This window comes from Zingiber officinale, chromosome 11B (genome assembly GCF_018446385.1).
Source record: "Zingiber officinale cultivar Zhangliang chromosome 11B, Zo_v1.1, whole genome shotgun sequence".
Taxonomy (NCBI): Eukaryota; Viridiplantae; Streptophyta; class Magnoliopsida; order Zingiberales; family Zingiberaceae; genus Zingiber; species Zingiber officinale.
In genome coordinates this window covers 62,343,891-62,415,979 of record NC_056007.1, presented here as the reverse complement: position 1 = coordinate 62,415,979, position 72,089 = coordinate 62,343,891, and the positions used below count along the sequence as shown (strand labels likewise).

At 38.7% G+C, this 72,089-nt stretch overlaps 4 protein-coding genes across 8 annotated transcripts; 1 reads left to right on the top strand and 3 right to left on the bottom strand.

Annotated features, from left to right (window-relative positions):
- Positions 1–18,625: 18,625 nt before the first annotated feature.
- Positions 18,626–24,893, bottom strand: LOC122034292 (lipase-like). Its single transcript, XM_042593479.1, has 11 exons — positions 24,732–24,893; positions 24,551–24,650; positions 24,250–24,329; positions 24,043–24,108; positions 23,876–23,923; positions 23,705–23,772; positions 22,435–22,507; positions 22,177–22,338; positions 19,930–20,124; positions 18,977–19,065; positions 18,626–18,886 (listed from the first exon to the last, which is right to left on the bottom strand). Exons 2-11 carry the CDS (start codon positions 24,615–24,617, stop codon positions 18,697–18,699), a joined length of 1,038 nt encoding a protein of 345 aa, XP_042449413.1. The 5' UTR covers positions 24,618–24,650; positions 24,732–24,893; the 3' UTR covers positions 18,626–18,696.
- A 5,340-nt stretch (positions 24,894–30,233) lies between these two features.
- Positions 30,234–32,970, bottom strand: LOC122035000 (fructose-1,6-bisphosphatase class 1-like). Of its 2 annotated transcripts, none has more exons than XM_042594362.1 (3): positions 32,438–32,970; positions 30,942–31,338; positions 30,234–30,792 (listed from the first exon to the last, which is right to left on the bottom strand). In XM_042594362.1, exons 1-3 carry the CDS (start codon positions 32,867–32,869, stop codon positions 30,392–30,394), a joined length of 1,230 nt encoding a protein of 409 aa, XP_042450296.1. In that variant the 5' UTR covers positions 32,870–32,970; the 3' UTR covers positions 30,234–30,391. The 2 variants fall into 2 exon arrangements, with proteins under 2 accessions (XP_042450296.1, XP_042450297.1); XM_042594363.1 differs by having other exon boundaries at positions 30,234–30,747.
- Positions 32,971–33,125: 155 nt separating this feature from the next.
- On the top strand, positions 33,126–39,039 carry LOC122034464. Of its 3 annotated transcripts, none has more exons than XM_042593728.1 (3): positions 33,126–33,348; positions 36,316–36,593; positions 38,712–39,039. In XM_042593728.1, the coding sequence occupies exons 2-3, from the start codon at positions 36,385–36,387 to the stop codon at positions 38,800–38,802; spliced, it is 300 nt and encodes a 99-aa protein (XP_042449662.1). In that variant the 5' UTR covers positions 33,126–33,348; positions 36,316–36,384; the 3' UTR covers positions 38,803–39,039. The 3 variants fall into 3 exon arrangements, with proteins under 3 accessions (XP_042449662.1, XP_042449660.1, XP_042449661.1); XM_042593726.1 differs by having other exon boundaries at positions 36,312–36,593; XM_042593727.1 differs by having other exon boundaries at positions 36,292–36,593.
- Positions 39,040–39,323: 284 nt separating this feature from the next.
- LOC122034288 (protein SUPPRESSOR OF FRI 4-like) lies at positions 39,324–46,104 on the bottom strand. Of its 2 annotated transcripts, none has more exons than XR_006126672.1 (7): positions 45,647–46,103; positions 45,176–45,273; positions 41,776–41,902; positions 41,241–41,656; positions 40,572–40,729; positions 39,764–40,454; positions 39,324–39,671 (listed from the first exon to the last, which is right to left on the bottom strand). XR_006126672.1 is itself a non-coding variant. In XM_042593470.1 (7 exons), the coding sequence occupies exons 1-7, from the start codon at positions 45,835–45,837 to the stop codon at positions 39,600–39,602; spliced, it is 1,116 nt and encodes a 371-aa protein (XP_042449404.1). In that variant the 5' UTR covers positions 45,838–46,104; the 3' UTR covers positions 39,324–39,599. The 2 variants fall into 2 exon arrangements, 1 of the variants encoding a protein (XP_042449404.1); XM_042593470.1 differs by having other exon boundaries at positions 40,401–40,454; positions 45,647–46,104.
- Between the last annotated feature and the right edge of the window lie 25,985 nt (positions 46,105–72,089).

The following is a 72,089-nucleotide window of genomic DNA, read 5'->3' as shown; positions in this document are numbered from 1 at the left end:
GACCCTTATAGATAAGTCCATCCATGTCAGTCTTTCTCTTAAAGACCCACTTGCACCCAATGGGTTTTACCCTTCGGTGGATCAACCAAAGTCCATACTTGGTTGGTGTACATGGATTCTATCTCGGATCTCATGGCTTCTAGCCATTTCTCGAATCTGGTCTCATCACAGCTTCTTGATAGGTGGTAGGCTCATCCTCTATGAGCACAATGTCATCATGGTCGACAAGAGAAATGAGTATCTCTCGGTGACGACGTACCCTATCAGTGCCAAGAGGTATGTCTACATGAACCGGTTGTTGTTCCTCAACTCCTTGTGGAACAACATCATCCACAACACTTTGTGGTTCGTTCAATTTCCATCGTGGCATGAGTGCTATTGTTCGCATCTTGAATTTCTTCAAGATCGAACGCTCCCACTAGTCTTTCTAGAAACAAAGTCCCTTTCTAGAAAGACCCCAGTGCTGACTGCGAATGTAGAAGTAATATCCCTTAGTTTCCTTGGGATATCCAATGAAAAAGCACTTGTCGGATTTGGGTCCTAATTTGTCTGAGACTTGACGTCATACGTAAGCCTCACAGCCCCAAATCCTCATGAAAGACACCTGGGCATCTCTCCCAGTCCATATCCTATATGGTGTCTTTATCACGGCCTTTGATGGAACTCGGTTGAGTATGAAAGTTGTCGTGTCTAGAGCATATCCCCATAGATATGTCGGAAGATCTGTGTGACTCATCATAGATCGTACCATATCTAATAAGGTACGATTCCTCCGTTCGGATACACCATTCCACTGTGGTGTTCCAGGAGGAGTGAGTTGGGATAGAATCCCACACTCGGCTAAGTAGTCACGAAACTCATGGCTTAAGTATTCACCACCTTGATCTGATCAAGTACCTTAATACTCTTGCCAAGTTGGTTACGTACTTCATTCTTGAATTCTTTGAACTTTTCAAAGGATTCAGACTTATGTGTCATCAAGTACACATAACCATATCTACTGAAGTCATCAGTAAATGTAATGAAGTATCTATAACCGCCTCTAGCAGCAACATTGAAAGGGCCACATACATCACTATGTATGAGTCCTAACAAAACAGTTGCTCTCTCGCTGTGCCCACTAAAGGGAGTCTTGGTCATCTTGCCTCGTAGGCATGACTCGCATATCTCATATGATTCAAAATCAAATGAGTCCAGCAAACCATCCTTATGGAGCTGGGATAAGCGCTTGTCATTTATATGACCTAAGCGAAAGTGCCAGAGGTAGGTTTGGTTCATGTCATTTGACTTGAACCTCTTGGTACTAATGTTATAGATGGGGCTCTCAAGGTCTAGAATATAGAGTCCGTTTATTAGAGGTGCACTACAATAGAACATATCTTTTAAATATAACATTTGTCTTTTATTATAAAAGTATCCTTTCTTGTCTAAACAAGAAACTGAAACTATGTTCTTAGTAAGGCGGGCACATAACAACAATCATCTAAATCTAGTACAAGCCCGGAGGGCAGATAGTGATAAGTTCCTACAGCAATGACAACCCGTGCTCCATTGCCTACTCGTAGGTCCACTCTCCCTTTGCCAATGCTCTGCTATTTCTCGGCGCACATCAGTACAAATGTGAGAAGCACATCCGATCTAATACCCATGATGTAGAAATAGATAGATTGACTTCTATAACATATATACCTCAAGTGGAAGTCTCACTTCGCTTCTTCTTCAGATCCTCCAAGTATACCTTGCGGTTCCTCTTCCAGTGACCGCAATGGAAGCGGTAGCATCCTTGGCGACCCCTCCTTTAGGCTTCGAGCCTTGCCTTTGCCCTTGGTTTGGGACTTTCCCTTACCTTTGGGCTTGCCCTTGCCCTTGTGCTCGGACCATCGAATGGGCTTAACCTTCTTAAGGTTAATCTGAGCATTCGTAACATACTAAGTAGCTCGGGCAGTGGCTTGTCAATCTCGTTCATGTTATAGTTGAGAACGAATTGACTATAGCTATCTGGCAAGGACTGCAAGATCAAGTGGCCAGCTCTTGGCCAAGTGGGAACCCAGTCTTTGTAGGTTCTCTATGTACCCAATCATCTTGAGTACATAAGGACCTACAGAAGACCCGTCGACATCTTGCACTGAAACAGTGCCTTCGAGATCTCAAATCTCTCATGCCTCGCTTGTCCACGATATAGTTGGCGAAGATGCTCAACCATATCAAAAGCGCCCATCAACTCATGTTGCTTCAAGCTCGAGTTCATGGTCGCGAGCATTAGATAGGACACATCTAATGCGTCGTCTTGATGCTTCTTGTAAGCATCTTTGTCCGACTCATGGGGCATTGGCGGAGGAGCATCCGGAATGGGGCTCGAGCGTCTGACTCGCTCTGGGTGAGAACTATTCTCAAGTTCTTGCATCACAGGAAATTCGCTCCGTTGAGCTTGTCCTTCTCAAGGGCGGATTGGAGAGAAGGAATTCGTGTTCGATGTCATGGTTATCTACAAAAAAAAATCAGAAATAAATATCATATTCTTTAAAATCATTTAATTAGGCCTTTTAATTAAATGATGCTTCTGAATTCTATAATTCTTGTGGGACAAGATCCACATCATACTAACCCTTGAGTTAGCTTTGGCTAATCGCCCAAGGCTTAGTATGATCGGTGAGGTAACGATTACCAATTACATCTCCATGCAACTCTTGTTTATAGAATCAATATCCGCATTTATATTAAAACTCGAGTTAGCTTTGGCTAATACGCCCGAGAGTTAATATGTGATATTGATCTATCTTTCCAACTATTGGAAGAATGCCTATAGTTGACTCGATCCAACCGAGTAACTATGAATACTCAATCTAATTGAGTTTGTATTCACCCATGCGTTGATAGACGGGACCAAGATTGTCCCTCCGTATCCTACCAAGATAATATGTATTGCTTTGGCAGATTCAACAATACATATGATCGAGGTAGTGATAGGTATCACGGCACGGTTAGGCATTAGAGTTAAGTCGATTGAGATCTAATCTAATCGAGAAGGGATGCATCTTGTGCACGACTGAGATCTAATCTAATCGCAAGGGTGCATCATGTGCACGACTTAGATCTAATCTAATCATAAGGCACTAATTAATTAACTACTTATTAAATATGCATCACATACACAAGCAATTAATTAATCTATTTGTGATTTAGTCATGACCCTACTACGATCTTCTCAAGCCAATGAGAAGATCAATTGGTCAACCTAGGGTCAACAGCTTCTTCAAGCTACTCCCTTTGACCACCTTGTGTTGCTCGTGCCCGCCTCGGAACTCCGTCTCGTGTTGACCCTCCACCGCTCCAATTTGTACATTACAATTTGAAACTCGAGTTACATTCGATTCTAGATCTAATTTACAACAAGAAAATAAGATAAGGCACGACGCGCAGGTCGCGAATATAATACAACACTCGCAAACACACAACGGCACGCAGGCCGTATTATGAATTACAACACAACCAATCATATTGGGCTTTGGGCCATGACTATCACAAATTAATATATAATTCAAAATTATATATTTTTCATAATTTTCTATAATTTTAAAATTAATTTTTATAATTTTTACGAATAAAATTTCCCGGTCCGTTTAGCGGTTTCGCAATCGTGAAGCGGATCCCTTCCCAGGGGCATCGCCCCACACCATGATCTAACCATCGCAAGGGTTCCTTTGCGATCCAACAGCTCCTAAACCCGCTGTCCCAAAACGATTTGGGTCGAGACATTGCCGTTTCGGAAAAATCTTCTCGGCGGGTTCGTTTTTAGCGATTTCGGGTGCGATCGCGGAGCAAATCCCCTTGCGGGGTTAGGGGGAGTATCCCTACCCACGATCTAACCATCGTGAGTTGCTCCTTTGCGATCTAATGGCACCCAAGCCCGCTGTCCCAAATGGATTTGGGGCAAAACGAAGCCGGTTTTGAAAGATCTTTCTGGTAGCCGAAGCCTACAAGTGCCGAGACACTTGTGCTTCGCTTCTATGGAAAAATTACCCATAAAATCATAAAAAAACTAATTTTTACAGAAAATCACAGAAGGTTTTATTTTTCATAAAAATAAAAACAAACTCGTACAAGCCTTGCACGTGGCTCTGATACCACTGTTTGGTTTTTCGGGCCGCGAAAACCGCTTTTCGCGTCGCGGAAACCCCGAATCGCCCAAGCCACGGATCTCGTGCAAGGTAAAACCGAACGAAAGTACGAGTACAAGTTTGAAAACTTTAATCTACAGTAGATCTACATAAGGATAAACCATTTATACCTTTGTAGCAAAGCCCTTCGCAATCCCGCTTGTCCTTGGTTCGCCGGATCTCAAAAGTGTCAAAGTAGACACTTCTCTATTTGTATCCACACAAGCAAGAGATGGAGAAGAAACCTTAGAGTGTGCTAGCACTCAAGCAAGGTCTCGGCAAGAAGGAGAAGAGGGAGAGAAGAATTGTGAGCAAGAGGAAGAAGATGAAAATCAATTAGCCTTGAATGAAAAATAAAACATTCATTTTACTCTCAAAGTGGCCGGCCACATTAAACCTTGTAACCCCCATGGAATATCAAGAGTCACAACTCTTGGTAACTCCCATGAGGTGGCATTTGGTCAAGTCAAACTTGACCAAATGAAGAGGCCTTGATGATGTGGCATTGGTCAAGTCAAAGTCAAGTCAAAAACATGACTCTTCATCTTCCTACTTAAGTCAAGTCAAACTTGACCACTTCTATCCCTTGGTTGATCTAATCTAACCATTGGTTCAAGCCAATTTTAATTTAATGAATCTCTATTCATTGAATTAAATTAATTAAATGAGTCTAAGTCCAAATTAGACTCACTTAACACATGAACCAACTTGAGTCCAACTCAATTATCCTACTTTGGATTACTCTTAATCCAATTTGGTTCTGTTGGAACCCCAAGGTTGTTTTGGTGTGATCAACAAGTTAAGTTAGGTCCTGTGTATTTAACCTTGTGTCTAAGTGTGCAGGAGTTTAGGAACACAGGTACTCGAGTGGAAGACGCTGCTAGCGAGAAGGACGGCACGCTGTGCGTCCGAGGGACGAGGCGCTGCGGAAGAGTACACCGGCGACGCGGTGGTTCCGAGGGACGAAAGCCGAGCGGAAGATTGCTCGGGAGCAAGAGACGCAGCTAGGGAGCCAAGGGACGAAGGCTGCGGATGAGTATGTTGGCGGACGAGAAGGAAACACGCGGCAATACGAGAAGCCGGGAGGAAGCACGCTCGAGAAGACCGGAAGTTGGGTTGGGTGAGCCCTTTTCCGGAGATCACCCAAACGAGCCGATCCGGAGCGGAAGAACCGGACCAAGACTGAACCGAGAAGTCCGGATGATGTGTTGATTTCGGTCAGGGGAACCCTTCAAGCGCCTGAGCAGTGTTGACCGGATCGAGAATTATCTCGATCTGAACGTTGGGGATAAAATTATCCCCCGGGGCGCCTTTCAGGCGCCCGACCAAGGCTATAAATATAGCCTTGGTCCGGAAGCTTTTTTCATAAATTGTAAACAACACTTGTGTGCTTCCTTTATTAGCTCTGTTTACTTTGGAGAGCTTCTCCTGAAGGAGCTCTTAGTGCGATCTTCATCCTTGGATTAACAACCTCCCGGTTGTAACCAAGTCAAATTCGGTGCCTCGTTTTATGCTTTATTTTCTGTTTAATCTATTTTTATGTGTTTGTTTAATCGTTCGAGAAAGGGTTGTGTTTGATTTTTCAGGCTATTCAACCCCCTTCTAGCCGCATCGGTCTTACAAGTGGTATCAGAGAGGGAGGACTAACCGCCGAACGAAGCAACAAGATGGCGGATCCAACATCCACGCACCAAAATTCAAGGGGGACTTCGCTAGCTGGAAAAAGCGAATGGAGGTATTTCTTGAAACAGATTATGGTTTATTACTAACAATGGAATTTGGCTATGAAGCACCGAAGGCAAAGCAAGAAATCAATGGTCAAAGAAGGAGCAGGCTGACCACGTGGCAAACAAGAAAGCAGAATTTCATCTGCTAAGTGTACTTCCAACACAAGAAGTCAATCGAGTCGGTACCTACAACTCGGCAAAGGAGCTTTGGGATAAATTCCTTGAGTTACACGAAGGAACATCCGAAGCCAAACTTGCAAGACAGGATTTACTTCGTAACCAACTTACAAACCTCCGATTTGAAGAAGGTGAAACAATTGCACATCTACACTCGAGGATTCAGGAACTCATCACCAGACTTACGAATCTCGGAGAAGAGGTAAGTAACCGAGATTCGCTAAGGTATGCCCTAAATTCCTTTCCTAGAAACTCAAAATGGGCATCACTAGTAGATGCCTTTTACATTTCAAAAGATCTAGAAAAAATTTCATTAGACGAATTCTTTTCAACTTTTGAAGTGCATGAGTCAAGATGTGCAGGTCCGAAGGAGCCCAAGTATAATGTCGCCCTTAAAGCTTCGAGAGACGAACCTGAGTCAGAATCTTCTCTCGACGATGAGGAAATGGTAATGATGGTAAGACGATTTAAAAATATTTGTAAATCTAGGAAATCTAACCATCCGCAGGGGAGAAAGAAAAGAACCATCCGCTGCTACCATTGCGATGAAGAAGGGCACGTCAAGGACAATTGCCCTAAACTGAAGAACAACGGGAAGGATAAGGGTAAGAAGCCTATCCAAAATCGCAAGGCCCTAAAAGCGACGTGGGACGATACGTCGTCGGAATCAGAAGTCAAGGAGTTCTCCGGGCTCGCGTTAATGGCGAGTCATCAAGACGACGACTGCGAATCAAGCTCTTCCGAAATGAGCATCGAAAGCATCAATGAAGGGGGAGCCACGTCCGAAGAGAGCAGCAGTTCAGGGGGAGAAACCGACAACGAGATCGACAAGGTAAGTGAGGTACGATCTCTTCCTCCTAATAAAATGTTTAAATTCATTAAAATTTTAACAAAAGATTGCTGCAAATTAGAAAATGAAAATAAAGATTTAAAAGCAATATTAGCTACATCTTGTCCGTTAGAAATGCTAGATAAATCAAATTTAGAAAATGAAAAATTAAAATTAGAAATTCAAAATTTAAAAATCCAAGTAGAAAACTTGAAAAACTCTGCTTGCTCATCTAATTTTAGAAGATTCAATAATTTGAATTGGTATTATAGATATCACAAGGGACAAATCAAAAATATCTCTAGAAAATATGTCCCTAAAAACTTTTTAGTTAATCCAGTAGGTTGGAACCTATATTGGGTTCCTAAATCATGCTTAAATTAATTTTAAAAGTAAAATTAGCGCTTTAAGTGAGAAAATTAAATAAAGAATTTCTTTATGAGGCTTTGTCTAAGGAAGTGGTTGTTGCTCCAATAACCAAGAAGGCCTAGTGCCTCGCCACGACCTGGAAGCCAAAATATTGAAATAAATGTTTAATTAACTTACTAATGAAGCATTAATACAAGAATTAATTAGTGCTTGAAAAAGGTTATTCAAAATATTTTATTTCAATTTACCTACTTAGAATTTTTTTTGGATTTTATTTATATACTTAGAAATATTCTCAAAAATTATTTTTTCCTAAGTTAAGAACTTTTTTCTTGAAACTAGAAATCTCAGCTTTAATTACTTAGAAAATTTTTCTAAATTTCTTAAAAACTTAGATTTTTTTAGAAATACTTTTCTAAGTCTTTAACCCTTAGATTATTTTTCTTGGAACCCCATTTTTTTGTGATCAAAGGGGGAGAAGGGAAAGTATAAGTCTAGGGGGAGGTAGATAGATTTAATTTTTTTTCTATCTTTTGCACTTAATTGTAATTTAAGTTAATTTTATTTTATGTCTATTTTAACCCTAACTTAACTTGGGTTGATCACACCAAAAAGGGGGAGATTGTTGGAACCCCAAGGTTATTTTGGTGTGATCAACAAGTTAGGTCTTGTATGTTTCTAACCTGGTGTCTAAGTGTGCAGGAGCTTAGGAGCACAGGTAGTCGAGTGGAAGATGCAACTAAGGAGAAGGACGGTACATGGTGCGTCTGAGGGACGAGGCGCTGCGGAAGAGTATACCGGTGGGCGAGAAGGAAGCGTGCGGTGGTTCCGAGGGACGAAAGCCAGAGTGGAAGACTGCTCGAGGAGCAAAAGACGCAGTTAGCGAGAAGGATGACACGCGGTGCGTCCGAGGGATGAAGACTGCAGATGAGTACGCCGGCGGACGAGAAGGAAACACGTGGCGATTCCGAGGGACTAGAAGCCGGAGCGAAGCCCGCTCGAGAACCGAGAAGCGGTCCGATGAAAAAGTCAAGCGTGTTGACTTTCCGGAGCGCATGGTCACACGGAACCTTCAACCAATGGTGAAGGATAGACAAGTCTCTCGACAAGCGTTGCGGGGCATCGGTGCAGCGCAACACGTCTACTTCGAGAAGTTGCGCCTTGGTCCAGAAGCTCTTCATCAGTTCAGAAATTGTAAACAACACTTGTGTGCTTCCACTGTTTAGATTAGCTTCTGTTTTTCTGTGCTTACACTGCTGTAAACGAGGCTTCTCCGCCTGAAGGAGCTCTTAGTGCGATCTTCATCCTTGGATTAACAACCTTCCCGGTTGTAACCAAGTCAAATTCGGTGCCTCGTTTTTATGCTTTATTTTCTGTTTAATCTATTTTTTATGTGTTAGTTTAATCGTACGAGAAAGGGTTGTGTTTGATTTTTCAGGGCTATTCAACCCCCCCTTCTAGCCGTCCGCATCGGTCTTACAGGTTCATCATATGAACCTAATCATTTAGGTTCATCAAATGAACCTAGTCTCCATCTATTTGCCCTTAGTGTGTGACCCTATAGGTTCTTGTAACGTTGGCAATGCCCCTAAACCCATTTAGGAGCATAAGTAATGAGCGGTATCTAGCAACACATCATTACTACCCAAGTTACAAGAATGTCGAGATCCGACATCACCTTGTGACTATTAATTGTGACTCCTCACAACATGTGACATTGTCCTTCTATCCTAGACATCTAGACTGATCAATATGAGGCATAGACCGTGTCATCCTCTAATCAATCTAAATCTTGAACTCCAAGTAGACTCACTCGATCAAATGAGCTCAACATCTAATGTTGACTCATTTGGGCATGGCCATGCACTTAGTGGTCTCACTCTATCAAGAATAGCGATGTCGCTCCCGTCATATGGGAGGGATAGATCCCATCTACATCACTCACATCCCTCTGCATAATTCATTATATACCCAGTAATCGCCTTTATAGTCCACCCTGTTACGGGTGACGTTTGACGAAATCAAAGTACATAACTCCTTATGTAGGGATCCATGGTGACTTCAGGTCAAAGGACTAATAGTCATACTAATAGCCACATGAGAAAGTATATGACACTCATATAACGATCCATGATACTTTCTCATGGCGGGTCATTCAGTATACATTCTCTAATGCATACCCATGTGTCAGCTTGATATCTCTATATCCATGACTTGTGAGATCAAGTCATCGAGCTGACCTACATGCTAGTCTTATTGTATTAACATTGTCCCTGAATGTTAATACTCGACTAGGAATGATTTAGAGTAGTGTTTCCTATATCATCTCACTATCGATTCAACTAATCGATTGATATAGGTATGAACCTTCTACTTAAGGACGCTATTATACTTAGTCTATTTGGCACTAATACAAATAAGTATAATAACCAAACAAATGCCTTTTATTAATATACAAGAATATGATACAATGAGTCCATACAATCATCAAATGATTGGCTCTAGGGCTCTAACTAACAAATTAGTCCCTAAAAAAGGTTACGAAACTGGGTGGTAGTTCATTCGGATGGTTGAAAGCCGAGGGTAGGCCAATTTGGTAATCAAAAAGAATTTCAAAAACATCTCTCAAACTCTCAGCATCACCTCCGTCAAACCTGTACTCAAGGGATGTGTACCAGAGGCCAGGGATAGAAGCATGAGGATGTGAGGAGCTTGCCATCGAAACAAAATATCAATGGGAAACAATGAAGAAATGCGACTGGGAAAGGGGACACTAAGAGCAACGAACAACTTTGATTGAAGGAGGACGATGGCTTACTAGAAAGATTGCAGAGATCGCTGGAGGAAGATCGTGAAGAGGCAAAGCATGGTGATGCTGCGATGCTCACTAACGAAGACGAGGACGATAAGTGGGGAAATAAGAGAAGCACGCGAGTTTATAAACCTCGCGGCTGATCGACCTCAACCATTCGATTCAACAGTACGAAAACCTAGAAGTAGATCCAGTTGTTCATTTCGAAATGGCATACGTCTCGGGACCGATGGATATTCGCCTGTCACATCAGGCATGCGACGACAGTAGTAGACACGTGTCATTCAATCATTAGGAGCATTTAATGCGCTTAATTACAAAGGTATGGTCGCGTGCTCGGTCATAATTATCAAGGATTTGCACGAGCTTCGAGAAATATAGGTGATGTCTACGACAACCAAGACCGCTCAAAGAAGCGCGTTTGGAGAATTCTCCAAGTGTCATTGCTCATTGCCCCGCTCGGCATATAGACCCTTCGATCGTCCATTGGCCATGGTCAGATAGAGACCGAGCGACATTGGTTGATGCGCTGATCGAAAATTAGGGACCGAACATTCCGATCAAAAGTAACAAATCGCCAAGAACCAGCTGTCCAGTCAGTTGGACCTGTAGCCTCCTTCGACTATACTTGGAGGGAGGCTTGTGATGCGGTGATAAGGAAGAGCCTACCTATCACGGGTCAATTGACATGGTGTCGGTCAAAGTCAAGATGGTCAACGCCGATCTTACAGTTATCTCGGTCAGCAAAGGAGTAGCTGAGCGGACAGTCAATGTCGGACTTACAATTATCCCGGTCAACAAAGGAGTGGTCAAGCAGACATCACTTGACTGATCGGGGCATCATGGGTCGGTCGCAGGGAAACGAGCCGCTCGGACCGCCCGTCCGGCGCAAGGAATGACACTACATAGGAGGAGACAAGAAAGCAAAAGAGAACACGTCGTCTCTCATTAAATATGAGGAAGTCAAGACAAAGAAGAACACTACATTTATCATCAATGCACGAAAGTTAAGACAAATAAACTTTCCTCTAGCAATTAATATCATTAAATAAGGGTAGATGAACGATCACAGAAAAAAGTATAAAAGAGTACGCCAGATATGAGGATGGCAAGATTTTCTATTTTCTGGATTACTCATTTTCTTCCTGATTTTAATTTGAGCATTGGAGTACTAACGCCAGAGACTTCTTTCCTAATTTTGATTTGATTTTGCAGAATCAAGATCTTCATCTAGTCAACAATCACCCCATGTCCAACTTTCTAATTTCCTTCATTCGGATAGGATAATTCGGATATGCCCAGAATATGATGAAAACAAAACAAAACAAAACAAACATTTATTTTCGGTCAATAATTAACTGAAAGATATATTCATGAAAATTTGAATTAGTGTCGAATATCACCTAGATGATGATAGATCAAATATATTGACAAGACGATTAAGTAAATTCCACATAGATCCCAGATCAGATATTAGGCGCCGTAACAAATTAAAAAAAAAACAATATACATGAGTTTTGATTGCATGTTAAATTCCACAATTTGGATTGAATATGACTAGCTACAAAATAAAAATTAAATCTGGCTAGACAAGCAAGAAAATATATAATCTCGTCAAAATAGACAGTTAAATCTACGTCCAAGAAAAAACTTGTAGTTTCATGCAAGTATTAAAATCAGAGGTTGTTAAACAAATGTTGCATGTGCTGTTTCAAAGCACATAATGATTTGGACATCAAAATATACACGATGTTTTATTCGTTGATATGTTAGGAAAATGGTTTGGATTCGTAACAAACAATCTGGATGATGATATTTGGGTGTTGATTATTTCCAATTTTAACTCGTCCTAGTATATCTTAATTGAAAAATAATATGTACAGGAAATTTAAAGAATCTTAAGTAAATGCTACATATAAACTAATGGGATCTATATAAAAAGTGGGAAAGAAAAACAACATATATTTAAAATATATGTTGTTTTTCTTTCCCACTGTATTATCTCTTATATTCGGATATTCCCTGTATATTCAATATTTTCATAAAATAAAAATGCGATATCTGTTGTTTTTTTTCCAATTGGCCAGTGCACTCAATGGACCAAAACCCTATCAATTTTATATTTTTTATTAATGTCACCGCTGTTCTGCTTCTGGCGCTATGTAGAACCTCAGAAACATTCAAGTTTAAGAACACTTGTATAATTATTGGGGCTAACTAATTAATATACCGCTACAAATATTATACCACCGATAATTTCCAAACTAATTAATTAAATTAATCATGATCTTCTTACGTTTATCTACTAATTAGGGATGGTGCGAGACATTTTAAACAATAAACAAAAAATAATATCATTTGATATCTACTTTAAGTCGAGCCAGGATACAAATATCCTCCAAATAGCTCCCTAGGCTAAAGACTCTATATTTTTATTTAGCAATCAAAATTAATACTATCAATAAGTAAAATATACATCATTTCAACTGGTCCATCTGAGCTACAGGCCGGAGAAACTTACACCCGGCTCCGCCATTGCTTTAAGTTAAATAAACTTAATTGTGATATGCTAATCTCCTCCACCTTATTGGCTATGTTAAGTTGACAAACTCGGTCAACTATGTAAGCATGAAAATGGCCAAGAACAGACTTATTATTATTATTATTATTATTATTATTAAACAAGTTTTTAAGACAGTTCAAGTTTTAGCTAGATGCTATGGTTGTATTAATTCGTTGAAAGGGGACCTAAGTCTCAGAGTAGGTATTCCAAAATATAGTTGAGATCTACACCTAAAAATGCGTTGGTCGTTGGAATTAAATTATTTTCAAAGATCTTATACAACGAATAACTAACGAATTTATTTTTACTGTTACTGATACGGTTAGTAATGGAGGGCCCAAAGAGGAAGAGATTAGAGGAGTCAAAAGTCAGGTGACGGTCAAAAGTCAAGAGAAGGTGGCAGTCAATAATCATGGCGACTTGGCGGTCGGAGAATCAGGTGGGGGGGGCAGTCAGAGTTCAGCATGGGGGGTAGTCAAGGGTCAGACAGACTTGTTGATCGTGAGAAAAGATGTAGAAGAATGGGGTCGGCAGAGCCAGGAGGAAGTAAATCGGGATCGGCAGAGCCAGGAGGAAGTAAATCGGGATCGGCAGAGCCAGGAGGAAGTAAATCGGGGTCGGCAGAGCCAGGAGGAAGTAAATCGGGGTCGGCAGAGCCAGGAGGAAGCAAATCGAGATCGGCAGAGCCAGGAGGAAGTAAATCGGGGTCGGCAGAGCCAGGAGGAAGCAAATCGAGATCGGCAGGGCCAGGAGGAAGCAAATGGGGATCGGCAGAGCCAGGAGGAAGCAAATGGGAATCGGCAGAGCCAGGAGGAAGCAAAATGGGGATCGGCAGAGCCAGGAGGAAGCAAATGGGGATCGGCAGAGCCAGGAGGAAGCAAATTGGGATCGGCAGAGCCAGGAGGAAGCAAAATGGGGATCGGCAGAGCCAGGAGGAAGCAAATCAGGGTCAGCAGAGTCAGCTCGATCTACAGGTTTACGGTGGAGGATCAGGAAATACAAAGCGCAGAGGCAGGTCACAATGGATCGGAGAAGCTAAGTAGTGCGGGTGCGGAGAATTGCAGCGGTCCTGCGAGAATAATCATTACATTTCAATAGTGCAAGCGAAGGCGGAGATTCCTGAAACGAAAAGATGCCCTCACAACCAGTAACAGCCTGCCAGCTGTCTCTCGCTACAAAACAAAACCTATGCGCAAAGGCGGAGGTCCCTAAACAGAAAGATGCTTCCACGACAAATGGCGATACGACAAGTGCCCGGGACTAGACGACAAAGCCCAGCGTCTAACGTTTTCTGACAGGATGGCAGGTTCTACGAGGGACAAGGCATAAAAGGGGAAGAGATCCCTCGTACGCAGGTACGCGCACACACCCCCTCGTCACTTTCTTCCACAACTGTTTTTTCTTCTTCTTCTCTCTCTGCTTTTTTCTGGGGAAAAAGGACCTGACTTGAGCGTCGGAGGGCCTGATCCGGGGACTTTTTCCCTGGGTTTCGGTCTCTAACGGGAAGGGGGAGATCGTCTGAGTGTGCGCAGGGTCCTGCAGCAGCGTCAGCCACCCGTGGGAGCCGAATCACCTGCGACTTCCCGTCAACAATCGGGACACCTCGACCAGCCTCCGTCCGACTCAGCCTCCGGACGGGATCAAATTTGGCGCCGTCTGTGGGAAGAAGAAGGATGTTCGTCTGTCGAAGGAAGGCGAAACTCATACGCCGGGCCTACCCCCAGGTTGGATTGCAGTGCGGACAGGTCATGGTGGTCTAAATCAGAAATGTAATGCGAATACCAGAGGGGGTCCTTACCATCCATGGCTGTGAGGAGCAAGAAGGCAGAGAGGATGAAGACAAGAAGGGTCACAGGTCAGGCGTAAGCAGGAAGACGAGGAGCTGCACTGCTGGAAACGGCCACGAACGAAGGGAGGAGAAAGATGGCGAAGCGTCAGGGTAAGGAAGGTGGACCGCCTTTAGGGTTTATAAAGCCCATTCATTTTTAGGAAACATCGAGAGTTGAGCCGCATATCTTTTTGGGGCAATGTGCCTCAACGCCGTCGGATGGGAAATAAGCGCCGAAGGGTGCAAAAGGGTTCAGATGTTGACGTCAAGGGGCGTGCGCAGTAAAGGCGCCAGACAGGTGTCATCACAAGAAGGAACGCATTAAAGGTCGACAAGGCAAGGTAATCATGAAGAGGCGTGGCCTCAAAGAAAGAAGCGTTCTTCGTGAAAGGCTCGAGGCTAGGCGGGAAGTTTCATGAAGTTGCAGAAGTCAAGCAATTTAAAAGGGCCGTGGGTAAGACGGGACAGCGGAAGCGATTGCCAGGCCAGAAAAGTAGCAAGCAGGTCTGCGGGGATATTCATCGACCAAGCAAGTAGCTCCGCATAAGTAGCCCTGATCCAAGCAGCTGACCAGGCGCGTCGCGAGAATTGCAAGATCATCATAAGATGCAAGGGCGTTGTGGCCCAAGAGTGGAGTAAGGTTTTTACGCTCCCTCTTCCATTCTTAATTCTATACTGTGCGTAATGCAATTGCAGGAAGAAAACGCGACACCAATGGGGACGCCCAAAGCTAGCAATAGCGACAAGATTAACTAAAGCAATGAGGTCGGCGTAGGCGGCACTGATGGAGGCAAAGAAGAGTGACTCATCTAGGCCTTTGCCGTTTGGGGGTTATTACTGGTCTCGGACCAGCGCCATCGCCACCGGTCTCGGACCGGAGTATCATTACTGGTCTCGGACCAGCGCCATCGCCACCGGTCTCGGACCAGAGTATCCAGACTCTCGCCTCAGTGCGAGTTATAAGTGAGCTCTGCTCTCACGCCCAACGACCTTTTAGGTCGGCTCCCATGCGAGAATTATAAGTGAGTCTCACGCTCACGCTCACGCCCAACGACCTTTTAGGTCGGTAGTCCCAGACTCTCGCCTCAGTGCGAGTTATAAGTGAGCTCTGCTCTCACGCCCAACGACCTTTCAGGTCGGCTCCCATGCGAGAAACAAAAGTGAGCTCTGTCCTCACGCCCAACGACCTTTTCAGGTCGGCCCCATGCGGGGATCAGAAAGCAACTCCTCTGCGAAAATCATAAGCGAGCTCGGTGCCTATGCCTAACTACCTTTTTGAGAGATGTGCCTCACCTTGAGCAGGGCGTTTTCCATAATCAGGTCAGCTACATCTGACTTTACTTTGCGCGAATTTCAAATATGCAGCAAATACGCAGGGCAAATGATGCGGAACGTCATCTACCCTACTCCTAGGGAGTCAGCATTAACTACGACATCAGGTTTCGCGCGTTCATTACAGTTTTAAGTCTTAAGCACTATGTCGGTTTTATTATCCAAAATTCATACATAAAAAGGAAGCATGAAGCAATTTTTGACTCTTACATACGGACCAGTTCCTAAAAAATACTTGCTAGATGAAAATTGAACAAGAAAGACCATGCCGAAAGGAGACAGATGTACAAATGTCGCAGCACAGTCCAACAAAAAGGTGATATAGCCAAGGCCACAAGCAGGAACGCCGTATGACAAAGGAGCCACTGAGACAATTATTCCCCAGGCCAGCTTTGACTCGTGGAAGGAATTGGCCCTGGGGAACGAGCACTCCCGCGTGAAGACCTGTCGGGAGAGTCAGGGGCGTTCACAGCTTGAGCCAGCTCCGCGCGTAAAGAGCTGATGACCGCTTGCTGCTGAGTGATGGTGCGTTGCTTGTCCTCGAGGCCCGCACGGAGGAGGGAGAGCTCCTTTTCATGCTCTTGACGCAACTGTTCCTGGAGGCCAAGTTGACGCTGCAGGCTAGCCTGGCACTGCTCCTTCCTCGTCTTCTCCACATCCACGCAGTACTTTGCAAGGCGATACTGGTCTTCCGTGGAACGCAGAGCAGCTACCTGGCGATCTCGATCCTGAGACACGCGATTTAGCTCGCGCTCTCTCGAGACAAGTAGCGTGGTGAGTTCGTTTACCAGCGTTTGGGAGGGTGGTTGGTCAACTTCCTGAGAAGAGGGAGGAGAATGCATTGTGTGGGGAAGCGGTTGGCGGAACGCAGGCAAGACAGCGTAAAAAAGAAGGGATAACATGGAGAAGCAACCTTAAGGCTCCTTATAAAGAGGAGTAGCAGCTAAGTCAAAGCAACTGCGGGGGCGCGGTGCCCCAAGCGGCTGGCGACACAATAAATGAGGCACGGTGCCCCAAGCGACACGACACAAAAGTCGACGCCTCAGGCAGGGCGCGCAGAGATATGCTGAGGTCATAGAGATACGCTGAGGTAAATAACCAGAGATACGCTGAGATCATAGGGATATGCCGAGGTCACAGAAATGTGCGGAGGTCTAGTCAGTCAGACTGTCGTCCTCCTTCGACTAGACTTGAGGGGGAGGCTTGTGATACGGTTAGTAATGGAGGGGCCCAAAGAGGAAGGGATTAGAGGAGTCAAAAGCCAGGTGGCGGTCAAAAGTCAAGAGGAGGTGGCAGTCAATAATCATGGCGACTTGGCGGTCGGAGAATCAGGTGGGGGGGCAGTCAGAGTTCAGCATGGGGGGTAGTCAAGGGTCAGACAGACTTGTTGATCGTGAGAAAAGATGTAGGAGAATGGGGTCGGCAGAGCCAGGAGGAAGTAAATCGGGATCGGCAGAGCCAGGAGGAAGTAAATCGGGATCGGCAGAGCCAGGAGGAAGTAAATCGGGGTCGGCAGAGCCAGGAGGAAGCAAATGGGGATCGGCAGAGCCAGGAGGAAGCAAATGGGAATCGGCAGAGCCAGGAGGAAGCAAAATGGGGATCGACAGAGCCAGGAGGAAGCAAATGGGGATCGGCAGAGCCAGGAGGAAGCAAATTGGGATCGGCAGAGCCAGGAGGAAGCAAATTGGGGATCGGCAGAGCCAGGAGGAAGCAAATCGGGGTCAGCCGAGCTAAGCAGAGTCAGCTCGATCTACAGGTTTACGGTGGAGGGCCAGGAAATACAAAGCGCAGAGGCAGGTCACAATGGATCGGAGAAGCTGGGTAGTGCGGGTGCGGAGAATTGCAGCGGTCCTGCGAGAATAATCATTACATTTCAATAGTGCAAGCGAAGGCGGAGGTTCCTGAAACAAAAAGATGCCCTCACAACCAGTAACAGCCTGCCAGCTGTCTCTCGCTACAAAACAAAACCTATGCGCAAAGGCGGAGGCCCCTAAACAGAAAGATGCTTCCACGACAAATGGCGATACGACAAGTGTCCGGGACTAGACGACAAAGTCCAGCGTCTAACGTTTTCTGACAGGATGGCAGGTTTTACGAGGGACAAGGCATAAAAGGGGAAGAGATCCCTCGTACGCAGGTACGCGCACACACCCCCTCGTCACTTTCTTCCACAACTGTTTTTTCTTCTTCTTCTCTCTCTGCTTTTTTCTGGGGAAAAAGGACCTAACTTGAGCGTCGGAGGGCCTGATCCGGGGACTTTTTCCCTGGGTTTCGGTCTCTAACGGGAAGGGGGGAGATCGTCTGAGTGTGCGCAGGGTCCTGCAGCAGCATCAGCCACCCGTGGGAGCCGAATCACCTGCGACTTCCCGTCAACAATCGGGACACCTCGACCAGCCTCCGTCCGACTCAGCCTCCGGACAGGATCAGTTACCAATGATACACGGTTATAATTAATATTTTGAACAAATGATTATTCTTATATTTAGTTACAGAATAAACCTTAAATTCCTTCTTATTAAAATCATTATTCCCTCGATCCTTTTCAGCTATTTCACATATTAAATTATTATTTCATAAACTGAGAAATCCGTATTCATATTATATCCTATGTCATTTCATTCTCGAGAATGATTATTTCATTCTATGTTAATTCAACTCTTTGAACCAGAACACAGAATTATTAACGACTGAAAATATATTCAATAACGAGACCAATTTAAATAGTCCAGCCATATTTCGCTCAACTTATATACACGTATACATTTTTCAAATTTTATGAAATAAGGCAAAAGAATAGAAAACGGAAAAAAGAAAAAGAAAAACACACCATATAATATAAATAGCCCTTAACTTGGGCATTATAATCATGCAGGAGATTTGATGCCATCTACGCTTTCAGTGTTTACAGGTAAATTTGTTTTGACAAACTGAGAGTAGGATCCCTTGATAACCTAATGTTGCCATTGTAATCAACATTGTATTGTACTTCTGCTCGAGTTCCCATTACTATTCTGCAAGAGCCCCAAGAATCAGCTTTTAAAGCAATTCCATAGTAGTTGAGGTGGTCTGCTATGCTGTTTCCGGACACAGATCTGATGGTTATGGAGAAATTATAAGCACTTCGGCCACCACCACTGATAATCTAAACTATTATAAAAAAAAAAAAATTAATTCATGCATACCTGCTGCAATAAGGGTCTTCTCCAGAGTCGTCGCACAGTTTTTCAATTGTGTGAGTGGTGCCTTCTATTTCAGTATCTTGGAGCCAAACCTGATATTAACTTGCATGTATATCATAATAATAATATAACGAAAAGAATATTAAACTAAGAAATGGTTGCACCAAGGCTATAGTTTACCAGCATGTTCCAGGGGGAATAACATGTAACAGATCTAAATTAGAATTCTTCAGATGTGAATGCTTGACTTAACATTGTTCATACTTCAACATTCATACCTAAGTTTAGGCAAACAAACCTTTTCTATAAAAGAGAACTTCAGGAAAACACTAACCAAATCCAGGAATCATATCTCAATTATGATCAAGGAATCATGTGAAAGAAACTGAATGTTATTCAACATCAATTAGTTAGTCTGCACAGACAGGTTCATTGATATCTTATTAATTTATTTTGTCCCACACAATGATATTTTTCATCTGTGATAAATAGCAGCAAACTGGAATGTACTCAAAACTTATAATTTATAGAATAGAGAAGGTTGCCTATTATGGTAGCAAAAAGGTGGAATCCGCCACCCCAGCGGCCCCACACGGTCAGCCCCATGACCATCTGTGAGGAGGTAAATCGGGAAGTTGTAGTTGGCCAGTGCAGAGGAGGGCTTTTTTTTCCTCGACTTTGTCGAGATTCGAACCCTTGCCCTATGGTAGCAACTCTGCTCCGCACTAGCCAACTCAACCATGCCCCGGGGGCTGCCTATTAGTATCTAGAGCTGGATATGTAATTAATTGAATTTGAGTAGTTGTTGACTGCAATGTATTTATGTAAATCTAAAAGGCTGAGAGGTGGTGGATGTTGGACAATTTACAATTAATATTTGTATTTCATGCAGGTAGAGGTGTAATGCTAAGCTTACCTACCATTAGTCCAAAAGATACTTTGGGGGAGGGAATTACCTCTCTAGGGAAGTGATGGTATGTTCTCCTTTCAAAATAAGAATAATATGGCGGTAAGTGTGGCACAATATCATTTGCATGAGTCACACGAACAGTATGTGGCACGCGTTTGCCGAAATAACGGACAAAAGCAGCATTGCCTATGCGAGGCTGTCCAAACGTCGTAAGTTGAATGTCTGTCATTCCATGATTAACCTGCAAAGCAAATGCAAGATGAAACTAGTATAAACTCCTTATAATTAGTGAGAACACAGTAGTTGTATTAAACCTATCTTAGAAACAATCTACATTATGTAGAGAGAGCAGATCTTTGATAGCTGGAACAATGCTTAGATTAAAACATTATTTTTCTAAGAAAACAATCTCACATATAAGGTAGGCAACAGCATGGAATTTCTGGCGATTATCAATCAGTATGACCATTTTTTCCCCTTTGAGATTAAGGACGAATAACTTAGTCATCATGAAAATCAAAACAAAACAAGTAAATGAATGCTATGTCACCATCAAGGTGATAATTTAAATGCATGGAAAGCATAGGTTTCCCTTGCCTGAATGATGCTTGTCCTGAAGTGGCTAGTGCAGGAGTGTTCCAGAAATAGGAATTTGTGGTTAGCCCCAAGATTTAAAGTATTGTTCCGCACTAAGATTTTGGTCTACAGTTAAAATGGTAGGGATTTTGTGCTGTGGTGCAAACACTCAACAAACTTTAGCACGCTAGTAAGCATGCTGTGATACTAGAATGAGCTTCAACTCTATAAGTTTCTTTCATTTAACTTGTTTACCTCCAAATGCAAATTTATAGTAATCAAAAAGTCATTAGAATTAAAATTTTAAACCAATAAGTTAAATATAACAAGCATCTTAACTAAAGATAAATATTCCAATAAAGATAACTTTGCAGGTCAAATTTTGTAGCATTTAATAAGATCAACCCTATAATTTCTAATATATAGATTAAATAAAGCTCCTAGAATATCTAGTATTAGGAGTAGGTATATCGGCTCTTCTCCTCCCTGTGATTGACAAACACAATCTAAAGATGATTCTATCTCAGTCGGTTCTAGATGGTAAAGACTAACAAATGTGCTATCATAGTCATACCACTAAAATTGTGTTAGCACAAGCAACATACTGAGATTTACTCACGCTTGCACAATGCTAGTATTGCTTAATGACAAGATATATTGCATTATGGTCATGCAGACAAATACTAATCTACACTTGAAATCATGGTTAGCCCTAATTAACTTCTTGGTAACCCAAAGGCTAGCTAAGACAATAAAGGCCAGGGAAGGATGAAAACTAGAGAGAAGGAAGATGCAAAGATATGAGTAAAGATCTTATTGATCAACCCATAAACTTTCTACCTTTGAATTCCACTTCCTGAACTACATGAGCATCTTAAGAGAAGTGTGAAGCATCAAACATGTAGAAGCCATACACCACTATCATCGGCTTGATATATTGGCATCTTGATTTATAATGTTACTATCTCAAATATCTATCTGATACCATAATTTTAATAAGAACCTCTAATGGAGAAAAGAGAAAGCCTGGTAAAAGTAGTCAGTTTTTCATGGAGAAGAAAATTGATAAAGAAAATGTCTGTACGTTTTTCATTTCTTTTTTATCTTTACCCTATGTTAGCATTCTTTCTTTATTTACCATTTTCAATTTTTATCATTTTATTCTATTAAATACTGTAATTGGTATGAACAATCTATATGTAAGTTACAATGCAATGACAATATTTAATACTTACAAATTAATGTAAGGAAAGTACATCTCAATTATACATTTGCTATATCTTTTTCTTTTTTGTAGAATAAACAAATCGTGATACTAATCTCATGTTGTACCTAAGCTCCTAAAAGCATGACAGTTGGAGCTTGTGTGTAAACATGTCCAAGCATGTAGATGTACAAGTGTACAACCAAAACGTACATGGATCCTTCTTCCTGTAATACATGCATGTATGTGCAAGCTGAAAAGTTCCCAACATGCAGGGTTTTCCATATCTAAAATATAAACACAGTTAGCTATATGCACAACATTATCCACCAAGGTTCAAGTGTCGAGTGATAGGACAAAAGCAAGAATTGCATTTTGATAGACTAATAAATTTAATCAGTGAAGCAACCAATTTGTATGAGGCCAAACCAATTTCACAATGATAGAAGATATAAAAATGCAAAAATTTTAACATATAAAATGAATGAAACCAAGAAGGTTGATGCTAATTACAGCTAGATCCAGTGCACAAAAGGAAGCCAGAGCTCCTCCCATTGAATGACCTGTAACAAATATACTGATATTTCCATAAATATCAATAGCTCTTTGAATGGCATTTAAAATCCCTTGGCGTAATGTAGTGTTGTGGTAAGCAGAGTAGAATCCATGGTGCACCTATAAATATAACATAAATAATAAGGCATGTCTCGTAGCAAAACTTTACCATTACATATACTAATAATTGTCAGAAAAGAAATATTAATTCAAGACCATTGCATCAGGCATTCCAGGGTATTTAAGATCTAGCTGCTTCCAGAACAAATCTTCAATCCAATTTCGTAGGCTGTCAAAGCAAGCAATAAGCAAAGTAATCACTAGGCAGATGAGTTGGTAAACAGATACACATGTCTCAGAAAATTATTAAAATTTTATTTCCTACATTCATTACAAGAAAGTTCAAATACTGCAGTATAAGATCAGTTTAAGCTGTTGACTGTAGCTAGTGATAAAGTCCATAAGCTTGAAAGTACTACTTAACTGACCTTCATGTGCAGGAAGAACAAAATCAACAGGTTAGATCAAAAGATATGCAAGTGAAAATTCTTGAGATCATTGACTGTGGGTTCTAAAAAATAAATAATCGCTCATTGAGAACATTGTTGTGAAAGTGATAAGTTGAATATGCAGATGTTGACTGAGCAGCCCATAAGGTGGATAAGAACCATTGCAAAATCATTAAAATTTGATTCAAATTTGGAATGCCACCTTCAAAAACCAAGTTGGAATCCAAAATAGGCCATGTCAATATATTAGCCAAAAGATTTTAAAGGTTTCTTATAGTTCTAACATTGTAGCTGATGAAGTATAGTTAATAAGGGATATACAATAAAAAAGTATCGATCAGTTGCAATATATAGATCAAGCAATCTTAGATGAACTTTAGTCAATATCAAATTATATTTTCACAATAAAGCATGGGTTTGTGCTTACTAGATGTGTAAGAAAAGCTTCCTACTTCACGTTCCAACAATGCCAAAACAAGCACAGAGAAGCAAATGTGGGAGGTATATAGAAACCACTAAGTTGTAACTACAGTTAGCAATTGTAAGTCTGTAAGTCGAACTATTTGTTGTACTACATGTCTACATCTCAACAAAAGATGGCCATACGAACTTATCAGGAATTTAAGAATTAGGGCAGTGTTGATGCAATAATAAGCTATTCATAAAGATTTCTGTGTGTGAATGTGGATGGAAGAAGCAAGGGTACTTGGTTGAAGGATCTTGATCAATGGCCTTGTGACTTTGTCTCCACAATGTGTTAAATTGGCATCAAAGATTACCAAAAAAGTTGCAACACTTATTAGCTTAGATACATCCACAAAGAACAGCTCCTAAACTAGATTACTAAATCAAAGACAACTAATATCAGAAATGCCCTTAAGCCATAGATATGCCAGTTCCATGTCCAGATATTTCTATCCTGATATTTGCAATGATAATTGTCACACAGAGAAAGGATGCTCTTTTTTCCAAGACACCTGTGTTCTTGTGTGCCTCTGAATGCAATAACAATGGAATTCAGATCAGGATCAACTCCGACAAATGCCTGCACAAATGCTCAAAACAGTGAGAAATAGTGTTGTTTTTTGGTCTGAAAAACAATGTTGTCTAAATGTACTAAACCAGAATAAAATGACAATAAGTTGCACCTGTAAGCAGTTCTGGATATCAACAATAAGCTCTATCACCTCAAATTCCTGATTGGATATTGCCACAGCAAAAAGTTAGTGATGCATTAACTAAGAGAGATGTATACCTTACTATCTTAATTTTGCACAACCATGCACATCTGAATCTCTAAGTACTCAGCGAATACCTTTGTAAAATCATCACACCTTGAGCAAGTCCATGTAAAAAGTTCCGTCAAATCTGTAATGTAGGCCTACGGCATGCATTAAGAACAGAGTCCAAGTAATACATAAGGACGAACGGATTAATATGAGAAGATTGTCACTAGAAAGAAAGAAAACATAAAAGATTATATTCCAGGAGAGCAATTAAGAAATTATCAATCGTTACTCACAGCTGAAGCATATTCAACAATTATCTTCGTGAGGGTATGATTGTAGACAGGCAGTTCGTCCTCATAATTGATCTTGATCTCTGTAAGAAAAAAACAGGTTCAGGAACTCGGAAAACGTAGATGAAAACACCAAATTCCAATGAACTGGCAAAGGAAAATAAATTCGACAAAAACCAATTAACCATGGCAACGACAAAAACAGACTAGATCAATTGTACCACAAAAATAAAGCGAAAACCTTTCAGCCTCGAAGAAATACGACAACCGAGAACGAGAATGATTACCCAACAAGAGCGATTACCTCTTCCTACGGAAACGACGAACAAGCTGACAATAACCAGGGCCGCGAACCGTAGCCATCGGCCCATAGCCCTCTAAGAAGGCAACGAAAACCTAAAATCCTGCAAGAGTCGTGAAGATAAGACTCCAAATAGATAAAGGGGCATGAGAACAGGAGTGGAGAGAGGGGAAAAATCACATACGAATTGAAGCTTGAAGATGATTTCCTTACGACGGGAATTAACGATCTCTCGAGGAAGAAGAACGGATTTGGCAAGCTCGTTGAACGACGAAGGAAGGAAGCAATTTGTTGCATTCGAAGCCTAGCCGATAAATACGAGGATCCTCTGGTCCACTAGTTTGGACTAGGTGGTCTGTAATATAATTATAGTCGGATCCTATTCAATTGTAATTGTAATTATAATTTTTTTCTAAACTCATCTTCCTTTTAGGTTATATTTGGGGTCTAGATAGACGGTCAAGACCGTCTGAAGACCTCCGACGATAGACAGGTGACTAGGTTACCAGATGTTAAGCGGGGTCTGAACGAGGATGGCCTTTAGCGTTAGCTGTCCATCCGACTCAAAATATAATCTGAGTAGGGAATTGAATTTACAAAAAGATCACAACTAAATAAGATTAAAATGTGATCATGATCCGATTATAATTATATTATAGATCATCTTCTTTCTTTTGATTTACAAAGTGGACTAAAAAAATCTGATCTCATTGAATACTAACTAGGAGAGATTCCATATCAATTTTTTTTTTATACAATCATTAAAACTTAAATTATCTTAAAATTTCTATTCTCTATATTTGTTTCCTTACATTTTTTAATTATTTTTTCTTTGATATGTAATATACTTTTTATTATCCAATATTACCTTAATGTATTCTTTTTTATTTGTTTTCTTTCAAATTAAATAATATTAATAATATTTTAATATTTAGATAATGAGTTTTATTTACTAAATTTTAAAAACACTATTTATAACATTTAAATTTAGAAACTAGATAGAGAGTAGTAAATTTTGTATTTTAGTAAATTATAGATCCTCTTAATTTAAATATTTAAAACAGTCATGATTTATGATTTAGATTTGTTCATTACGATTATTATAAAATATTTTGGGCATTTTGGAAAGAGACTTTATTTACTTTATTTATGAGGTTTTATTTTTATTTTTATTTATGATGATAGGATATCTAGATTATCATTAAGATAAATATTAAATTTCTAAGTTGATTGTGGGCTTTCTGATTTGAAAAACTTTCCTATAAACTATAACAGCCAAATATAATATTATTAACCATATCAAATAAGGATATTTTAAAAAGTAACATTAGATTCATTAATAATAAACAAAAATAATAACATTCTATTTTGTTAGCATGACGCTCTGGACATTATATTTAAATATAATATTGTTAACCATATCAAATAACGATATTTTTAAAAATAACATTAGATTCATTAATAATAAATAAAAATAGACATCTTGTTCAAGATTCTAATAACATATTTTTTAATTTTTTTTTTAGCATGACGCTCTAATAGATATTATATTTTATCATGGGGATTATAATCTCATGTTAGAATATTCAAGTTATCATCTAAATATCTTCAATTTGATTTTTAGTTATAGTATATTTATAGAAATTTTTCTTCTAAATGAGGATCGTAACAAAATGATACTAGGCTTATGAACTGTCTGCTGTGTGCACTTCCCGATTTACCATGGGGGGTGATGAAAAATTTTCATGAGACTGAGTCGGTCACTCCAAGGGATAATTAATGAGGCTAACTAAGTTTATCATATAATAATATTCGATTTTGGTCCCCGGGGCAATGGTACCGTGGTAAGACATCTAGGTTGTTACTCAAGCACCCGCAGTTTGATCCTTAGCTATGGCGTATTTACAGAAATTTTCCCTTCAAATGGAGCGTGCAACCAAAGGATATTGGGCTTCTGAGATAATCATCGTACGCGCTTCCCGATTTACCCTGGTGGCCAGTAGGAAATTTCCGTGGGGCTAGGGTGATCACCCAAGCGATAGTCAATGAGGCTAACTGGGTTTATCATTTTTTTTAATAGCATTCTATTTTGCCCCAGGGCTATGGTGCAATGATAAAATATTCAGGTTATCACCCCAGATACCCATGATTTGATCCCTAGCTATTATGAATTTGTAAGAATTTTTCCTCTAAATGTGACGCGCAGTCAAAGGATGCTGAGTTTCTTGGGCGCTTGTCGTGAGCGCCTCTAATGAAAGGATGCTGGGGTTCTTGGCCGTCTGCCACGAGCGCTTCTCGATTTACTCCTGATACTCGGTGAAAAAATTTCGTGGGGTCGGGCCAATCACCCTAGAGGTAGTCAATGATGCTAACTTGATTTATCATTTTTTTTAATAACAATCTATTTGTCCTCCAAATGAAACTTGCAACTAAGAGATATTGGGCTTCTGGGTCGTTCGCCATAAGTGCTTCCTGATTTAATCTGATTGTCGATGGAAAACTTCCATAGGGTCGGACCGATCATCTCACGCTCGACATTACGTAGTCTGGTTAATCATATTTTAATAACATTCTATTTGGGAGGAGGTGAGAGAAGCGGAGGAAAGAAGAAGTTTTACCCTTGCATGCTCATGAATCAACACAAATTTTTACACCTCGATTTGGGATATAGGGAAGGGGAAGGAGAACTCAAAAGTATTTTGTTACAATTTTATCTCTATTTTAAAATATTAATTCTCAAATTAACTTATGTGTTTAGGTATCTAGTCTTTGGGTCGTCGCTCCTCACTTAGAGCACGTCATATCGTCCAACATCCAACCGCTCGCACTTCATGATGTCGACATCGGCCCTTACTGCGTTTCTCTCCATATTAATTCCCAAATTAACTTATATGTGTAGATACCTCGTTTTGCTCTGTCACTCCTCACGCAAAAGCGCATCATTATCGTCTAGTATTCAATTGCTCGTACTCCATGACATTGGCATTGACCCTCGTCCTGTATCACTCTGAAGACAAAACTCTAAAGGTACGTTTGGTTCAAGTTATCATGTATAACCTTGGTTATGCGATTACCAGGTAATCATATAACCAAGGTTATGGGAAATAAAACATAACCAAATGTTGTTTGGTTCAACCTAGGTAATGCAACAAAAACTTGTTTGTTTGAAGGTTTTAATGAATACCCTAGTTTAATATTTTACCGTATTACCTTAAGTTACAAAACCAACTATACATAATAATAATAATATTATTATTATTATTATTATTTTTAATTTTTTTAATGTTTTTTTAATTTTCTTTTTCCTGTATTTTTTTTTTTAAACTTTTTTATGTGTTTTTTATTTTTTAATGTTTGTATATTTTTTTTATATTATTTATATTTATATTTTTTATTTTTCACATTTTTTAATTTTAATTTTTATTTATTTATTTTATTTTTAATTTTTTTTAAAACAAATTAAATTTTTTTTTAAAATTTTTATTTTTAAAATTTATATATATATTTTTTTATATTTTTTATTTTTTTAAATTATTTATTTAAAAAAAAATTTAATTTTTAAAATTTTTAAAACATTTTTTTATTTTTTTTTACATTTTTTAATATTTTTTTTTTACATTTTTTCTCTTTTTTTTCATGTTTTTTCTTATCGGAGGGTATTTTTGGTAAAAAAATTCGTTAACCCCGGAATCAAGAAAAACCTTAGGGTGCGTTTGGTTTGGAAATTTTTTTCATTTTCTATTTCTGTTTTTATATTTTCTATTGTAGTTTTTAGAAAACAGAAAACGCGTTTGGTATGTTGGACTGTATTTCTATTTTATAGAAAAGAAAATTAGAAAATGCGTTTGGTATGATAAACTGTATTTATTTTATAGAAAAGAAAATTGAAAAATGCGTTTGGTAAGTTAATATGAAAATGATAATCAAATTTAATTTTATTTAGAAAAAAAACAAAGATGGTAGTTAAATTAATGTAGTTTTGCTTCAACACTAAATGGAACTCAGCATGAGATATCCAAATTTGTTGCAACCGAAAAGGCATCGGCTTTATTGATTGTATCAGAAGTGCTATGCTGCGGACAAAGCTGTGCGGACCGCTGCAGACTTGCCTTCCTGATCGGTCACCAGTCCGATTAGGGAACCTCCTGATCGGTCTGTAGACCGATCAGAAAATGATCGGTTCCCTGATCGGTCTACAGACCGATCAGGAGGTTCCTTGATCGGTTCAGAGACCGATCAGGAGGTTCCCTGATCGGACTGGTGACCGATCAGGAAGGCAAGTCCGCAGCGGTTCTGTTGATTGTATATCTCTAAATGAGACAAGCAGGGAGTGTGATCAAACATCGTCATGCTTAGGTGATGAATATTGGTGGATGACAACAGCGCTACCAATTCAAAATCACTTGGAAAAACATAACGCTACACAATCTGATGTTCCTGACCAAACTTTCTACTTCCAGTGAACTATTCTTATCTAAAAATGTTTTTGAACAAAACTACAGATTCTCCTTGACGTATGGCGATGATTTAAACAAAGTCACAAATGGAACTAACATCAGGAAAACATACGGCTCAACCAAAATTTCCAACTGAATTCGATCACTAAAAATAACAAAAACTCATACACGGCTAAAATAAGTCATAACAAAACGCGACTCATGCTCATGCTACTTGGAAGCGCGGCACAGGGAGAGGAGCGACGGAAGCAGCGGTTTAGGGCACGGGAGAAGACGCACGGGAGTCGAGAGTTCGGGAGAGGAGGAAAAAAAAAGGTTAAGGAAAATGAAAAAAAATTGACACAGTGTGGGCCGCGTTTTTCACTTTTTCGGCCGCGTTTTCGCATTTGCATCATTTTTTTCCAGCCGTGTTTTTGGGTTTTCAGTTTTTTCTGAAAACGACTTTTAGCCGTTTTCTAGTTTTCTAGAAAATGGGAACTCATTTTCTGGAAAACAGAAGTAAAAATGATCAATCAAACATGTTTTTCATTTTTACAGAAAATGAAAATAGAAAATGATGAAACCAAACGCGGCCTAAATTTTCTAAGATTTTCCGATTCTGGACTGCATGACCCTTTTGCTGACGTGTCGGGCATCGAACATTACTCAGGAATCATCGAATACCTTAACCAAACAAGGTTTTTGTTGATAATCTTGGATGGATAACCAAGGTTATCAAGAATAACCCCGAACCAAACGCACCTTAAGAGGATAGAGATTATCCTATTTTTTTTTTTCACATATTGACTTATTTTAAAAAGTGAAGATATTTTTATAATTTTTTTATATATATATCATTTTCCTCTCCCTCCCAAACAAAGGGGAAAGGGACACTTTTTTTTTTTTAATTTTTGTCCCATTATATAATATAATTAATGGTAATAAATGCTTCAATATAAGTACGTAATTATATTTGATAACAAATTTAATAAGATAATTTCACATACTATAACTATAATTTAAATAATCTTAAATGTTAGTATAATTGCTTGCGAAAAAAAAAAAAAAAAAAAAAAAGTATAACGCTCCCTGATTATAATGTTAGCTTTCATTACCATGGTAAAATGGGGAGGACCAAACCTCGAGTCTATCCTTTATACCAAGACTCTCTCCCTTCCTTCCTTCATGGCACAGCTATCCATCAAAGTAAACATAGCCTGATAAAATAAATCTGTATGATGCAGTTAATATGTTAAAATAAAAGAAGAAACATGAATCCACAGCAATCAAATAATACAAAAAGTATGTATTTGCATGTTGCAAGGCCACCATGTACACAATATAGATAAGCTGTGACCAGTGGCCAGTGGGATTATACAATGTTATATAACTATAAAAGTTTCCCATGTCAAACATCGTATCCAGGGTTAATCTTCTGTTGGATACTGTCGTAGCTTTCTAATTCATTCATATCGTCGATGCTCCCCAAAAACAGTGGCAATCTTTGATGTAGTTCTACCGGCTGAAATGACAGAATCCTTGTTTTCCCATCCGAACCTCTTCCACCAGCATGCTCGATGAGGAAGCTAAGAGGGTTCGCTTCATAAACAAGTCGAAGATGATCCCTTGGGTTCATGACCACACCTCCGTAAACAAGAGTGCGATGAAAGTCAGCGACCAGCGAGCAGATATATCGAGCTGAGTACTTCTTAGGGAACTGCCCCTTGCCTTGTCTGACAGTGTCGATGTATTGCCTTAGTCCATCTGGCCAGTCGAAGTACCTCGCATCATTCACAGAGTATATCTGTCCTGACATTAACAAAACAAAAAAGAAAAAAAAAAAAGAAAGAAAGTTGGACAGATGTAGAAGAGTTGAACCAAATCCTAATCACAGTTCTTTTGACTCTTGATCCCAAGAACGCCTATGGATAAATGTTTTCCATTAAAGACTATCTTACCTCTAGGAGGAACTTGAATTGATGGATGTGTGAGAACAAACTCTCCAGTTGAATGATCCAAAGTGAAAGCATGGGTCCCTGAACCGACACTTATGCAAAGGATGGTGGCGGATGAGTATAAAACATAACCAGCAGCTACAAGTCGGTTTCCACTTTGGAGAGAATTGAGTTGTGCCTTCTCCTCCACTGGAAGATGGTCCAACTCGGCGAGTCTATTGTATATTCCAAATATGGTACCAGTTGGTATAGAGGCATCAATATTTCTAGAACCATCTAAAGGATCGACGACAACGACAAATGGGCCATGATCACTAATCCAAACTGGAATATCATCTTCTTCTGATGCCATAACTGCAACTTTTCCAGAATTTCTGAGTGAGGCCAATATCATGTCATTCTGCAGGCGAATAAATAACTAAATTGCTTGACCTTTTCTCATACTGGGAAAAATGGATAACAGATATGAACTATAAAACTCACTCAAAATTAGTGGAGTGAAGCACATAGATAAGAAAGAACCTAAAGAATGCCTCAAACACTCACTCGAATAAATGTCAACTAATACTTCAAGAATTAAGAAATAAAGTAAATGATACACCATTGAATTTTATAATTTCTGTTCTTGTTCTTGTTCTGAATCAGGTCAAATGCTACCATGTATGCTTGAATAGACAGACTGGCTATCTGAAAACAAAGTAACAGTTAAGAATTTGACAAGAATTTTTAATGGCACATTTGCTGACAGTTGCTGATACCGATTTCTCATTGCTGGCTTAAGGTTTACTATAATTCCTATCAACAAAAGTGCTCAATTTCAATTGAATGACATTCATGTGAGTCCATCCAACCATGCTCATGAAATCATAGGTTTACTGATTCCATCCTTTAACCACTACTTTCCAGAAATCTACTTAGTTGCTTCACAGCATTCACCATCAATAACTGCCATCAACCACTAGAAAGCACATTTATGGTCGCTACTTAACATTAATTTGAAGAATTATCTTCTTAATTTTTTAATTATTTTTTTCTCATATTTATCAACAAAAGTCCCTTATGATTGGATCTCTTTGAGTGGTTTTTTTAAACGAACTTGCAAACTCTCAATGGTCATCAATAGGAAGTGCTAGTTTTGTGCCATGCGAATCAGGTATTACAAAAGATCTGACATACATAGAGCTTAATGGCACTGTGATTTCTCTTTCACCGACCCCAAATAGTTTTTATTGTTGTTTCTGTTATAGATGCGGATACCATACTGCAAAAGAAAACCGTGTGAACCCTTACATGCAACACATCGACTTCAGTATTTGCAAATCCTAAGTTTTCATCATAACGTGCCACACCAACTATTCCAGAAATAGCAGATTCATACTGACAAACATGCAAGCAGCACCAAGAGAATTGTCAATTGCATCGAATTAGCAGTCCAAGAAAGCTATTGGAACAGAATCGCGAAGATCAACAAATAACATGGATGTAGGGACGGATATTACCGAAATGATATCAAGTGGCTTCGGCTTGTCCCTTCCGGAAGACGACAAGGACCCAATACCCTCGCCACCGCCGCTATCTTCCGGTATTCGGCCATCATCAGCATTGAAGGGCGACGCAACCAAGGCGGCGATCCTCTTGCAAGCGTACTGGAGGTGAGTCAACAGGACTGCAAGGTCATCCCCGACGTCGGCGCCTCCCTTTGCGACATACTCCAACAGGGTCAGGTGACGCTCGCTAACTGGGGACGGAGAGGTCTTGGGCACGACCCTCGGAGAGAGTAGCTGTGTCCTCCTCATGGCGCAACCGTTGGAGATGGATAGGCCGTGGCAGAGGCTCCGAATGGCCGGAGAAGTGAGAGGAGGAACGAGAGAAAGCGAAGAGGGGTTTAGGTGACCCGGTGGAGGGTAGAGGAGGAAGGCGGACGATGCCATGGATTAGGGAGAAAACTGAAGTGCCGAAGCAGCCGAGGTTGCCGTGGTGCGATGAGGCCGTGAATGTGGATGTGTTGGCATGACTTGGTCGAGCGAACGCACGTAGCATTCTCCGCGGGACTTTATTGACCGTCGATATTTGGGCCGGCCCGAGGAATCTCAGTGTCCAGATCGGCTGGATCGATGGGTATAGTATAGCGTACAGTAGAGACAGGGATGGGTTATAAATTTTAAAACTTGTTAGATTTGCAATTAAAAGGGCCATGCTTCTCTTCCTGATTGGATAGATTTGTTAAAAGGGCCATGCTTCCCCCCGACACTTGTCTAGCCCTAGTCGTCGCCCGATAGTGATCGAAGCAGCGGAGAGTGTTGGGCCCCATCTCGGCAGCAGCCGCCACCGCTCGCCGTTGCTGCTGGAATCGCCGTCATCGCGCCGCCAACGATCCACAGCAGCAAGAACAATTAGACCTTCTATTTAGGTGGTGTTTTCTTACTTGATCTCTTTTGATTACCTTCTTCGTGAATGATTAAACACACTCTTTAAAAGAAAATAATTTGGATCCTTTTTTCTTGATTCCCTTGCTGGTTTGGAACACAACTAGCAGCCGGGAATTCTTTAGCTCTTCCCGAGTGCTATTTTCTTTTATATTATATGATATAAATCAAGCAGCGTTGGGAATGATGTTGATTTATTTGGATTTTAACAGAAGGGAAACAGAGTTCTTTTATTCTTGTTTTTAGATTAAAATGTTATTTTATATGCTATACAGTTATAAGTCAGCCAATTGCTTTATTATAATAAGTAAATAATAACTTCATTATGTCGGGTAATAATAAAAATAATAATAATAATAATAATAAATTGCATGCTTCTATATATCTTTTCTCCGTGTTCTAAAAAGCGTCATTAAGCGCCGCTTAAGCACGAAGCGAGGAAGAAAAGCTTCGCTTTAGGTGAAAGCGGGGAAAAAAGCGGTCAAAGTATGTTTGACCAAATTAAGCATGATTAAGCGCGCTTAATAGCGCTTAAGCGCGATTTTTTATTTATAATTTTAATTGATTTGTAAATTTTTAAAGAACATAAGGAAAAAAATTTAGAGAAAACGAAGAGACACAACGTCTCTCAACTCTTGAGAGAAAAGCCATAATCTACCATAAACCCCCTATCTGCCTGCTATCGAGAAAACCTAGAAAAAGTGATCGGAAAGTATTACAACTTGTTACCGACTTCAAATTTTGCAAACAAATTGGCGGTGGGGCGGCGACGACGGCGACGGCGACAGGGGCGACGGTTTCTGTCCGATTAGGACAATTTTTTGCAAGATTGATGAACAAGAAGAAGGGCAAGGATAAATTAGAGACTTTACTTGCACGTGATGGTAGCAAGGCACAATCTTGGATAGTTGAGGGTTGTGATGATGAAGTTGAGGTGGAGATTGACACTTTACAGTCAACAAGAGACATTAATGCTAATATTATAGGGGAGCCCGATGAAAACGAGTTTGTATCGGATAATACGGAAGATGAGGAGATCGAATTAGAATCAGACAAGGAATTAGATAATTTCTAGTTTTTTATGTTCTTTTATTGTGAAAACTGAAAACTAATGGATATTATAAACTTTGTGACTTTTGTCTTTCTAAACATGTGAGAAATTTATGCATGAACCTTAAATTTATCATGTTTAAGTATTATTTGATCTATTTATTTGTTTAAAATAATTAAATTTTATTTAAAAATAAAAAACGCTTTTTTACGCTTAAAATTGTCCTAAGCTCGCTTAAGCTTATAAAGCTTGAAGCTTGGACTCGGCGCTTCGTCGCGCTTCGCGCTTTTTAAAACATTGTCTTTACTTGCTTGATCTTGTTATTTATATTTGCTTCGCTATTCTTTCAAAATTTATTAATGAAACTTACAAAGATAACTTGAAATAAAGAGTGGACCAACATTATTAAATAATTTTGTCAATATAGTTACTATAATTGAAAAATATGAGAGAGCTTTGTCTCTGTCCTTGCATGACTACTCATAGTTTAGAGCTTCGACTCTGCCCTCTAAATGAGTTGTGTGATTATTTGTAGTTTAAATCTTTGGCTCCACCCTCTAAAAGAGCTGTGCAACTTATAATTTAGAGCTTCTGCCTTTATGAGTTGCGTAATTATTTACAATCTAGAGCTTGAGCTTTGCTCTCTAGTAGTTGCGTGATTATTTATAATCTTGAACTTCGCTCAGTGCTGGTAAGAAGTATGCAACTTCTCAAGTAAATTAATAAAGAAACGAGTATAACCTTTGTTTTGTAGAACTTCAATTCTAAAGAGATGAATTATTTATGATAGATGAATTATTAAAGTAACTCTTTACAAATATAGAGCATTTGTTCCACGTTTTAAATGTGACTTTTGAGTCTTTTTGTGCGTTCATGACTTCGGCCAAATTGAGATGATTTTCCTCACGGGGTGGATTGTGAGTCATTCACCTTATTTTTATCACGAGATGGATTGCGGACTGTTGATTCTATTTTTCATTTGAGACTTTTGTAGCAAAAGGTGATTACGCTCACCCTAGGTGCTCTTCACAACCTATCCCTACGTTATGTGAAAGGAGGTAAATCACGAGATTATCTTATAGCCGACTGCCAAGTTGACTAGGAGTGGGAGGGGTTTTTTCCCCCGAAGGCATGCACTCACCAGGAATTGATCCCTTGTCCTATTGTAGCAAGTTTATCACCCTCTAACCAACTGGGCATCCCGTGGCGACTTATGTTAGACACTTGGGTAGATTGCAGGTTGTTCACCCTATATTGTACGTATATGTGTATACACATGATGTAGTTCGTATTTGGTGGATTCCAGGTCGTTCACCCCATGTATATACAGTACATCTCTTTCGGGTGGATTGCTGGTCGTTCACTCTATTTATGTATGTATAGGTGCATACATACGATGTCGTTTAATCTCATATGGATTGTGTGTATTTACTCTCATATACAATGCATCCTTATTGGGTGGGTTGCTGGTCACTCATCCTTATATTTATATTTTTACATGATGTGTTTGTATTAGGTGAATTGCAAATTGTTCACCTTTACTTTTACGACAGATCCTTGATGTGTGTATTACATGTCGTTCACCCATTTAATAAAATTATATTGAGTTGTCGAATAATGTAAGACTATGGTAATATTGGAAAATGAGAAATTAAGGAGGACGGATGAAAATTAATTAAGAAGAGAATAAAAGACAAATGATATGGAAATATAAAATTGCAAATTATGCTGTTACTCTCTTTGATTGTATTTTCATGCATATCTCTCTTATCTCCACTTTGCACCGTGTGCTCACTCTTAGTGGAATTAGTTCAGAGGTGTGCATGTATCCAGTTCAGTTAGTTTTTGTCTATATTTTGCTCTGACATTGTTATAGTTCATGTGCGGGGAGCGAAGCTAGCATTGCGGCAAGCCTAGTTCGTACTGGCAATTGAGAACTGAGATCAAGAGGTGGTTTTGCTGCGGGAGTATGAGCTTAAAGGGCATGCTGATGGCGGCGGCGCTGCAGGGGGTGACGGAGGCACGGGCGAGGATCTTCGGCCATGTCCTGAACCCATTAGGGAAGCGGTCGCCCCACAAGATCCTCCGCAAAAAGCTCATCGGAGAAAAAATTGCATCGTGGTACCCCGATGACATCAAGAACGAAGACCCCTCAGTTCTTGCCCGTGAGGAGAAAGAGTACGTACCATCTTGTTTATCTCCTTTTCAATTTGCACTCTCATACCTGCTGTCTGAATGCATATTCGAGAAAATGCCTGCTTCTCTTCTCTGAATTTTTACTTGTGTGCCAGAAAATATCTTCAGGATTATGTGGATGGTTAATAGAAGTGTTTTAGTGCTCATATTGCAGTAACATGTCAGGAATTGCTTTCTCTACTGAAACTGTTTTATTTTGAGTCTCGTGGTGATATTTACTTTCTCGTTCTCTCGTGTGTGTAGATCTTGTTAACCTAGAGAAACCAATTAAAATTGGTAGAACTCTATACATAGTTTTTTAAAAAAAACACTGATATGAAACTGACATGATTATTACGAATTGACACATACTAGAAATTGAATCATATAATTAGTTTATGAACTGATTTTGATAAAGCTTAACCAAATTTTTATATGCAAACTTGTTTTTTTGGTTAAATTTTAGCTAACTCACCTTTTCAAATCATCTAATTTTGATGCAAATGACTACATGGTGATGACTTGCTAAGATAAAGTACCATGCGTAAAGAACTTGGCATGAGCTGAAAGTTACCTGTTCTGCTCGTATTCTTTCATTTTTCTGTTATTTGAATATCTAAGGATTGTTATCCAAGGAGATTCTTAATTTACTAGTTCCGAATATTCTGCAGTCTGCAATTGATCCTCCCCTAACCCATGACAGTTTATGTTGTCTCTTTGTTGGATTTTTGCAGCTGACCTACTCATCCACTTCACCTAGGAAACAATCGACTATCCTAGCATGCAAAATAGACATCATTTAAACTCTCCAATTATTCTCATCTCTCAACTGAATCCTACACCAATAGTTTATAATCAAATATTTAGTGGTAGCATAGCACTTCCAAACTTTTCCTTTTTAGCGCAAATATTATTAACTGTACATTTTTGCAGCTGCCAACATAAGTATCAATTTCCGTGGCAACAAGGTTTAGGTGTTAGTGGTCCAAGTCTACACTTACCAATTTGTTGTTTGGTTGTTTTTTTCGCTCAATAACCTTTATCACAGATACCTGTAAGTCCCTAAAATGGTGGAGGTATAAATGATAAACTTAGGATGAACCAATTTTAGACTTGATGATTTGACCTAGATTTTACCTTGCGATTTGTAATTTTTTTTACTAAACTACTGTGATATTGGATCCTTTAGTAAATTCATCTACAAGCAAGGTAAACTTTGTAGCTGCGCCAAGTGAGGCATTTGTCAAATTTGTTTACACTTTATCTTTGAAACAAGTGCAACTTTATCATTTGTGTCTCCATTTCTTTTCCTCTGTTTTTTCTGTACCTTTTTTGCTACATGGTTGATTTGATCCATATTCAACAGTTCATTAGCATTTTGGGGATTAATGTGGTTATCCATAGACAAAAAAAGACATGTATGAGATTTGAAATGCCTCTAGCTAGAAACAACTATTTTGATTAGAAAGAAGAGTACATATGTTTCCTGAAGTTAGCTCAAAAAGGTTTCAATTTCCTGATCGTGGAAAATTTCTCCTGGAAGAAGCCTCTGCGAATGAAGTTCTTGATAATTTCCCTTTTATAAGCCTACTTGCATTAGATATAGTTTCAAGAAAACTAACCATGTCCAATGAAACAAGAAATTCCAACTGACTGATATTTACTCAGATTTGCTATTGACCTCATTGGTTTGCTAATAAATTTTTTTTGGGAGTTGTGTCATTTATGTATAGATGTTTTCAACTAAGACCATATGCTATCTTCAGGGTTAACCTTAACCAGTTCATACAATTTTTTGTCGTTTTTTTTGTAACTTAATCGAGTCTATTCTTTATAGCTTGATTGAGCAACTTTCTCTCCCGTATCTTCATGTGGTTGTTCAAAGCCATTACTAGCTTAACCTTAACCAGTTCATACAATTTTTTGTCGTTTTTTTTGTAACTTAATCGAGTCTATTCTTTATAGCTTGATTGAGCAAGTTTCTCTCCCGTATCTTCATGTGGTTGTTCAAAGCCATTACTAGCTTAGAATGTGGGGTAAACGGTCTACATTTTTATAAATATTTCAATTGTTATGTCTCTAGTTTCATTGCCACTCTTTACCATCTCTTTCCTGCATCAGACGATTGGCTAAGTTGGAGATGTTGAAGCGGCGAGGCAAGGGTCCTCCACCGAAGGGTCAAGGAAAACGTGCTACCAAGCGCAAGAAATAAGTGATCTTTCCATGAAGTTTGTCATCCTTACAGTTCGCTGATTCCAATTGAGTAGTACTGGATGTGCTTGGTTCACATTAGGAGCTAGATTATTGTTCACTTTGACTTAGGCATGCTTTATTCATCTACCTCTGCTGTGAAACTTGAAACTCAGTTGTTGGTGATGGATCATTTCCCCCAATTACAGTGTAATTCATTTTGTTCACTTGCATAGATTTTATGGTGCATTTCTCTGAATCCATAATAGTTGTTTGTTGTGGTCCAATCCACGTTTACAAAAAGCATCCTAGAGAATCTCTCTTCCCCGATATTTATTTTTCCCTCTCTTCTCTCTTCATTGCATCTTACGGCTTATCTCCACTCCTGTGGAGAGTCTTCATTCGTTTCCTCTTGCCAATGTATATATATAGTTGTATCAGACAGCCCAAGTCACAGATACACTTACCAGAATCCAATTCGGACTATCAAACCCGTACTTAGCATCAAATTCAGCATCACCGTCAAGTGATTACACAGACCCAACACCAACTCGAAACAATGATATTAATTTGACAAGCAGCTGATAATGTTAACTAAGAGCTATCAAGTAACTTTGAGAACAGCCTCTTGTTAAAGTTGAACAACAAACTTAATAAATTCTGCATCATGTCTAAAGGCACAATCAACCAACCTCCACATATGTTACAATGCTAATATGCCGGTCTAATACAAAAGGAGCAGACCTTGGTGCTTCATTGTTCGAGTTGTTCAGAGGACAAATAGCAACTGGGTCAAAACCTCAACCGATGTAATGGGGTTTAGAATGTCATGCGGCTGGCGAGCTGACTTTCAGATATCCTTCTGTCTATGGCTGCATCAATGGAGTTCATCTGAGTGTAACATGAAACAAACAAAAGATAAATTAGAGTGGGAGTGAAGTAGCAAAAAGAGTATTGTTATTCTTTAAGTTGAATAATCTAACTGATCTGAGGTAGTGAACTTGCATCTGAATGAAAGCTGACCTGTACCATTCTGGTCGCCAATGTGATCAAAAACAGATAACAAGAAATGCTACAAATTGAGAAAATCCTGCTGGCATATATTCTTGATTTGCTCAACTTAAGTCCCCCACTCATTAAGCAAGAGGGATAATAAATAAAACCAAAAAACTAGATCAGAACACGGTACATACACATTTTCGGATAGGCCTGGTGCTAGGTAGGCAACCCTCGCTCATTTGCAGCAAAAGCTTGTCAGTTTTATAAAACTTACTAAAAGTAGAAATTATGTAAAAGCCAATTGAAAAAACTTTTAAAACACCAGGAGAACTAGAATGTCGAGGATTGGAAAATAGAAGAATATCATTCTTAGTAATCAAGTTCACTTGAAACTAAAGCTTCATAGAAAACTCACAAGGGCGATAAATTCCTCCTAAAAATTTACAAATTTTTCATAAAAGCATTCTTACTGCATATTAAAGTAGAAGTGGAATTAAGATGGGATGAGTATATTGAGATATAGGGCAATTAACTTTAATGATTATTTTTTCTGGTTTAGTTTCCTACCTTCTGGATCTGCACATCCGTCAAAATGAAAAACAGGAGGCAATAAAAACTTACCTGGCTAGTTTCATCATGCACCTGATACTTTGTCAGAGACATTCTTCTCTCATCCTGCACAATAGTCCAACATTAAGAAACCATATATAAAACAAGAATAAGGTTATGCATTAAGTAGCAAGTTAAGAAAAAAAAAAGTTCAACCAATAAACTATTGCTTCAGAAACTTGCCATTGACATTGCCTCATCATCCCAAACCAAGTAGACCTCATTTGCGGTGGCATGGGAGGCAGGGGGCTTGTTGGATATCACAGGTGGAGGTCCAATTGAAGGGTTCTCAGTGTTTGGACCGGAAGCATACATATGGGAGTTTGCATACAAGTTACCATCTGAAGAGGAAAAAAAAGTAATACATTAACTCACTCAACTGGACATTTTTGGTTGATATATTTTGTAAAGAAACTTGGAACATAAGGTTCATTTACATTGAGCTAAGCTTTCCAGGAGAATAAGTTGCAAAGTGAAACATTTTTCCCTTTTATAATTTTGTAATCAATTAGAGAGTTTCATAAACAACATCTAACTTAGATGGCTTTCCAGCATATTTAAACTTTACCGTGACCATGTACATGATAAATAGCCTTCAAGATTTGGTAGACTTCATATCTGATTTTGGCTTTCTTTGGAAAAGGTAGATGGCTAATGAAAGAACATAAAAGATGGCACCTTTTTTATTTAAAAAAAAAAATGCCAAGAAGGAATACCCCTTTGAAGATTTAGAAAAAAAAGGAGGCACCCTGATGGTCTACCCAAATAATTTTAATCATCATAAGATAGAAATAATTATAATCACACTGAGATTTCAATGTACATAGATGTAGAAACTTGAAGATATTGCACCTGGATCATTTGGTGTAACGTAACCACCTCCTGTAGAAGTATTTGATGTTGAATTTGCATCAACGGCACCACTTAACATTGTTAGAGAGCTTGAAGAAATTATTGTTGTCGATGTTGCTAAAAATGGGGAACTCTGAGAAGGAACGCCAGCTGGATTATTAATCGGAAACAGAGGTTGAGACACCATCGCAGGTATAGATGTGGGTAGGCCAGGGGGACCAGCTTGTAATGGTGACTCGATTAGAGGAGCAGAAGTGGAGATCAAAGGAGTCGTAGGATTTGGAATAGGAAATAAGGGTTGCTGTGGAACTACAACAGCTGGAGTAACTGGAACAGACACTTGAGGAAACCAAGGTTGTGGTTGGACATCTAGAATAGGCCAAGTTGGACGTGGTAGACGAAAAGCAGGATTGTATCTGGTAAGAAATGCATCATGTAAGAGCATGAACTATGAGAGCTAACATAAGGCACAAAAACTAGAAGTTTCAAAACAATACATTTCCAAATAATTAAATGAAGTAAACATAAACATTACATTGGACGAACTGCACCATATGCAGGTGGGGGAGGAAATCTAATGCCCAATGAACCAGGAACTATTCCACCAACAAACCCACTTGATGGAACTTCCACTTTGGCCGTTTTTGCTGCTGCCTCTTCATCTGCACCAACATTTTAAAAGTAAAATAATGATTTCATGACCATTAAACATGCACACAAAAATGGAAATAAATAACATGAATTTTTTGACTAGAATAAACCCAAAATATTCAAGTTAAACAATACCACATTGTCAAATTGTCATTTTACTTTATATCAGCACATCTCTTAATACTACCCTCAAGCTGGAAAATAGATCATAGAAATTATATATTTCCAACTTGTTACTTGAACAACCAAAATGGAGACTTAGATGTGACCTTAATGAAATAAAATTTTAACACTTGTTACTGTGATTAATGGAGCACGCAACCAGTGATTCCTTTACCTTTAGATCAGTGCATGGATTAGAGAGAGAATTAAAGAGAAAATTGATGAAATGAAACTAAGATAAGAAATATGGAACAGATCTCCTGTATAAGCTTCTCTATGAAGCAATGCATATACTTATAGTCGCATGTAAGAGACTTAAAGGAAAGCACTCAGAGATGTTAAAGGAATAATAGATAACACAACTTAGTTCGCAAACTAAGAACAAAACATTGTATATTCAAATCTTCCTCGAAAATGAATAGAACAACATGACCCTTTGCTAATGAAAGCTAAACTGAAAACATGAAATTTTCTTTATTCAGATTTTCACTGACTCATAGGAGATGTGTTTTCACATGCAAACAAAACAAAGCAATATATATATAATATGGAGGAAAGAGAATGAAAATAATGTATATTGGGAGCAACTTAAGGGTCACTCTAATACCCTGTTAAGCTTGGGAAAGAGAATATTCTAAATATGTTCTAAAGGATTATGTATATGTATACAAAGGACTCATGATCAAAGCCTTATCATAAAAATACCTTAGTGAAACTAACCCTATTAACCTTATACTCAACACACTCAAAAGTTAAACCTAACTTATTATTAAAATAAGCAACCATGTTCTGGCCCAAGTCAATCAAGTTGCAAATTTCCATAATTTTTTCTTGGGTGAACTGAGTATTGGATAATTTTCCCACTTTTTTGGTAAATGATTTTATGATATTTTGTCTTTATACACAATCTTTGTTATTTTAGATTATATTACATTAAAATTGGGCAGAATTGGATTTCTCAAACTTTTTACATTTTAAAAAAATTTACTAATGATATCTATTGCAATTTGTAATTGATTTTTTTATTTAATTAGATAGGGTGGAACATTTCAGTCCCATGGCAAGCAAAGTACAAGTTTAAACAGTGAGCACATAGACAGTCCGAAGTAGGAACTTGAGACAAGTCAAAAATCCATCCATCCACATTTAATTATAGGGCACAAATGCTTCTTACTTTGAGCAGTTTTTTTATTTGTGTAGTTCAGACCTCAAATAAATAAGTTCAGAGCTTCAATCCTAATATTGACCTATAATCAGTTAAAGAGATTAGAAAAAAGAAAAAACACCAGACAAACAACTTTTGATCTACTCTTCTGTTCAGGTTCAACAGAATAAACAATCTACAAAATGGTATACCAGTTAAAGGATCTCCAAGGATGAGGATATACGGTATCAATGTAAATCTTAAGCAATACTATCCTCAAAAATTAGCAAAAAGAAAACTAGTTTTCCATAGAATTCATGCAAGTGGAATAGAGAAATGAAGATAAACTAGAAGTTAACAAAATTTCAACCATTAAACTAAAATACTGATTGCACAGGATTCTTTGTTAGAATCCTGATAAATAAACTCCCCATTTGATAAAGAAACTACAGTTAACAGCATCAAGTTAACCATATTTTCTGAAATGGTTCTGTCAACTAACAAATCTGAACTCCTACAATTTGGATAACATCTGTGCAGTGATGAAATCTTAAAGAAACAAGTTCAGGATGCAATAATGCAAGCAAATGAGTACATTTTTTCTTGGAGCAAAATGCAGTGCAAGGACAGTTTTGCCACATGGCTATATTATTTTGTTGCTTTAGAGGACAGTCTGGGCAGTTGAGAGGGTGTAACATGGCCCTTGGCCAATATGTTGGGTTAGGGATGAAGGAAAGATGAAAACAAAGAGGATGATCTCTTTAGGTTGAAAACAAAAAAGTAAAGGGACATGCAGAAAGAGGAATGTAGAGGAGAGGAAAATCTAGCAAGATGAAGGACAAGAAGATGAGGAAAGAAGGGTCAAAGACACTGATCTGTGAGCGGACTGACATGAGTGAGACAGAGGATTAGGGTAAGTGTGGAGAAATCAGTAAGGAATCTAAGTTCAGTCACTAAACAGAGAAATTGATTATACATGGTTCTTTGATGCTGCAGAAAGGAAACACTCATCCAATAAAGAACATACACTAAGCCACATAAATTGTGAAAATGTTCCTAGGCATTGTTTACTTTTGCTTATTGTAACAGAGTTAGAATATATGCCACAATTGTAGCAATATAGTGGAAGTCATGCTATTAGTGGGGTTTTTGTAAAGAAAAGCCACTATATCTATTTCATCTATAGAACATTTCTAGGCGGAATCCTCTGGTCCCGTCTGCCTTGGTCCACCCCTGGACCAGGGGCAGTGATTGGAGGGATTCAATGGTCCCCATCTATTTAGCAGGTGGGGACCATTAAATCCCACCATTCAGTGCAATGGACCAGGGCCTAGTCTGCTAAAAGAGGACGATAGGATCCCTGCTCGAACATTTCATCATAAACTCATTGCCAAACATAAGAAATGCATCAACAATAGTAATTCAAATCCTTTAGATAATAATCAAAAAAAGAAAATTATCAAACCGTAGGACAGGTTTTGAAAATTTAGCACCACAGTAAATAGAGAAAGTAACAGATTAAAGAATGCCAGCATAAAGAAACACTTTGCTGACTTATTGCTAGAATGATCAAATTTTCCAACATATAGCAAATTGCAAAATTGAAGATAAGCCGCCTAAATGGCCAAATGCTTAGACTCAAAGATGCATATGCCATCCATACATAGCCATTGTTGCAAATTTCTGTGTGTGTCTAAAGAAGATACAGAAATACATGTCAAGCAAATGAAGAATGAATACACTAAATATACCATTAACTGATAACTATAAATAGAGTCCAAGAATATTAATGACAAGATATATCAATTATGCATTAAAATCCTCAAAATGAAGAAATGCAAATAAACTTAAAGTAGAAATTGAACACACGCACACACAAAAGTAAAAGTAACATACCAAAGATACAAACAAGTGTATATCTTCATATGTGGATAATTTAATAGATGGTCATGAAAGGAAGACCAACATAGAATTTTACCTTCTCCATAATGAGCTGCTAAGATGTCATGAGGAATTCCTTGCATGCCATAAATCTCAATTTCTGTTGAATCTCTTTCAGGTTTAGCATTAGGGACCCTAGATGAAAGGAAAAATGATATTCATAGAATCAAACAAGATACAACATAGATCATAATTTTACTGACCAGTGAAAACGACAATAAAACAAGGATCAGATGTTCATTCATGTAGAAAATAACATAAAGCAAAATTGTCAATTATAATGATAACCTATATACAGCATACAAGAAATGCACAATTGGAGCAGATGTTCATTCATGTTGGAAATAACATAAGGCAAGATTGTTAATCATAAGTATAACGGTAACCTATATATTGCATATGAAAACTGCACGATTAACTCTCTGTTAACCTAACGACAAAATAACCTTAGCCATCGTCGTCCATGACTAATTCCAATAGTCGGGCTGAAAGGAGGTTGAATGCTTACTTGGAGACGGTCTCTTTGTGGACCTGAAGTACGTGGATGGTCATTCCCCCGGCGGTGGAGAGCTTCTTGTGGCAGACATGGCACTTGAAGTGCTTGGCTTTTTGGTGCTGGACGAGGATCTTCTCGTCGTCGAACTCCCTGTCGCAGTAATAGCACCAGACCTTCTCGGACCGTTTCTTCTTCTTACCCATCGCCGCCGCCGCCAGCGAGATCTACGCACCTCCGATAGGGCAGCGGATGTAGATCCGATGCGTCGGGAGCATAATTGGATTAGGGTTTCCCGATCTCGTCGAATCTAGAAAAGGGAAACTAAGAAAACAATCTGAGAGTTGTAAGAAGCAAATCGCCGAATCGGCTGCGCTATAAGAGTTTATGGAAAGCTACGCGGTGGCACGCAGGGAAAGATACATGGCGTTTATAGGTAATGTTTGAAAGGAAAGAAAAGAATCATTCAGTGGAAGGGGCGGATGAAATTGGGAATCTCTCACCAAAAAATAAAAAACCTCTATTTTTTTTTTTTTAATTTTAAAACTTAAGTTACGATATTGAAATTTTTTTAATAATATAATCCAATTTACACTCAAAAATATGATTGATAAAAATAAATATATAAATCAATACTATAGATTATTTTATTTTATAAAAAAATATTTTAAAATTTTATATCACATAATTTAATTGGGTAAAAATCAAAGGGCACCCCAAATAAATAGAAACAACATATTAGCATTTTGTTTTTTCAAAAAATCAAAGTGAGCGCCTGATGTCTCCCTAATAATTTTATGCCACATAATTATATAAATAATTTGAAATGTAATCCAATTTACACTTAAAAAAATATGACTGATAAAAATAAATATATAAATCAATCGTATAGATTATTTTATTTTATAAAAAAATATTTTAAAATTTCATGCCACATAATTTAATTGTGTAAAAATAGAAATAACGCCCCAAATAAATAGAAACATCATATTAGTGCTTTTTTTTTTTAATTTTTTTATATTTTTTTTAAAAAGTCAAATGAGCGCCTCTTTATGTCTTCCTAATAATTTTATCATAAAAATATTCACAGATTAGTACTATTGTAGAAGCTACCGATTGACTTTTATAATGTGTAGAAGCTAGCAAATAACTGCTACATACTATAGAAGTTACATGTTAGCTTCTACACACTTGATTATGATTCTAGTATGTTCTGTAGGTCTCTTAAGGCTGATTAGAGGGAGACGAATTGTCCTACAAAGAAAACTCACACATTTCTCAAACTGTTGGGCTTAAACAATTACACACTTAATAAAAAATTATAGAATTAAAGAAAAGTATGAGACAAATAATTTTACTTGGTTTACAATCAGAAGATTGCTCATCCAAGAAAAGTAGGCTTGCTATGAAGATCTCCTCCTCGAACAAAATGTCTAAGGCGGAGAAGCCTCGTACATGAAAATGAAGTTCAGAAATAAAAAATAGAAAGGATTTCGAAGTACAGAGTGCATTGTTTGAAATGAGAAAGACCAGAGTTCTATTTATAGCCCACTGGTCAAAATTGACCGTTTGTTGACGTAGCACAATTCGGGCACTCCTAGTGTGGCAAAACCCTATCTCCACGCAACGACTATGTAACAACCAAGTGATAAGGTTTTATCCATCTCTGGGTACCATGACCTGCTCCGAGCGCTTAGATCGTTGTTGGCATGGACCCAGAAGTTGATCCGCAGCGTCGAGGTGCCCATTAGGGCACCTTGGTGGTCTGGGTGCCCCGATCAGTCAGCCTTGATTGACTAGTCCGACACCTTCTTCGGTCGCTTGGATGATCTCGACCAACCAGAATTGGAATCACCCGAACTCATCTTCCGGTATTCTCCTCGAGCAATCTTCTACTTCGACTTCTCGTCCCTCAGAAACGTCATGCACTTCTTTCTTGTTCGCCAGCATACTCTTCCGCAGCACCTCGTCATTTGGATGCACCGACCTGTTGACTCTTTTCCATGTTATTCTTCTCGCTAGCTGCGTTTTTCGCTCGACTTATTGTACTTTTAAGTTCCTACACACTTAGACATAAGGACAAACACAATAGAACCTAACTTGACTTGGTTGATTACATCAAAACTACCATGAAGTACTTATAATCTATCCTTTTTTTATGTGAATAATTCAAGTTAAGTTAGGGTAAAATAAAATAAAAATAAGTAAATAATTTACAATTAATAAACATGTTATTCCATGCAAAATCAAGATGTGCCTCCTCCTGGACTTAATCTATAATTCTCCCCCTTTTATCATATTAAAAATAAGGGCAAAAATTCTAAGGGTTACACAAATAGTGATAAACATTCAAAAAAAAATTATGAAATTTAAATTTCAAAATTTTAAATTTTTACGATTTATAAACAAGTTTTGAAAGAAATAATTTTAAAATTATTTGTAATTGTAACAGTGAAATAGGCATATCCAAAACAGTGAAAAAATTTTCAAGAATAAACAAAATTAAGATAAGCAATCATAAATTATTTTCTAAAAAAGATGTATATTTAAAAAAATACTTAAAAATAGTTTTAAAGCTCGAAAAATCTTAAATTTTTTTTTGAGAATATAAAATAGAAAATAGTTTTGTAAAAAAAATAAATTTTTAAAAATTGAATGTTTGAGAATTTTTAAAATTAAAAATTAGTATTTTGAAAAAAAAATTCATAGAAAATTCAATAATGGAAAAAATTTTAAAAATATTTTTCTTGATGGAGAACATTATATTTTATCATAAAAAAAATAAAATTTTTAAAATAACTTTGTGAAATAATTTTAAATTATAAAAATATGATTTTTAATTAAAAAATTGATATAAAAATATTTTGGTAAAAAAATTTTAAAAATTTTCTACATATAAGTAATAAAATCCTTTTTCTCAGAAAAATTAAGATCTAATTAATTTTGAATATAAATTATACAAATCAATTTATTTGAAGACATTAGATAATTTTAAGAAAAAAAATATTAAATCAAATTAAAAAATAAAATATGCATAAAGATTTTAATCTAAGAATGATTTTGGAACCCAATATAGGTTCTTACCTACTGGATTAATCAAAAAAATTTTAGGAATATATTTTCATGATAATTTTTTAATTTGACCCTTATAATATCTAAAATACCAATTAGTCCTTGATAAACTCTTAAATTTGAAGTAGTAAAATTTGAACATGTAGAATTCTTCAAATTTTTTATTTGTTCTTTCAATTTTCATTTTCAATTTTTATCTTGTCGAAATCTTCAAACCGACAAGATTTCGCTAAAGTTCCTTTTAGTTTTTTGTTTTTTAATAATTTTTTATTATCATTTTCTAATTTATCAGAATTTTTAGATAGCATTTTAATAAACTTGTACAACTGGTCAAGAGGTAGAGACCGTACATGACTTACCTTATCTGATGCTCCCCCTTGTTGGTTGCTACTCAGAATATCGTACTGGTTCCCTTGTACAAAAATTTTGTACAAGTCCCAAACCTTTCCTAACAACCTATTGTGTTCTTTAGAAATTAAATTTGGAATCGCAAACATAACTTAACATTATTGATTCCAAATTCAACTTATCTGTTCTTAGAGGTTTAGACTTGGATCGCAAACGATGCTTAACATTATTAATCCAAATCTACCCATGTAACAAAGTTGATTAAATATTTATTTCAAGGATCGGCTTCCAGGTTAAACATAGCGAGACACTATGCCTTCTTGGTATGGGATCATCCACCACTTCCTAGACAAAGCTTTTCAACGAAATTCAATATTTAATCTCCTTATAGTAACCCTAGGTTTAACCACTAAAAACAATCGAATCACAAGATCAAAAAACAAAAGAAACACAAAATTGAATCATAAATTAGAAACCTAGAATCATTAGCCTCTTGTGTTTGGTATTTCAAAATCCATACAAAGAAAACTAGTATGATGCGGAATAAGACAACTAGTTATACCTTTCTTTGTAGCTAAAGACCTCTTGATCTTCTGTTATATTCTTCACCTCCTCTTGGACGTCGTGTGGGCGACGATCTACCAAGATAATTCCATCGGGACCACTTCTTCTCCAAGACTCTTGAGCCATCAAGGGATGCAAAAATAGAAAATTTCCTTCCTCTTCTTCTCCTCCAAGCAACCGACTACCAAGTGCATCTCCTCTTCTTCTTCTTCCCATCTAAGCAACCGCCCACAAGGACTAAGGAGACCTTGATGCCGCCAGCCCTAAGGAAGCAAAAGAGGAGACAAGAGGTAATGATGCCGCCGACCATAAAAGAAGAAAACAAAGAGAAGGAAGAGATTCAATGGCCGACCACCAAGGAAGAAAGGAGCATGAAGGGGCCGACTACACCAAGGAAGAGAGGAAAAAGAATAAGGGTTGTCCCATGAGGCACCCTCTCCCTCTCTTTTATAATCCTTGGTCTTGGCAAAAAAAGGAAATTTTAATAATAATTAAAATCTCTCTCTTTTAATTTTCCTATTGTACATGACAATAAAGGAAAGTTTTAAAATTAATCTCTCTCTTTTAAAACATGTAGACAATTACAAAAAAGGAAAAATTAATTAAAACTTCTCCTTTTAAAACATGGTTACAAAAAAGGAAAGTTTTATCAAAAATTAAAATCTCTCTTTTAAACATTATAGATAACTACAAATAAGGAAAGATTTTAACAAAATTAAAATCTCTATTTAATCTTTTGTAGATAGCTATAAAAGGAAAGATTTTAAAATTTTAAAACTCTCTTTTAAAACCATGAGGATGCTATAAAAGGAAAATTAAAATATTTCTTTTTTATATAACTATAAAAAAAGAAAGATTTTAACAAAATAAAATCTCCCTTTTAACCATTGTAGATAACTACAAAAAAGGAAAGATTATAACAAAATAAAATCTCTCTTTTAACTATTGTAGATAACTACAAAAAAGAAAAGATTTTAACAAAATAAAATCTCTCTTTTAACCATTGTAGATAACTATAAAAAAGGAAAGATTTTAAAATAAAATCTCTCTTTTAACCATTATAGATAACTACAAATAAGGAAAGATTTTAACAAAATTTTGTTTTAAACAAAACTTCATTTCCTTTTATTCTCCATGTGGCCGACCCTTAGCTTGGGCACTAAGCTATGGTCGGCCACCTCTTGGCTTCCAAGCTCATGCTTGGCCGGCCTCTTGCACCAAGCAAGGATGTGGCCAACCCATTACTTGGGTAAGAAGTAGACTTTATGGATAAAAGGTTTTATAGAGGCTACAACAGGAACTGAGAGGAGAAATTGATTTTGCTCTCCCGATGAGCTTGAGCTTCCTGTGTTCGCAAGTTCATCAATAATAACTCATACCACTAAAGAGTTATTATTAAACTACCACACTAATTTTAAATTATATTATGGGCTCCTTCTTATTATGAGTGCATTAATCTCCCTATGTTTAAGATATAGAATGCCCACTAATTAAATGAGTTACTGACAACTTACTGTTAGTTAGAGCCCTAGAGCCAATCATTTGATGATTGTATGGACTCATGTATATCATATTCATGTATATATATTAAGGCATTTGGTTTTTGGTTATTATGCTTATTTGTATTAGTGCCAGATAAAATAAGTATAGTAACGTCCTAGAGTAGAAAGGTTCTTACCTATATCAATCGATTGGTTGAATCGATAGTGAGATGATATAGGGAACACTACTCTAAATCATTCCTAGTCGAGTATTAACATTCAAGGACAATGTTAATACAATAAGACTAGCATGTAGGTCAGCTCGATGACTTGATCTCACAAGTCATGGATATAGAGATATCCAGCTGACACATGAGTATGCATTAGAGAATGTATACTGAATGACCCGTCATGAGAAAGTATCATGGATCGTTATATGAGTGTCATATACTTTCTCATGTGGCTATTAGTATGACTATTAGTCCTTTGACCTGAAGTCACCATGGATCCCTACATAAGGAGTTATGTACTTTGGTTTCGTCAAACGTCACCCGTAACAGGATGGACTATAAAGGCGATTACTGGGTATGTAATAAATTATGCAGAGGGATGTGAGTGATGTAGATGGGATCTATCCCTCCCATATGACGGGAGCGACATCAATATTCTTGATAGAGTTAGACCACGAAGTGCATGGCCATGCCCAAATGAGTCAACATGAGATGTTGAGCTCATTTGATCGAGTGAGTCTACTTGGAGTTCAAGATTTAGATTGATTAGAGGATGACACGGTCTATGCCTCACATTGATCAATCTAGATGTCAAGGATAGAAGGACATTTGACATATTTTGTGAGGAGTCACAATTGGTAGTCACAAGGTGATGTCGGATCTCGACATTCTTGTAACTTGGGTAGTAATGATGTGTTGCTAGATACCGCTCATTACTTATGCTCCTAAATGGGTTTAGGGCATTGCCAACATTACAAGAACCTATAGGGTCACACACTAAGGACAATTAGATGGAGATTTGGTTCATATGATGAACCAAGAGGATTAGATTCATTTAATGAATCATATTGGATTAAGAGTAATCCAAATTGGGCTTATTGAGTTGGACTCAAGTTGATTCATGTATTCAATGAGTCTAATTTAGATTATGACTCATTAAATCAACTTAATTTAATGAATTAGATTCATTATATTAAGTTGGCTTGAATCATATGGTTGGATTAGTTCAACCATAAGAGAGATTTGATCAAGTTTGACTTAATTTGAGAGGAAGAGAAAAAGTCATGTTTGACTTGACTTTTTGCCACATCACTAGTGGCAAGATGTGACAAGATGTGGACCAATAGTGTTGATCCACATCATCCTAGAGTGCCACCTCATGGGGGTTACAACTCTTAATGGTCTCCACATTAATTGGAATTAATGTGGGGGTTACACCTCCTAGAGTGGCCGGCCACTTGATGGCTAAGGGGTTTTTTGAATTTCCTCTCATTGATTCATTCACTCTTCTTCTCCCTTGGGTGCTCTCTCTTCTCCTTCTCCCATTCCTTGGCCGAACACTCCATTGGTGCTGGCACACCTTGTGTTTTGGTCATCTCCTTCTACTTGTGTCCGTGTGGATACATATAGAGGTTGTCTACTTTGACAACTAGAGATCCGGCGACATCTTGGACAAGCGGGAACGCGAAGGGCTTCGCTACAAGGGTAATGATCTTAACTTTAGTGTAGATCTAAAGTTTTTACAAACTCGTACAAGAAAAGGTTTTTTGATAATTTTGTTTACGAATCTTTGCACGAGATCCATGGCTTTGGGTGACTCGGGGTTTCCGCGACGCGAAAAAGCGGTCTTCACGGCCACGTGCAAAGACTTGTACGAGTTCGTTTGTATTTTTATGAAAAATATACCTTCTGTGATTTTCTGTAAAAATTGAGTTTTTAGAGTTTTTATGAGTAATTTTTCCGTAGAAGCGAAGCACAAGTGTCTCGGCACTTGTAGGCTTCGGCTACCGGAAAGTTTTCTTTTAAACGGCTTCGTTTTGCCCCAAATCCGTTTGGGACAGCGGGGTCGGGTGCCATTAGATCGCAAAGGAGCAACTCACGATGGTTAGATCGTGGGTAGGGGCATTGCCCCTAACCCCGCAAGGGAATTTGCTCCGCGATTGCACCCGAAATCGCTAAAAACGAACCCGCCGGGAAGATTTTTCCGAAACGGCAATGTCTCGACCCAAATCGTTTTGGGACAGCGGGTTTAGGCGCTGTTGGATCGCAAAGGAACCCTCGCGATGGTTAGATCGCGGGTAGGGGTGCTGCCCTGGGCCCCGCAAGGGGATCCGTTCCGCGAAACCGCTAAACGGGACCGCCGGAAATTTTACTCATAAAATTGTAAAATTATTTTAAAATTATAGAAAATTATGAAAAATATATAATTTTGAATTATATATTAATTTGTGATAGTCATGGCCCAAAATACCCAATAAGATTGGATTTGTGTTGTAATTCATAATACGGCCTGCGTGCCGTCATATGATTGTGTGTGCTGTATTTTTATTTTTTTTCCCACGGCCTGCGCGTCGTGCCTTTCTCTTATTCTGGTTGTAAATTAGATTTAGACTCGAATGTAACTCGAGTTTCAAATTGTAATGTACAAATTGGAGCGGTGGAGGGTCCACACGAGACGGAGTTCCGAGGCGGGCACGAGCAACACAAGGTGGTCAAAGGGAGGAGCTTGGAGGAGCTTGGAGAAGCTGTTGACCTTCTCATTGGCTTGAGAAGATCGTAGTAGGGCCATGACTAAATCACAAATAGATTAATTAATTAATTGTTATGTATCTGATGCATGTTTAATAATTAATTAATTAATTAGTGCCTTAACGATTAGATTAGATCTAAGTCGTGCACATGATGCACCCTTGCGATTAGATTAGATCTAAGTCGTGCACAAGATGCATCCTTCTCGATTAGATTAGATCTAGATCGAACCAACTCTAAATGCCTAACCGTGCCGTGATACCTATCACTACCTCGATCACATGTATTGTTGAATCTGCCAAAGCAGAGCAATACATATTATCTTGGTAGGGTACGGAGGGACAATCTTGGTCCCGCCTATCAACGCATGGGTGAATACAAACTCAATTAGATTGAGTATTCCTAGTTACTTGGTTGGATCGAGTCAACTATAGGCATTCTTCCAATAGTTGGAAAGGTAGGACAAAATCACGTTTATATTAACTCTCGGGCGTATTAACCAAAGCTAACTCGAGTTTTAATATAAATGCGGATATTGATTCTATAAACAAGAGTTGCATAGAGATGTAATTGGTAATCGTTACCTACCGATCATACTAAGCCTTGGGCGTATTAGCCAAAGCTAACTCAAGGGTTAGTATGATGTGGATCTTGTCCCACAAGAATTATAGAATTCAGTGGGAGCATCATTTAATTAAAGGCCTAATTAAATGATTTTAAAGAATATGATATTTATTTTTGCAAATTTTCTGTTGTAGATAACCATGACGTCGAACACGAATTCCTTCTCCCTGCGATCTGTCCTTGAGAAGGACAAGCTCAACGGAGCGAATTTCCTTGACTGGTACAGGAACTTGAGAATAGTTCTCACCCAGCCCATTCCGGAGGCTCCTCCCGCCACCGCCACGCGAGCTGACCGGGATGCTTACAAGAAGCATCAAGATGACGCATTAGATGTGTCCTGTCTAATGCTCGCGACCATGAACTCAGAGCTTCAGAAGCAACATGAGTTGATGGGCGCTTTTGATACGGTTGAGCATCTTCGCCAACTATATCAGGGACAAGCGAGCATGAGAGATTTGAGATCTCGAAGGCACTGTTTCAGTGCAAGATGTCAGACGGGTCTCCTGTAGGTCCTTATGTACTCAAGATGATTGGGTACATAGAGAACCTACAAAGACTGGGGTTCCCACTTGGCCAAGAGCTGGCCACTGACTTGATCTTGCAGTCCTTGCCGGATAGCTATAGTCAATTCATTCTCAACTATAACATGAACGAGATTGACAAGCCACTGCCCGAGCTACTTAGTATGTTACGAACTGCTGAGATTAACCTTAAGAAGGTTAAGCCCATTCTGATGGTCCAGAAGCACAAGGGCAAGGGCAAGCCCAAAGGTAAGGGAAAGTCCCAAACCAAGGGCAAAGGCAAGGCACTGAAGCCTAAAGGAGGGGTCGCCAAGTTCCACTGCGGTCAGACCGGGCACTGGAAGAGGAACTACAAGGTATACTTGGAGGATCTTAAGAAGAAGCGAAGTGAGACTTCCACTTCAGGTATATATGTTATAGAAGTCAATCTATCTATTTCTACATCATGGGTATTAGATACTGGATGTGCTTCTCACATTTGTATTGATGTGCAGGCGCTGATAAATAGCAGGACATTGACAAAGGGTGAGGTGGACCTACGAGTAGGCAATGGAGCACGGGTTGCTGCTGTTGCTGTAGGGATTTACTTTCTATCTCTGCCCTCTGGGCTTGTACTAGATTTAGATGATTGTTGTTATGTGCCTGCTCTTACTAAGAACATAGTTTCAGTTTCTTGTTTAGACAAGAAAGGATACTCTTTTATAATAAAAGACAAATGTTGTTCTGTTTATTTAAAAGATATGTTCTATTGTAGTGCACCACTAATAAATGGACTCTATATTCTAGACCTTGAGAGCCCTATCTATAACATTAGTACCAAGAGGTTCAAGTCAAATGACATGAACCAAACCTACCTCTGGCACTGTCACTTAGGTCATATAAATGACAAGCGCTTATCCCAGCTTCATAAGGATGGTTTGCTGGACTCATTTGATTTAGAATCATATGAGATATGCGAGTCATGCCTACGAGGCAAGATGACCAAGACTCCCTTTAGTGGGCACAGCGAGAGAGCGACTGATCTGTTAGGACTCATACATAGTGATGTATGTGGCCCTTTCAATGTCGCTGCTAGAGGCGGTTATAGGTACTTCATCATGTTTACTGATGACTTCAGTAGATACGGTTATGTGTACTTGATGACACATAAGTCCGAATCCTTTGAAAAGTTCAAAGAATTCAAGAATGAAGTACAGAACCAGCTTGGCAAGAGTATTAAAATACTTCGATCAGATCGAGGTGGTGAATACTTAAGCCATGAGTTTCGTGACTACCTAGCTGAGTGTGGGATTCTATCCCAACTCACTCCTCCTGGAACACCACAGTGGAATGGTGTATCCGAAAGAAGAAATCGTACCCTATTAGATATGGTACGATCTATGATGAGTCACACAGATCTTCCGACATATCTATGGGGATATGCTCTAGACACGGCAGCTTTCATTCTCAACCGAGTTCCATCCATGTCCGTGATAAAGACACCATATAGGATATGGACTGGGAGAGAAGCCCAGGTGTCTTTCATGAGGATTTGGGGCTGAGAGGCTTACGTACGACGTCAAGTCTCAGACAAATTAGGACCCAAATCCGACAAGTGCTATTTCATTGGATATCCCAAGGAAACTAAGGGATATTACTTCTACATTCCCAGTCAGCACAAGGTAGTTGTGGCAAAGACTGGGGTCTTTCTAGAAAGGGACTTTGTTTCTAGAAAGACTAGTGGGAGCGCGTTCGATCTTGAAGAAGTTCAAGATGCGAACAATAGCACTAATGCCTCGATGGAAATTGAACTGGAACCACAAAGTGTTGTGGATGATGTTGTTCCACAAAGAGTTGAGGAACAACAACCAGTTCAAGTAGACATACCTCTTCGCAGGTCTGATAGGGTACGTCGTCAGCCTGAGAGATACTCATTTCTCTTGTCTGACCATGATGACATTGTGTTCATAGAGGATGAGCCCACCACCTATCAGGAAGCTGTGATGAGACCAGATTCTGAGAAATGGCTAGAGGCCATTCTCGGAGCTGGAATCTTCGATTCGATGATGCGATCAAACAGTTTGGTTTCATCAAGAACGAAGATGAGCCTTGTGTCTACAAGAAGGTTGTAGAAAACATAGTTGTCTTCCTCATATTGTATGTGGATGACATACTACTCATTGGGAAGGACATCCCTATGCTTTAGTCTGTCAAGACCTGGCTAGGGAGTGCTTCTCAATGAAGGACTTAGGTGAGGCATCCCGCATTCTTGGGATACAGATCTATAGAGATAGATCTAAGAGATTACTTGGCCTAAGTTAGAGTACATACATTGATGAGGTACTCCTATGGTTTGCCATGCAGAACTCCAAGAAGGGATTTCTGCCGATGTCACATGGCGTGAGTCTTTCGAAGACTCAAGGTCCCTCTTCCAGAGAGGAGAGAGACCGCATGGATCAGATCCCTTATGCCTCAGCCATATGATCGATCATGTACACCATGCTATGTACTCGACCTGATGTCTCGTATGCTTTGAGCATGACGAGCAGATACCAGTCAGATCTAGGTGAAAGTCACTGGATAGTGGTCAAGAATATTCTTAAGTACTTAAGAAGGACTAAAGAATATTTCTTGATATATGGAGGCAATGATAAGCTAGCTGTAAAGGGTTACAGTGATGCTAGCTTCCAGACCGATCAGGATGATTAAAGATCACAGTCGAGGTTCATGTTTTTCTTGAGCTGGCAGAGTTCACAGCAATTCTACAACGTTTCCATCTCATTCGAGAGATTATCGATAGAGGAGATGTGAAGATTTGCAGAGTACCTACAGAGACTAACATCGCAGATCTCTTGACCAAGGCTTTGGCACAGAGGAAGCATGATGGTCACACTAGGTCATTAGGCCTTAGAGCCTATACTGATTGGCACTAGTGCTAGTGGGAGATTGTTAGTTAGAGCCCTAGAGCCAATCATTTAATGATTGTATGGACTCATGTATATCATATTCATGTATATATATTAAGGCATTTGGTTTTTGGTTATTATGCTTATTTGTATTAGTGCCAGATAAAATAAGTATAGTAACGTCCTAGAGTAGAAAGGTTCTTACCTATATCAATCGATTGGTTGAATCGATAGTGAGATGATATAGGGAACACTACTCTAAATCATTCCTAGTCGAGTATTAACATTCAGGGACAATGTTAATACAATAAGACTAGCATGTAGGTCAGCTCGATGACTTGATCTCACAAGTCATGGATATAGAGATATCCAGCTGACACATGAGTATGCATTAAAGAATGTATACTGAATGACCCGCCATGAGAAAGTATCATGGATTGTTATATGAGTGTCATATACTTTCTCATGTGGCTATTAGTATAACTATTAGTCCTTTGACCTGAAGTCACCATGGATCCCTACATAAGGAGTTATGTACTTTGGTTTCGTCAAACGTCACCCGTAACAGGGTGGACTATAAAGGCGATTACTGGGTATGTAATAAATTATGCAGAGGGATGTGAGTGATGTAGATGGGATCTATCCCTCCCATATGACGGGAGCGACATCAATATTCTTGATAGAGTTAGACCACGAAGTGCATGGCCATGCCCAAATGAGTCAACATGAGATGTTGAGCTCATTTGATCGAGTGAGTCTACTTGGAGTTCAAGATTTAGATTGATTAGAGGATGACACGGTCTATGCCTCACATTGATCAATCTAGATGTCAAGGATAGAAGGACATTTGACATATTTTGTGAGGAGTCACAATTGGTAGTCACAAGGTGATGTCGGATCTCGACATTCTTGTAACTTGGGTAGTAATGATGTGTTGCTAGATACCGCTCATTACTTATGCTCCTAAATGAGTTTAGGGCATTGCCAACGTTACAAGAACCTATAGGGTCACACACTAAGGACAATTAGATGGAGATTTGGTTCATATGATGAACCAAGAGGATTAGATTCATTTGATGAATCATATTGGATTAAGAGTAATCCAAATTGGGCTAATTGAGTTGGACTCAAGTTGATTCATGTATTCAATGAGTCTAATTTAGATTATGACTCATTAAATCAACTTAATTTAATGAATTAGATTCATTATATTAAGTTGGCTTGAATCATATGGTTGGATTAGTTCAACCATGAGAGAGATTTGATCAAGTTTGACTTGATTTGAGAGGAAGAGAAAAAGTCATGTTTGACTTGACTTTTTACCATATCACTAGTGAGTTGGCAAGATGTGGACCAATAGGATTGCTCCACATCATCAATGTGTGCCACCTCATGGAGGTTACAAGCCTCCATAGCATTTAATGTGGCCGACCCACATTAAATGAGGAGGTTACACTTGTTGCCATGTCATTTAGTGAGGTGGCAAGATGTGGACCAATAGTGTTGATCCACATCATCCTAGAGTGCCACCTCATGGGGGTTACAACTCTTAATGGTCTCCACATTAATTGGAATTAATGTGGGGGTTACACCTCCTAGAGTGGCCGACCACTTGATGGCTAAGGGGTTTTTTGAATTTCCTCTCATTGATTCATTCACTCTTCTTCTCCCTTGGGTGCTCTCTCTTCTCCTTCTCCCATTCCTTGGCCGAACACTCCATTGGTGCTAGCACACCTTGTGTTTTGGTCATCTCCTTCTACTTGTGTCCGTGTGGATACATATAGAGGTTGTCTACTTTGACAACTAGAGATCCGGCGACATCTTGGACAAGCGGGAACGCGAAGGGCTTCGCTACAAGGGTAATGATCTTAACTTTAGTGTAGATCTAAAGTTTTTACAAACTCGTACAAGAAAAGGTTTTTCGATAATTTTGTTTACGAATCTTTGCACGAGATCCATGGCTTTGGGTGACTCGGGGTTTCCGCGACGCGAAAAAGCGGTTTTCGCGGCCCGAAGAACCCAACACTTACTTAATTAATATCTAGCTCCAAGAGTAGTACCACTCAACTTCATTATCATGCCGGACTAGGTCCACCTGTAGGGTTTACATGACAATCCTTATGAGCTCTTCAAGGGGACATCATCAACCTAGATTACTAGGACACAGTTTCATTCTATAATCAACAACACACCATATAAATAATATCATTTCCCAACTTATCGGACCTATTGATTTAATGAGCTAAATCACACCCTTTGATAAATTAAAAAAAATAAATATTAAATATACGTGCTTGTTATCATATCATGATTAAGAGTATGCACTTCCATAATAACAGAGGTTTTGTTCTTTTATATATTTAGTATAAAAAGAAACTACCTCAAATGGTCCTGCTCAATACACTCATAGTGTAATAGTGTAATTTTATAGTCTTGATAAACTAATACCAAATTACACTACAACGATTCCAATGGTTTGTCCATTCCATCTTGATTGTGTGCTACTATTTATAATTTATAAGGATCTGATAACATGATCTTCTGTGTATCTCCTCACACCATGTTATCTATAATATAAATTAAATGGACAACTACACTTAGCATAAATGTAGACATTTGACCAATGTGATTCTTATTTCTAAATAAATAAATGTTTATACAAAAAGCTAGTCTTTTAGTATACATTCCAACAATCTCCCACTTATACTAAAAGACTATGCTGCCATATACCCTGTCATACATCTGATTCCCAACCCCTCAACATGCCCATCAAAAGCTCTTGCCTTAAGGGCCTTAGTGAAAGGATCTTCCAGGTTATCATCTGATGCAATCTAGGTGACAACAACTTCTCCTCGTTTATACGATGTCTTGTATTAGGTGGTACTTGCGCTCAATGTGTTTACTTGCCTTATAGACTCATGGTTCCTTTGAGTTTGCTACTGCACCCCTATTATTACAATAAATAATTTTTTAGGTAAACCAGGAATCATATCTAAGTCCATCATGAAGTTTCTGAGCCATATAGCTTCTATAGCTGTCTCAGAGGCTGCTATATACTCAGCTTCCATAGTGCAGTCCGAAAAAACACCTATGCTTAACACTCCTCCATAGTTTTGGCTTCACCTCCTAAAGTAAACACAAAACCCCGAGGTTGACTTACTATTGTCCCTAACAGATTGGAAGTCCGAATCCGTGTAACATACAGGGAGCAAATCATCTGCCTTCGTAAACTAGCATATAATCTCTAGTCCTTCTCAGGTACTTTAATATATGCTTTACGGAAGTCCAATGCCCCTGTTTTAGATTACTTTGATATATGCTAACCATGCCCTTGGCAAAATAGATATTTAGTCTCATGCATCAATTAGCATACATTAGGCTTCCTTCAGCATAAGGAACTGCCTTCATTTCTTCTATCTCTTTTGATGTCTTCAGAGACATCTCTTTAGATAAAGATACTCCATGTCTAAAAGGTAGAAAACCTTTTTTGGAGTCTTGCATGCTAAAATGAGCTAGGATAGTATCGATATATGAAGCTTGGGATAAGCACAATATTCTTTTCTTACGATCCCTTATCGCTTTGATCCCGAGAATATGTGCGCATTCTCCCAAGTCCTTCATATCAAATTACTTTGGACAACCATTGTAAAATATCACAAAATTAAATAATAAATATTATTGGACGAAAACTCTTATTGGATTTTGCAGGAATTTTTAGAGATTTTTCAGGATTGAAACGGAGTCTGTTTGACCCGTTTTGAGGGGATGAATTCGGGGTATAGTAAAAGCCTGTTTGAAACACTATTTAAGTAGGAGTTGATTTAGGATTTAACTTAAGGTTTAATTAACTTAAACCTAGGTTTTTATTTCCTTTTCATTTCCTCTATTTTTTCTTCCCAAATTCGCCGAGCCTTCTTCTTCCTCGCGATTCACCGCCGAACCTTCCTTCCTCTCGCTCGATCCTCCGCCCTCTACTCCGATCGTCGAAGCCCGATGCTCCGTCGACCGAGCTTCCCTCCTACCTCTCTTCTCCTCTTCACCGTCGGCACAACTCTTCTGTTCTCTCTCTCTCTCGTGCGCAGACGACCCGATGCCGACAGCTTCCCTAGCGATCTCGGCTTCGTCGCGTCACCAGGCGGGAAAGCGTCGTTGGATCTCGATGGTACCCGTCCTCTCCGGCTGTGCGACTACATCTTCAATGGTTTCTTTCTCGCGATCGGCTGTTGCTCAACGGCTAGGGCACGGTGGAGCTAGGGCATGGCGGAGCTAGGGCACAGCGGGGAGGAGTTGATTCGCGTCATCCTCGGCTGATCGAGCCCTTTCTCTTCTCCTATACGATCTGCTCACTGGAGGGCATTTCGGATTATCATCAGTTGAAACGCAGCATGCGACACCAACTGTAGGCGTCCGATTGAGGTAAGGGGTTGCTGGGGAAGATCTTGTAGATGCAAGGATAAGTTCTATTGATTTCCAATTTAGATATCCTTCTGTTTTTGGCTAGGGGAAAGCTTCGGATCAACTAGTGATGGATCTTCCTTGAGCATATCTTCATCTCCTTCAATTCTTGCGGCTGTGTAGGGTATGGATGAAGATTTGGGGATTGATTGAGGTGAGTAATGTCTCTGTCCATTAGAGTTTTAACAAATCAATTTCTCTATAGCTAGGTTTGGAATTGATCTTGGAAGAAATTCGTGTAGGGTTCTTGGTGGTTATTGGCAGGGGTTCTTGTGGAGTTGTGAGTTTGGATTGGCTGCCATATATTAAGGTAAGAGATGTTCTTCCAGTAGGGTATTTCTATTGGTTTAATTAGTGTGTTGCTAAATTAGGTTTCTAAAGGATGGTAGGGTTTGTTCTTGCTTAGGTTTATTGGTAGGTATTGTTGTATCTCATATTGATATTAGATTAGGGATTTTGGATTGGAAACTATGGATTGATTAGGGTTTGTATTGGGTTGGAATTTGCGGATATGGTGATTGGTTGTTGTGGATTGTTATGTGATCATTCTTAGGATCATTGGATTAATTGATGGATTGACTTATCGGGTGTGATGATTTGGTTGTTGGGTTGATGTGGATTTATGATGGAGATTTGAGCTTATGATAGGTTTTGTGGTTGATATCATTATGTGATGGGTTGGTAATTAAGAGAATAGATTTATTGTTGGGTTTAAGATGTGTTGATTAGTGAGTTTGGATGGATTATTGGATTATGGATTATGTTTGGATCTAGCAGGAGCTGGATTAAGGAATTAGGTAAACTATTTCGATTAGGGTTTACCTAATTTTGGTTAGGGAGTTTATTTAGCTATTTGCTACCTATGTAATTAGCTAAACATATATTATGTGATCGCAGGACTTGGATTCGGGACGAGTGTCTCGACACGGGATTATTTGACACGATCGACAGATAAAGGCGGGTATTTCTTCCTTGGCCTCTTTATAGTTTCTTTGAAACTGAGTGCATGATCATCATTGGATGAATTAGGTTGCTTTATCTTATATCATGATCGGTTGCTGTTTTCCTGCATGATACTTATGCTTGACCCTTGTGATGATCTATTTAATTCATATACAGTCTTCACTCTTGATATCTACTCTGTTGTGATTACACGTGTAGAGTATGTCTTATAGGGTTTGTCGGGTTGTTGGTATTACCATGCTGATTGGGTATATGAGGTTGACTGTACATAGGTGGAGATGTGTTATAGGAGTCATCTTGTTGACCGTGCATTTACATGGGGGTGTACATACGTATTTGTCATGTACTTTTGGAGGAGTTGTGTTGATTGTATGTTTGGGGTATATACACATGTCTGTTGTGTTTTTATTGGAGGATACATGTTGATTGTACTTATACTTTTGTGTACATGTGTCTGGTGGGATTATTGGAGATTTTTGGTTGATTATACATGTGTAGTGTGTACATATGTTTGGTGGGATACGTGGAGGTATCATGACGATTATACTCCTGTCGGAGGTATTTATGAGGTTTGGGGTTGTTGCATGGATGATGATTATATATATATATATCATGTTCATCATTCATTGCATCTGATGACCGTTGTCTCCCTTGTGGTGAGAGAGTCATCAGTTGGTTTGGTTTAGCACCGCACCCTCGGCCACTCATGGGTAGTGGTAGTTGGAGCAGTTGCTGCTAGTCCTGTCGTGCCACCCGGTCACGAGGTTTAGTGAGATCCGGCGTTGTGAGCAGTCAGGGACCCTGATGCTATGTAGTTAGATAGCTACTAGCGGACTGTCCGCCTCGACCACTATATAGTGGGCTGGAGGGTAGTACAGTCGTCACAGACCCAAGCCTCTCGACCATACAGGGGTCGTGGTGTCTGGAGAGGTGGCGGGGGTGACCATGGAGCATGCATACGCAGTTATTATTCTTGCATTTGATGCGCGGTGCATCTGCATTTGCATACATGCCTAGTAGTTACTAGTTGCATGTGATTGTCGTTGTTGCATTTGTTTACGATATGATTGTTGCATTTGGTTGTCATGCTGCATACATGTCATTTATTTTACATGTATATGCAGTCGTACTTATATTGCACAGGTGTCACGGGTATATCTGTTGCAGATCTGGTGAGTTTACTGATCATTGTACCATGTGTCGATTCCAGATTGGGTATGTATCTGTCATTATGTTAGTTGTGGTTTGTACAGTTTATGTCAGGTATGTTCAGATGCATTGATTATGATAGTATGATCATGTTCTTATTCCCTACTGAGACTGTATACTTGTGATCTCCATGTTATTTTATGGACCATGCACTATCTTCTCTATTACCCGCTGAGTTACCTATACTCACCACCGCATGTATACATTTATGTTTTCAGGTAGCCTGTAGATGGTTGGTGTCGCTCGGAGTATCCTGTCTGCCGGGTCCTACGTCACATCCGAAGATCGTGATTGCTTTCTTTCGTATATTCTTTTCTTATTTTTGGCATTGTATTTGTGTATAGCCATATGGCTATCCTATGGTTTTGGTGTTGTATTTGTTGTATAAAGCCTAGCCGGCTAGCAGTGTGTTGATTGTGTTGTATTGGGCTTTCCGTTTTCGTTTTTCCGCTGTGTTGGTTTTTTTAGTACAGCCGTGTGTGCTGTTTTATATATAACTGCGTGGTTGTGATTGTTTCATTCCAGCCGAGTGGCTGTTATTATAACTGCGTGGTTGTGTATATAAATATTCCAGCCGCATGTGGCTGATGTATATTTTGTTTGTAGTGATGCTTCATATTGTCACCGGTACAGGGGAGATGCTGTCGGATTTTTGTCTGGCAGGGACTCCTTTGGGGGCGTGACAACCATACCCTTACTTCTGACAATACTTTGATATTGTTTCCAACTATAAAAAATGTCATCTATGTATAGTACAAGAAATACCACCACGTTTCCATCACACTTTTTATATACACAAGACTCATCCGGACACTGAATAAATCCATAAGACTGGATTACAACCGGATGTTCCAAGACCTTGAATCTTGCTTCAGTCCATAGACCGATTGAGCTTACATACAAGATGCTCTTTGCCCTTTGCAATGAATCCCTCTGGTTGCTTCATATGGATATTTTCTTCAAGACTTCCATTAAGGAAAGTTGTCTTGGCATCTATTTGCTAAATCTCATAATCCATATGAGCAGCAATAGATAAAAGAATCTGGATAGACTTAAGCATGACTACCGGTGAAAAGGTTTCCTAGTAATTGATACATTTTTTCAACAAGCCTTGCTGTGAAGGTTTTCACCTTCCTGTCTGTCTCTCTTTTTCTTTTGTAGACCTATTTATACCCAATGACTTTTATACTATTTAGTGGTTCTACAAGCTTCCAGACTTACATTGCTCTTTGCCAAGATGCTGTATCTTTATCTTGGAGTGCTTCGTCATATATCCGGGGATCAGGTTCATGTTCACCAGGAATCAAGTCCAAAGACTATCCCAAAACATGAATCTTTCAGGTTGCCTAACAACCCTCCCACTATGACGAGGCACCGTCTGTAATTGTGCATCATTTATGACACGTGTTGCAATTTCTTGTGGTATCTTATCTTGTACTGTTGGTACTAGATTAAACGTGTCCTTTATTATTTCCTTAAAACCAATTTTACTCATAGGCTTATGGTTTATAACATAGTCCTCTTCTAAAAATCAGGCATTGGTTCCAACAATGACCTTCTGATCTTTAGGACTATAAAATAAACCACCTTTCGTTTATCTAGGATAACCCACAACCAAGTGAACTTCTGTACATGATCAGTGTCTCCCTTCAGCACATGTGTTGGACTACCCCCAAATCCGAATATGCTTCAGACTAGGCTTACACCTATTCCACAATTCTATGGCAGTAGAGGGTACTGACTTAGACGGTACTATGTTCATTGTCGTTCCCAGAGTATATCCCTTTAACGAATTTGGTAATTTTTAATAACTCATCATTGATCTAACCATTTCTATAAGAGTCCTATACCTTCGTTTTGCCACACCATTCTGTTGGGATGTACCAGGTGCAGTCAGTTGGGATTGAATTTCGACTTCCGATAAGTGACTCCTAAACTCTCCTAAGAGGTACTCGTCACTACGATGTAGTGTCTTGATACTTTTACTATGACATTTCTCCACATCATCCTTGTACTCTTTGAACTTATCAAAGCACTTAAACTTACGGTGTGTCAAGTAAATGTACCCGTATCTCGAATAGTCGAAATATTCGAAACCACCTCTTGCCTGGATAGTCATAGGTACAAATCAGAATGAACCAACTCCAACACATCTTTGGCTCTATACCCCTTAGTCTTAAAAAGCCTCTTGGTCATTTTCCCTTCCAAGCAAGACTCACAGGTTGGAAAGTTTTCCACCACCAATGAACCCAAAAGTCCATCGCCTATTATCCTTTGAATCCTACTCAAGTTAATATGACCTAGCCTTAGATGCCAAAGATATGATTGATTCATTTCCGAAGGTTGCTTTCTCTTATTAAAGTTAGAAGATGTGTTATTAATTTCCATCTGTTGCATCGTGGGAGTTATTGGATTTAGAATATATAAATTGCCAACCAACGTACCAGAACAGATAACTTCCCTATTTTCTTGATAACAACTTTGTTATCAAAAGAGACAGAATATCAAGTTCTTTGAATAGTTTAGAAACTGAAATCAAGTTCTTTCTCAAACTTGGTACGTAAAGACAATTTCTTAAAATCCATGTTTTATTTCTATCAGAGGATAAACATCTCCCACTGCAACAGCTGCTACTTTTGCAGCAGTGCCCATGTAGATGGTGATTTCCCCTTCACATAGTTGTCGGGTTTCCTGGAACCCCTGCAATGAATTACAGACATGATCAGTGGCTCCCGTATCTACTCATCAGGTACCGATAGATAACACCACTAAACATCTTTCAACAACTAATGAATAGAATACACCTTTATTATTCTCTTTTCTGAGAGGACAGCCCACCTTAGTGTCCAAGTTTTGTTTCCAATTATTATAATTAGGACTACTAAGTCTATTCTATAGTATAACAGATAGGGGATTGAAAAATATTTGAAATCCTAAGAATCACAAAAATATTTGGTCAAGACCAACACTTCAAAATCCTCGTGAATTTTGTATGCCACGTTAGTGTGGATGTATATAAATTCAAATATTTGTAAGAGGAGATTTTATTAATTTTATTATCTTGTCAATCCTATCTTTATGACAAATAAAATTAATAGTTGGTCTTCCTTTGATCAAATATTTGGTCAAAACTTTAGAATTTAAAATAATATTGATTCCTCAAAACAATATCATTTAAATTCACCAACACCTCAAACACCATGAATTTTGTATGCCATGTTAGTGTGGACGTATACAAATTCAAACATTTGTAAGAGGAGGGTCTTACCCATTAATTATCTTGTCAACCTTAAATTACCTCAAACACCATGAATTTTATATGCCACATTAGTGTGGACGTATACAAATTCAATTATTTGTACGAGGAGATTTTACCCATTAATTTTATTTTGTCAACCTAACTTTATGACAAATAAAATTTCCTCAAACACCATGAATTTCGTATGCCATGTTAGTGTGGATGTATACAAATTCAAACATTTGTAAGAGGGGGGTTTACCTAGCTTTATGACAAATTAATAGTTGGTATTTCTTTGGTCACACAAGTAATAACAGTGACTCCGTTGGGGGAAGATACTATTAAATGTGCCTAAGTGTATACCATTACTTGATACTAAGTCCATTAAATAGAATTGTGCCTCTTCAGTTGGAGAAGATCATACACATCCTAAATAATTTCCTATAATCATCCAATAAGGAAGTTTGATTTAGTGATTCGCAAGCAAACTCATCCGTTGTGGAGGAAGGCACTCAGAGCCAACACACAAGTTTGTTTGTATTACTTACAAACCAGTAATGGAGACCGTGGAATTTATTTAAAATCCCTCTCCCACTTAGTTATTTAAAATTGAGGAATTTTATCATGCAAGCACACATACACACATCACAACAAATAAAAGCAATAAATATGGAAAAATAAATTTCCAACTCTTATGTCCTCTTCCATCACTGTCCTTCATGTGCCGCTAGCCCTAGCAGTCGTCAACTCTAGCCGCCAGACCTAGGGCTCATGTCGTCTTGTCCATCGAGCTTCCTTTTCCACTGCGCCTCTGGTCCTCCAATAGCACCACACCTCACAAGGATACGATCTGCGACAAAAATAAAATTTTACATTTATCGATCCTATATTCTACGAAGGAATGTACATATAATCTAGATCGAATAATAATATAAAATCCTAATAACTAATACATCTCCTGCTGTATTTAATATTACAATCATGCACACACACATAAAATGCCCTCGACATGTCCGAGGGTCCAATCACACACAAACACATTAGGGCCATAATAGTTGGATCTAGGATACCTGCAACCACAGAGTTAATCTATTTGCATATCCTACTATTATTAGACCTAAATTATGTATGACATGTGCATAATTAAACTGAAAACCAAACACACAGAGACAAGGTCCTAACTCTGATACCCATTGTTGGTTGCTACTCGGAATATCGTACTGGTTCCCCTGTACAAAAATTTTGTACAAGTCCTGAACCTTTCCTAACAACCTATTGTGTTCTTTAGAAATTAAATTTGAAATTGCAAACAGAACTTAACATTATTGATTCCAAATTCAACTTATCTGTTCTTAGAGGTTTAGACTTGGATCGTAAACGATGCTCTGATACCCATTGTTGGTTGCTACTCGGAATATCGTACTGGTTCCCCTGTACAAAAATTTTGTACAAGTCCTGAACCTTTCCTAACAACCTATTGTGTTCTTTAGAAATTAAATTTGAAATTGCAAACAGAACTTAACATTATTGATTCCAAATTCAACTTATCTGTTCTTAGAGGTTTAGACTTGGATCGTAAACGATGCTTAACATTATTAATCCAAATCTACCCATGTTACAAAGTTGATTAAATATTTATTTCAAGGATTGGCTTCTAGGTTAAACATGGCGAGGCACTAGGCCTTCTTGGGTATGAGATCATTCACCACTTCCTAGACAAAGCCTTTCAACTAAATTCAATATTTAATCTCCTTATAGTAACCCTAGGTTTAACCACTAAGAACAATCGAATCACAAGATCGAAAAAACAAAAGAAACACAAAATCGAATCATAAATTTGAAACCTAGAATCGTTATCCTCTTGTGTTTGGTATTTCAAAATCCATACAAAGAAAACTAGTATGATGCGGAATAAGACAACTAGTTATACCTTTCTTTGTACCTAAAGACCTCTTGATCTTCTGTTACATTCCTCACCTCCTCTTGGATGTCGTGTGGGAGACGATCTACCAAGATAATTCCACCGGGACCACTTCTTCTTCTCCAAGACTCTTGAGCCATCAAGGGATGCCAAAATAGAAAATTTCCTTCCTCTTCTTCTCCTCCAAGCAACCGGCCACCAAGTGCATCTCCTCTTCTTATTCTTCCCATCTAAGCAACCAGCCACAAATACTAAGGAGACCTTGATGCCGCCGACCCTCAGGAAGCAAAAGACGAGACAAGAGGTAATGGTGCCGCCGACCATAAAAGAAGAAAACAAAGAGAAAGAAGAGATGCAATGGCCGACCACCAAGGAAGAAAGGAGCATGAAGGGGCCGACCACACCAAGGAAGAGAGGAAAAAGAATAAGGGTTGTCCCATGAGGCACCCTCTCCATCTCTTTTATAATCCTTGGGCTTGGCAAAAAAGGAAATTTTAATAACAATTAAAATCTCTCTTTTTTAATTTTTCTATTGTACATGGCAATAAAGGAAAGTTTTAAAATTAATCTCTCTCTTTTAAAACATGTAGACAACTACAAAAAGGAAAGATTAATTAAAACTTCTCCTTTTAAAACATGGTTACAAAAAAGGAAAGTTTTATCAAAAATTAAAATATCTCTTTTAAACATTATAGATAACTACAAATAAGGAAAGATTTTAACAAATTAAAATCTCTCTTTAATCTTTTGTAGATAGCTAAAAAGGAAAGATTTTAAAATTTTAAAACCCTCTTTTAAAACCATGAGAATGCTATAAAAGGAAAATTAAAATATTTCTTTTAACCATTGTAGATAACTATAAAAAAGAAAAGATTTTAACAAAATAAAATCTCTCTTTTAACCATTGTAGATAACTATAAAAAAGGAAAGATTTTAACAAAATAAAATCTCTCTTTTAACCATTGTAGATAACTATAAAAAAGGAAAGATTTTAACAAAATAAAATCTCTTTTTTAACCATTGTAGATAATTACAAAAAAGGAAAGATTTTAAAATAAAATCTCTCTTTTAATCATTGTAGATAACTACAAATAAGGAAAGATTTTAATAAAATTTTGTTTTAAACAAAACTTCATTTTCCTTTTATTCTCCATGTGGCCGGCCCTTAGCTTGGGCACTAAGCTATGGCCGGCCACCTCTTGGCTTCCAAGCTCATGCTTGGCCGGCCTCTTGCACCAAGCAAGGATGTGGCCGGCCTATTACTTGGGTAAGAAGTGGACTTTGTGGATAAAAGGTTTTATAGAGGCTACAACAGGGACCGAGAGGAGAAATTGGTTTTGGTCTCCCGATAAGCTTGAGCTTCCCGTGTTCGCCTCGAACACCTAAGTCAAGTTCATCAATAATAACTCATACCACTAAAGAGTTATTATTGAACTACCGCACCAATCCCAAATTACATTATGGACTCCTTCTTATTATGAGTGCATTAATCTCCCTGTGTTTAAGATATAGAATGCCCACTAATTAAATGAGTTACTGACAACTCACTTAATTAATATCTAGCTCCAAGAGTAGTACCACTCAACTTCATTATTATGCCGAACTAGGTCCACCTGTAGGATTTACATGACAATCCTTATGAGCTCCTCAAGGGGACATTATCAACCTAAATTACTAGGACATAGTTTCTGTTGGAACCCCAAGGTGTTTTGATGTGATCAAACAAGCTAAGTTAGGTCCTGCGTTGTCTAACCCTTGTGTCTAAGTGTGCAGGAGCTTAGGAATACAGGAAGTCGAGCGGAAGACGTGGCTAGCGAGAAGGACGGCACGGGAGAGAGGCGGCGGGCTCGGTACGTTCGAGGGACGAGATGACCGCGGAAGAGTACACCAGTGGACGAGAAGAACGTGCGCGACATTTGAGGGACGAGAAACCGGGAAGGAAGGCTGCTCAAGGAGAAGGCCGAAACTTAGGTTTGGGTGAGCCCTATTCCGGATGGCCGAGATCACCCAAGCTAGCAGAGCTGGAGCGAAAGACCCGAACCGAGACGAGCTGAACCGGAGTAGAGGTCCCGGACTGAGAAAAGTCAACTCTATTGACTTTCCTGGTCCGGGCGCCTGGAACCATTCCGGGCGCCTGGACCAGTCCGGGGTGCCCGGAACCACTCTGTGTTGGTTGCTACTCGGAAAACCTAATGGTTCCACTGTACAAAAATTTTGTACAAAGGTCTGAACCTTTTCCTAGCTACCATGTGTTCTTTTAAATTAAACTTGGATCGCCTGCGGAACTTAACACGTTTGATCCAAAGTTTAATCTATTTGTTCTTTTAGGTTTTGACTTGGATCTCCTGCGGAACTTAACACGTTCGATCCAAATCACCTAAGTTATTAATTCCATTAAATATTAATTTCCATAATTGG

Coding starts and splice junctions, on each gene's coding strand:
- LOC122034292 (XM_042593479.1), bottom strand. CDS start 24,617: ATGGGCCGATGGCTACGGTTCGCGGCCCTGGTTATTGTCAGCTTGTTC. Junction 23,773..23,875: donor ATATCCAGAACTGCTTACAG/GTGCAACTTATT, acceptor GCATTTGTGCAG/GCATTTGTCGGAGTTGATCC. Junction 22,339..22,434: donor CTGGAATGCCTGATGCAATG/GTCTTGAATTAA, acceptor TTATATTTATAG/GTGCACCATGGATTCTACTC.
- LOC122035000 (XM_042594362.1), bottom strand. CDS start 32,869: ATGGCATCGTCCGCCTTCCTCCTCTACCCTCCACCGGGTCACCTAAAC. Junction 31,339..32,437: donor AGCCACTTGATATCATTTCG/GTAATATCCGTC, acceptor ATTCGCCTGCAG/AATGACATGATATTGGCCTC. Junction 30,793..30,941: donor AATTCAAGTTCCTCCTAGAG/GTAAGATAGTCT, acceptor TGTTAATGTCAG/GACAGATATACTCTGTGAAT.
- LOC122034464 (XM_042593728.1), top strand. CDS start 36,385: ATGAGCTTAAAGGGCATGCTGATGGCGGCGGCGCTGCAGGGGGTGACG. Junction 36,594..38,711: donor CTTGCCCGTGAGGAGAAAGA/GTACGTACCATC, acceptor TTCCTGCATCAG/ACGATTGGCTAAGTTGGAGA.
- LOC122034288 (XM_042593470.1), bottom strand. CDS start 45,837: ATGGGTAAGAAGAAGAAACGGTCCGAGAAGGTCTGGTGCTATTACTGC. Junction 45,274..45,646: donor CACAAAGAGACCGTCTCCAA/GTAAGCATTCAA, acceptor CCTTTCATCTAG/GGTCCCTAATGCTAAACCTG. Junction 40,455..40,571: donor ATGATGAGGCAATGTCAATG/GCAAGTTTCTGA, acceptor ACTATTGTGCAG/GATGAGAGAAGAATGTCTCT.